Source organism: Hemitrygon akajei, chromosome 2 (assembly GCF_048418815.1).
Source record: "Hemitrygon akajei chromosome 2, sHemAka1.3, whole genome shotgun sequence".
Taxonomy (NCBI): Eukaryota; Metazoa; Chordata; class Chondrichthyes; order Myliobatiformes; family Dasyatidae; genus Hemitrygon; species Hemitrygon akajei.
Genome location: NC_133125.1, coordinates 193053723 through 193114670, shown reverse-complemented (window position 1 = coordinate 193114670; position 60948 = coordinate 193053723). Strand labels below are relative to the sequence as shown.

The 60948-nt window shown below is 46.5% G+C and overlaps 1 protein-coding gene across 1 annotated transcript; it reads left to right on the top strand.

Moving 5' to 3' along the window:
• Positions 1–256: 256 nt before the first annotated feature.
• Positions 257–43978, top strand: LOC140719549 (lysosomal thioesterase PPT2-A-like). Its single transcript, XM_073034243.1, has 8 exons — positions 257–694; positions 5110–5263; positions 13826–13921; positions 14768–14875; positions 15719–15802; positions 23648–23732; positions 24339–24393; positions 38342–43978. Exons 1-8 carry the CDS (start codon positions 557–559, stop codon positions 38483–38485), a joined length of 864 nt encoding a protein of 287 aa, XP_072890344.1. The 5' UTR covers positions 257–556; the 3' UTR covers positions 38486–43978.
• The last annotated feature ends 16970 nt before the right edge of the window (positions 43979–60948 follow it).

The following is a 60948-nucleotide window of genomic DNA, read 5'->3' as shown; positions in this document are numbered from 1 at the left end:
TCTGGGATTTCCCTACCGCATAGCCCTCTATTTTCTAAGTTCCGTGTACCTATATAAGAGTCTCTTAAAAGGCCCTATCGTATCCGTCTCTGCCACCGTCGCTGGCAGTGCATGCAAGCACTCGCCACTCTCTGCGTGAAACGTAGCGTCTGCGTTCTCGGGATGTGCTGGGAGCAGCCCGCATCTGTGGGTGTTGGACAAGACTCGACCTGAACACGACGCCGCCGTGCCCCGCTCCGCGGTCGATGACCGACCCACTCCAGCCCCGCCGGTCGGGACAGGAAGTGGTCTCAGCCGTTGGCAAGGACGCCTTTACGGTCGCGAGGGAAACCGGATGTGACATTCCTCTATCTCGTCGCTATCATCAGCTGAGCCACAGGGTAGCAAAAGCCCGGTGCGGGGAGCGGGAGCGGGAGCGGGCGCGGACGCGGATGGACGGGAGTTCGGCACCGCGGACCGTCTGAGCGGGTCGGGGCGTGTGCGATCGCCGGACAGCCAGGCGCAGCAGGCGGCCGCGGCGTTTCCAGAGGTCCGAGAACCTGGCGCAGAGGCAGGCATGTTCCCTCGGCTGCTGCTGGCGGCTTCTGTCGCCATCGCACTGCAAGTTACCCGGAGCTACAAGCCGGTGATCGTGGTGCACGGCTTGTTCGACAGCCCCGGGGACCTGCTGACGCTCCAAACTTACATCAACCGGGTAAGACTTCCTTACCTTTCCCCCCTGCCTTTCAGTTTCTAGGTGTTTGATCCCTGCCGCCGAATTGCTGGAACCGGGCGGGTTGGGCAATCGATCTCCGCTCTGAAGGCATGAAGGGAGGAGAGGTGTCGGGTTACACGGAGCAACGTACAAAATGCTAGAGGAACTCAGCTGCTCGGGGGGGGGGGGGGGGGGAATCAATGGAGGTGGGAATAAACAGGCGACGTTTCGGGCCGAGACCTTTCATCGGGTTAAACAGAATCCGATTGGGCACTTAACGTGCAAGTTTCTGCGGTCCTGTTTTGCTGGGTCAGGGTAGAGACTCTGTCGTAAGGTGGGAGGGAGAGGTCAGAGTTTTCTCTCTCCCCCCCCCTCTCTCTCCCTCTCCCCCTCTCTCTCCCTCTCCCCCTCTCTCGCCCTATCTCTTTGCGCGCCGCTTACCAGGCATCAGTCAGAGCGACCTTCACTGACTTCACCAAGTATTGCGCCAAGATGCGATGATGGACTTTTTAAAACATTACTGTTAGCAGTCTTCACAAACTGGGGGGGTGGGTAGGGACAAAATAATCAGAGATAATTTGTAATTTTACGGTGCGGGCGAGTAAATGGCTCGATCCCCGAATGAAAGCCCCTCCTCTTCCCCTGCTAATATGGGGCCCTGACTGGTCTCTGCCTCCGGGGATATAGGAGCAATATTAGTCCATTCGGCCCATCAAGCCTGATCCTGATAGATCTTCCCTGTCAACCCCGCTCTACAGCCTCCTGTGCCGCCACACCCGACCCGGACACCTGATTTCTTTCTCTCCCCCCTTCCCGCGAAGTTTGGAGCTCATGTGGCTCCTCGGCCCTGATTGTATTTGACAGTGTGATGGGGCCTCTCCCCCCCACCCCCTCCGGCCCTGTGTTAGTGACTATCACGTGCTTGAGGAGAGCAATGGACCTTGTTCAAGTGTTTTGGCCGCTCCTGTCATCACCCATCTCTTCGTGGCGACTTGTGGTCATTGCAACGGGGTGGTCAATAACGTTACCAGCAGCAATTTAACCCTTGATGTGCCCGGGACCGAGGTTGGGAAAAAAAAACTGGTAATGAGACTATAAACCACGGGAGAATAATTAGATAATTCCACCCATTTTCCCTCTCAGTCTCTTGCCTTTTCAACGTTCATAGTAAATTTATTATCGAAGTTCATATATGTCACCATATACAACACTGAGATTCATTTTCTTGCGGGCATACTCAATAAATCTATGGGATGGTAACCATAACAGAAAGCTTGGGCGCTCCCTCACATTGTACTAGTATGGACTTTGCTGTTCTGATTCTCTTCCTTCCTGTCAGCATCCTGCTTTGTGTACTTTATATTTTGTCTTGTGACTGTTGTTTATGTCGGTGAGCTATGCAGGTGAGTTTTTCTTTGTGGCAGGTGCTTACGACAGCAAACTTGACTTTGACGAAAGCTGGCAAGATTTTGAGTTCCTGCACTAGAACCATTCCCTGGGTGTGAGGTGAACGACTCCTCTGCTGTGTGCATCCCTTCAGTGGCATCTTCGCTGTAAAACCCCTCGACACCTTCTCCCAGTCGTGTGGGGCTCAGGACTGGGTGCAATGTGTTGGCTTGAGATCTCTAAAGCAGTAACGAACCACCATCACACACTGAACGGTGGAAGCACGGATTGTTGAAGAGTTTTCGTGCATCTGTAAGAAGCGAGCGCAGTGTTGTTTCGATTTCAAACACTTTTCAGTTTTGCTGTGAGTGTATCGGGCTGAAGGTTCAGGAAACCCCCTCTGACTGGCTGTGGCTGCAAAGCATCCACGAACACATATTGTCTGCTACCCGTAACTTGCTTGGGGAACTGTGGGTTGATGAAAGGTGGTAAGTTACGGCTCGTTATGCCACTGGTGTTTAGGGCAGCAATGACGGTCCTCCATCTCTCTGTCCTTGGCCACTCAGATATGGAAGGACCTCTCGTTGCTGTTTCCATAACAGTTTTGTTTGACCGGTCAGGGTTGTTAGCCCTGAGCTGAACCCCAAAACTGGAGGACCAATGGAGTGCTCTTAGTCTGGCCTCTACCCTTTGACCTGTTTGCCATGGGTGACCTTTCGAAGAGCTGAGGCATTAAGTCAGGACTCCAGCAGCATTGCTTTCTGGTCATTGAGGTATGCAAGCCTCCGAACCACAATGAGGAGGTGGTCCTCTTGGAGGATGGAGTTGACGTCACAGGTGGTAAGCAGAGCTTTTGACTCATTGGCCTCCATTAAAAAGGATACTGAGTAATGAAATTTGTTGTGTTCTGGCAGCATAACAATGAAATACATGAGAATTACAATAAGAATATACCAGGGATTCAGTTTAATTGGGGACACATCAGGATCAGGACATTTGGGCCAAATTATGCGGCTGCTCCAATGAGCTGAAGTTTTATGGAAATAAGACCATAGATACAGGGTCAGAATTAGGCCATTTGGCCCATCTAGTCTGCTGCGCCATTTGATCATGGCTTATTCATTTCCCTCTCAACCCCATTCTCCTGCCTTCTCCCCATAACCTTTCACGCAGTGACTTCTCAAGAATCTATCAACCTCCGCCTTAAATACACTCAATGACCTGGCCTCCACAGTCACCTATGCCAAAGAATTCCACAGATTCACCACCTACTGGCTAAAGATCCAAGGTGCAGTTGACTTCCTCATCTCTGTTCCCCAATTACTACCACTCCAATGGTCCAACATCTACTTCTACCTCTCTTTTACTTTTCAAATATCTGAAAAATCTTTTGGTACCCTCTTTTTATATTATTGGCTATCTTACCTTCATATTTCATCTCTTCCCTCCTTATAGCTTTTTTAATTGCCTTCTCTTGTTTTTAAAAGCTTCCCAGTCCTCTAAATTCCCACTGATTTTTGCTCTTTTGTATGCTTCCTCTTCTGTTTTTATGTTGGCTTTAACTTTTCTTGTTAGCCACGGTTGTGTCATCCTGTCTTTAGAACTCTTCTTCCTCTTGGGGATGTATATATCTTGTGCTTTTGGAATTGCTCCCAGAAACTCCAGCCATTGCTGCTTTGCCATCATCCCTGCTAGTGTTCCCTTCCAGTCAACTTTGGCCAGTTCCTCTCTCAAGCCTCGTTAATTCCTTTTACTCTACTATAATTCTGATGCATTTGACTTTAGCTTCTCCCTCTCAAATTGCAGGGTGAATTCCATCGTATGATGACCACTGTCTCCTAAGGGTTACTTTAAGCTCCCTAATCAAATCCAGTTCATTACACGACACCCAATCCAGAATAGCTGACCCTCTGGTAGACACAACCACAAGCTGCTCTAAAAGCCATCTCACAGGCATTCTACAAATTCTCTATTGTAACATTACCCTTTTGACATGCATTTTCTATCTCCTGTGATAATTTGTAGACCACATCTTGGCAGCTGTTCAGAGGCCTGCATGTAACTTTATTCCTTGGAGTGCAGGAGAATGAGGGGAGATCTGATAGAGGTTTACAGAATTATTTCAAAGGAATAATTGCCTTCCTGTATAATTTATACATTCATTGATAATAAAAGTACTTTGAAATATATACAGAATTCTGATTGGTATAGCTAGGATGAACACACACAGGCTACTGCCTCTTAGATTAGGTGAAACTAGAACTAGAGGTCATAGGTGTAAAGTGAAGGGCGAAATTTTTAATAGTGTATTGTAACTTGTACTGAAAATGTATGTAAACTTATTTTGTGCTGAATTCTGCTTTTAAGGAGTCAGTGCATTCTCTGAGTGACCCTGTGGGTACTCCAGTTTCCTCACAGGTTCCAACAATGTACGGGTCAGTAGGTGACACGGGTGTAAGTGAGCAGTGTGGGCTCAGTGTGCAAGAAGGGCCAGATACTGTGCTGTATCTCTACATTTAAAAAAAAAGTAAAATTTAAAGACACAGATGAAGGGGAAGTACTTTAATCAGAGGGTGGCTCGAGTCTGGAACAAGCTGCTAGCAGAAGTGGTTGATGTGGATTCAGTTGCAACATTTAAGAGAAGTTTGGATAGGAAGATGGATGGGTTGGGTTTGGAGGGCTATGTTGCAGGTGCAGGTAGATGTGATAGGCATAACAAATTGGCATGGATAGGATGGGCTGAAGGGCCTGTTTCTGTGCTGTAGTACCCTATGTGTCATTATAAAGATACATTAGGGAGAAGACCACTTCCTAAAGGACTACATAGGCTGAAGGGCCTGTCGTGCTGTAGTGCTCTACGACATACGTACAATATTTCTGCTGTAAAATTCTGATATTTGCAACATTTTGAAGGACTGGGACAATGGAGAGTCCACATTGATGGTCACTGCGGGAAGTTCATTGTCATTGTTTTTGTCTCCTGGGCACGTACGACTACGATGATGAACTCTGCCTCTGTCTCTCCGCAGTCACATCCTGGAACCAATGTGACTATCATTGACCTGTTTGACCGGACACAGAGCCTGAAGTCGCTGTGGAGTCAGGTGGAAGGCTTCAAACAAGCTATCTCCCCCATCATGCAAAATGCAGCCAATGGGGTACACATGATCTGTTACTCCCAAGGTAGGGTTGGACTTTAAAAATACTGTACATTCCACGGTAGCCTTAATCACTCGGTTCGCAGGACAGAACCACTGACATACTTTATGTGTTTGAAATTTATTATTCTGTTGCAGCAGTACAGTGGATTATGTTAAAAAATGTAAGTTACAAAAAAGATAAATGTACAGTGCAAAAGGTAAATTATGATGTGCTGTTCATGGATCTGAGGACAGAGAGGTGAAAAAACTTCCTGAAATGTTGAGTATGTGTCTTCAGGTTCCTGTACCTCCTCCCTGATGGTAGTAATGAGAAGGGGGCTTGTCTTGGGAGTTGGGTGTCTTTAATAGTGGACGCCAACTTCCTGAGGTTTTTGAAGCTCGTGCCCATGATGTAACGGGCTGAGTTTAAAGTCCTCTACAGCTTTGTACCAATCCTCTGCACTGGCACTTCCATACCAGATTGTGATGTGTCCAGGCAGAATGAACTCCACCGTACATCTGTAGAAATTTGCCGGACCCAATTTTCATTGTGATTATTGGATTTATTGGGTATGCCTACTAGAAAATGGATCTCAGGGTTATATATGGTGACATACTTTGATAATAAACTCACTTGGAACTTTTGAACTTTTGAGTCTTTTGTGACATATTCAAATGGAGATCAGTGGCCAGTTTCCTGGTCAGTTACATATGGAATTCACAATTTGACCGTAGATTTGTAACTTGTATCCTGTTGCTAGTCTCACCTCATTAGATTTCACGGAGAATTCATTCTAATCTAGTCAGGAACTTATCCTGGTGCAGGTTTAGTCGAGCACCTGGTGCAGACTCCCTTGTCTGTCCCCCAACCCCTTGGCTGATGGAGTGATATCAGTAATCCTTGTATGTTATTGACTGAGCTGTTTGTTTTGAGTGAAGTCGGGCCTCTGGATTATTCAATCCAACCCGCCCTGAGGCACAGTTCATTGGTGAAGTGGGGCAGTGTGGGATCAGAGGAAATCTCCTGGGCTCACTTGGACAAAGCCACTCCATGCAGAAGAGAAAGAGCATGTAACCCATGTTGCCTGTCCTTGCCCTGGAAGGTCCAATTATGTATCTAGAGATACAGCATTGGCACTTCTGGCCCAATGAGCCCACGCCACCCAATTACATCCATGTGAGCAATCAACTTTTCAGTTTAGCATGCTTCCGGTGATGCCCAGCGACCACTTGTTGGCTGCAAAAAACAAAACTAAGAAAACTATTAAATACTCTATTAACTATTAACAACACTTTATTAATAATGGCGAGGTGAATGATGGCGGAGGTGCCAGGTCGAGGCGTGCAAAGGCAGAGGCGGGCTGAAGCAGAGTGGTGGTGTTTTGGAGAGTGTGGAAAGTCCCGATATCTGATCGATTTAAGCACCGGGCAGAATCGGGAAGGTTGAGAGCGAAGAATAACATGATGTTTGGATGACTTAAGCGGCGGGCCAGACTGTAAGCGTCACGGTGTTGGGACTGGGGGCAAGGGCCGGGTATGCTTGTTCTGCTCTCAGCTCTGTGGCATTTATTCAGCTCTGAGCTGAACGGGGGCTCTGGTTGCAGTGATCCCTGGCTTCGCACCTGTGGTCTAGCTGAGTTTACTCAGCTTTGTGATGAACTAAGGCTGTTGCTTGCTCCAGCTGCAGTGACTCCTAGCTTCGTGTCTTTAGCAAAACTTCAGTTCTGAAACTTTTTGTGTACCTTTATTCTTTGCACGATTTATCTCTCTCTGTGCACTGGGTATTAGATAGTCTTTAATGGGTTTTGTTTTTGAGGTTTCTTTGTGTTGTGGCTAGCTGCAAGGAAACAGATGTCAAGGTAGTATAACGTATACATACTAAATCAAGCAGGAACTTGGAAGCATAAATTGGGAACAGATGTTCTCAGAGAAATGTATGGCACAAATGTGGCAAATGTTCAGGGGATATTTGTGTGGATTCTGCGTAGGAATGTTCCAATGAGACAGGGAAAGGATGGTAGGGTACAGCAACCATGGTGTACAAAGGCTGTTGAAAATCTAGTCAAGAAGAAAAGAAGAGCTTACAAAATGTTCAAAAAACTAGGTAATTATAGAGATCTAGAAGATTATAAGGCTAGCAGGAAGGAGCTTAAGAATGAAATCAGGAGAGCCAGAAGGGGCCATGAGAAGGCCTTGGCGAGCAGGATTAAGGAAAACACCAAGGCATTCTACAAGTATGTGAAGAGCAAGAGGATAAGACGTGAGAGAATAGGACCAATCAAGTGTGACAGTAGATGAGTGTGTATGGAACCGGAGGAAATGGCGGAGGTACTTAATGAATACTTTGCTTCAGTAGTAACTATGGAAATCTTGGCGATTTTAGGGATGACTTACAGCGGATTGAAAAGCTTGAGCATATAAACATTAAGAAAGAGGATGCGCTGGAGCTCTTGGAAAGCATCAAGTTGTATAAGTCTCTGGGGCTCCTGTGGGAGGTGAGGGAGGAGATTGCTGAGCCTCTGGCAATGATCTTTGCATCATCAATGGGGACGGGGGAGGTTCCAGAGGATTGGAGGGTTGCAGATGTTAGTCCCTTATTCAAGAAAGGGAGTAGAGATAACCCAGGAAATTATAGACCAGTGAGTCTTACTTCAGTGATTGGTATGTTGATGGAAAAGATCCTGAGAGGCAGGATTTATGGACATTTGGAGAGACATAAGATGATTAGAAATAGTCAGCATGGCTTTGTCAAAGGCAGGTCGTGCCTTATGAGCCTGATTGAACTTTTTGAGGATGTGACTAAACACATTGATGAAGGTAGTGCTGTCAATGTAGTGTATATGGATTTCAGCAAGGCATTTGATAAGGTGCCCCATACAAGCTCTATTGAAAAAGTAAGGAGGCATGGGATCCAAGGGGACCTTGCTTTGTGGATCCAGAATTGGCTTGCCCACAGAAGGGAAAGGGTGGTTGTGGATGTGGTTCATATTCTGCATGGAGGTTGGTGACCAGTCTTGTGCATCAGGGATCTGTTCTGAGACCCCTTCTCTTCATGATTTTTATAAATGACCTGGATGAGGAGTCAAGGGATGGGTTAGTAAATTTGCTGATGACACAAAGGTTGGGGGTGTTGTGGATAGAGTGAAGGGCTGTCAGAGGTTACAGTGGGACATCAATCAGATGCAAAACTGGGCTGAGAAATGGGTGGTTCATTGTGGTAGGTCAAATATGATGGCAGAATATAGTATTAATGGTAAGACTCTTGGCAGTGTGGAGGATCAGAGGGATCATGGGGTCCGAGTCCATAGGACACTCAAAGCTGCAGCACAGGTCGACGCTGTGGTTAAGAAGGCGTATGGTGCATTGGCCTTCATCAACCGTGGGACTGAGTTCATAGCGATGTAGGACCCTGGTCAGACCCCACTGTGCTCCATTCTGGTCACCTCACTACAGGAAGGATGTGGAAACCATAGAAAGGGTGCAGAGGAGATTTACAAGGATGTTGCCTGGATTGGGGAGCGTGCCTTATGAGAATAGGTTGAGTGAACTTGGCCTTTTCCCTTTGGAGACGCGGAGGCTGAGAGGTGACCTGATAGAGGTGTATAAGATGATGAGAGGCATTGATCGTGTGGATAGTCAGAGGCTTTTTCCCAGGGCTGAGATGGGTAACACAAGAGGGCACAGTTTTAAGGTGCTTGGAAGTAGGTACAGAGGAGATGTCAGGGGTAAGTTTTTTTTTTGCAGAGAGCAGTGAGTGCATAGAATGGGCTTCTGATGACGGTGATGGAGGCAGATATGATGGGTCTTTTAAGACAGTGGTCCTCAAGCATGTGTTACCGGGCCAAAAGGACACAATATGATTTGGCGATATGAAACGATATGAGTCAGCTGCACCTTACCTCATTCCCTGTCACGCCCACTGTTGAACTTGAACTCGCAAGGTAATTACGCATTCGAGGTCATTAACCTACAACGACTCGATGAGTGAAAAACAAACGAGTTTCTTTGGAAGAGGTGGTGGGGACATAAAAGGCCTAACGATGGTGATAACACAGAGACAGCTGTGGCCGAGACTGCAAAAAAAAGGGAAAGCTTCCTTCAGTAGACAATACGACGAGTCGTACATAAATTATGGCTTTAATACGACCGGTGACTTGCACGCTCCAAGCCCCCTGTGTGTGATATGTGGAGGCAAGTTGTCCAATGAGGCAAACAAACCCTCAAAACTGCTTCGGCACCTTGAGTCCAAGCACCCTGCTCTTCCCAACCGCAAATGACCCAAAACGTGCAAAGGACTGGGTCCGTGACCCATTTGTGAATGTCCCCGGTGAATCATCCATGTCAGCGCGGGAAGATCAATTCCTTGAGCTTGCAAATGACGGTGCGCTGAAAAGTATGTTTGACCTAACATCTCTGCCGGCTGAATATCCTGAGAAAGCCACGAAAACACGGAAAACGATGCTTCCATTCCCAACATCATATCTCTGCGAAGCGGGCGTTTTCTGAAACGAATGCAACGAAAACTAAATTGCGGAATAGACTGGACATAAGGAACCCCCTTCGAGTATCGCTGCCTCCCATCACCCCTCGATGGGACCGTCTTGTTGCCGGGAAATGCCCAGGGCTCCCACTGATTCAGCGATATTGGCGTGTTGCAATAATTTTATATGTTCATATGAGGAAAATATGTGCTGTGTGTTTAATATCCAAACGTTACTTAAAATGTTATGATGCTGTTGACTTATAAGTGACTTATAAATGACTTATCACTATATTCATGTGATGAAAATATGCGCTGTGTGTTTAATATTAAATTCGTTAGATAAACCCTTTTGGAAACGAAATTGAATGTATTAGCCACTCATAAGTGACTTATAGTTGACTTATCACCTATGTTCCGGTCGTGATTAACACCCCCCCTCCCCCCCCCATTGGCTGGTCCGCAAAAATATTGTCAATATTAAACCGGTCCGCAGTGCAAAAAAAGTTGGTGACCCCTGTTTTAAGAGACTGCTGGATAGGTACCTGGAGCTTAGAAAAATAGAGGGCTATGGGTAACCCTAGGTAATTTCTAAAGTTAGTACATGTTCGGCACAGCATTGTGGGCTGAAGGGCCTGTGTTGTTTTGTAGGTTTTCTATGTTTCCAAATGAACTTTGAACATCTTTGAAATGTGGGAGGAAACCAGAGCACCTGGAGGAAACCTATCTCATCACAGGTGACCATGCAAACTCCTTACAGACAGAAGCAGAACTTCAACCCGGGTCACTTGTGTAGTTATAGGTTTACGCTAACTGCTAAACCACCATGACATCATTGGACGGATTAATGTATCTGTCCTGTATTGGCCCTGTGGGGAGGCAGGGCTTTACCCATGTTCTGTCTCTGCCCTGGGAGGGTGTGATGGGACACTTTAGAGAGCTGTGGTCTTTACCGATCTGACACTGAACCAACCGGACTACCCCGGAAACAACTGCATCCTGGAGATGGATTCAAAATGTGAGGCTGATGGTTGAGGAACTCCAGACTCACCCCTGCTGTCTGCGGACCAGTCGGGCCATGCACTGCCTTTGAGTTCAGAGCGGTGCATTTAGGGAGGTATCGAGCACCTCTGGACCAGCTGAGCCTTGCAGCCCCACAGAGGGCTGAGAGATTGTCCTGCTTGCTCTGAACCTGCTTGCTCTGTAATGCGTAGCCATTTTTTGCTGTCCTTTAAGATTACACCAAAGCACCACAGAACACAGAGAATAGAAAATAGAAATCGTAGAAAATGGAAGATAAGACATAGAGCACAGAGCATGAAATGTGGAGCATAAAGTGTAAAACACTGAACATCTTTCTGCAGCTTATTTCCATCCTGTGCAGTAGCAAACCCCCCCCCCCCCCCACACACCAGACGGTTATGTAGTTAGAACGCTCCCCACGGTACATTGGTAGAAATTTGTGAGTGTCTATGGTGACATACCAAAGCTGCTCAAACTCCTAATCAATTATAGCCGCTGTCGTGCCTTTTTCTTTGTAGCTGCATCCATATGTTGGGCCCAGAATAGATCCTGACAGGTGCTGAACTTCAAACTGCTCACGCTTTCCACTTCTGAGCCCTCTGTGAGGGCCGGTGTGTCTTCCCTTGTCTTACCCTTTCTGAAGTTCGCATTCATTTCTTTAGTCTTGCTGACGTTGAGTGCAAGGTTGTTGATGAAACACCACCCCACCAGCCGGTACATCTGGCTCCCGTAGGCCCTCTGGCCACCAGCTGAAATTTCGCCAACAAATAGTTGTGTTTTTAGATTGAATTTGAACTGTGCTGAGCCACAGTCATGGGCGTAGAGAGACTAGAGCAGTGGGCTAAGCACGCACCCGTGTGGTGCGCCAGTGTCGATTATCAGTGATCTGCACAAACTGTGGTCTTTCGGTGAGAAGTTTGAGGATCCAGTGGCAGAGAAAGGTGCAGAGGCCCAGATTTTGGAGTCTTTTGATCAGAACTATAAGAATTATTGTATTAAATGCTGAGCTGTCGTCGGTAAACAGCACCCTGACATGGTTATTTGTATTGTCCAGGTGATCCAAGACTGTGTGAAGAGCTGATGCGATTGCGTCTGTTGTAGACCTATTGTGGTGACTGGCAAATTGCAGTGGGTCCAGATCCTTGCTTTGGCAGGAGTTGATTCTAGACATAACCAACCTCTCAAAGCACCTTGTCGCCGTAGGTATGAGCACGACGGTCGTTAAGACAGCTCCCCCGGTATAATTGTTGCCCTTTTGAAGCTGGTGGGAACTTCCGACCGTAGCAGTGAGAGATTGAAAATGTCTTTGAACACACACGCCAATTGGTCGACACATGTTTAGAGAACCTGAACAGGTACTTCCATCGACGCTTGTCGCCTTGTGACGGTTCACCAAAGTGAAAGACAGCTTGACATTGGCCTGCGAGAGAGAGGTCACGGGGTCACCGGATGCTGCAGCGATCCTCCTGGCTGTAGCTTTATTCTGCCTTTCAAAAGTGAGCGTAAGTGGCATTGAGGCATCACTGCCATTCATGATGTTAGGTTTCACGTGATAGGAGGTAATGACCTGTAAACCCTGCCAGAGTTGAAGTGCGTCCAATTCCACCTCTAACCTTTTTTATACTTGAGATAGCCTTCTGTAAGTCATACCTTGTCTTCTACAGTCCTGGGTCTCCAGGCTTGAAGCTCACAGATCTAGCCCTCAGTGGAGTATGAACCTCCTGGTTCATCCATGGTCTGTGATTTGGGTATGATCTTGTAGGCACACCCTCAACCGCACAAGTTTTAATGAAGTCAGTGACAGCTGTGGCGTACTCATTCAGAATCAAAGATGAATCTTTGAATACAGTCCAGTCCACCAACTCAAAGCAGTCCTGTAAGTGCTCCTCTGCCCCCCTGGTGTATACCTGCTTGGTCCTCACCACTGGTGCTGCGGCCTTCAGTCTGTGCCTACACTCAGGGGGTAGAAGTACAGACTTTCCAAAGTGTGGACTCTTGATGCTAGTGTAACAGTGGTCCAGTGTGTTGGCTCCTTTGGTTCCACAAGTGATTTGTTGGTGATAATTATTTGGAGACTTTTTCAAGCTGGCCTGGTTAAAATCCCCCCAAAATGATGGGGAAGGCGTCAGTATGTGCTGTTTCAAACCTGTGATTGTGTCATTCAGTTTGTCCAGAGCCTGAGGCGGGACGTATACCACTACCAAGATGATGGCTGAAAACTCCCGCGGCAGATAAAGTGGACGACACTTGATCACGAGGTGTTCCAGAATGTAGAACGAAGAACAGTACAGCATGGATCAGGCCAATCGGCCCACAGTGTCTGTGCTGTACATGGGATCAGGCCAATCGGCCCACAGTGTCTGTGCTGTACATGGGATCAGACCAATCGGCCCACAGTGTCTGTGCTGTACATGGGATCAGGCCAATGGGCTCACAGTGTCTGTGCTGTACATGGGATCAGGCCAATCGGCCCACAGTGTCTGTGCTGTACATGGGATCAGGCCAATCGGCCCACAGTGTCTGTGCTGTACATGGGATCAGGCCAATCGGCCCACAGTGTCTGTGCTGTACATGGGATCAGGCCAATCAGCCCACAGTGTCTGTGCTGTACATGGGATCAGGCCAATCGGCCCACAGTGTCTGTGCTGTACATGGGATCAGGCCAATCAGCCCACAGTGTCTGTGCCGTACATGGGATCAGGCCAATCGGCCCATAGTGTCTGTGCTGTACATGGGATCAGGCCAATGGGCCCACAGTGTCTGTGCTGTACATGGGATCAGGCCAATCGGCCCATAGTGTCTGTGCCGTACATGGGATCAGGCCAATCGGCCCATGGTGTCTGTGACGTACATGGGATCAGGCCAATCGGCCCACAGTGTCTGTGCCGTACATGGGATCAGGCCAATCGGCCCACAGTGTCTGTGCCGTACATGGGATCAGGCCAATCGGCCCACAGTGTCTGTGCTGTACATGGGATCAGGCCAATGGGTCCACAGTGTCTGTGCCGTACATGATGCTGAATTAAATTGCAGACAATTTGTATCCCTCCTCCTGCTTCCTGTTCCCGTGCCTCTCTCAGTGCCTCTGTTCTGTTCCTGTAGGTGGCCTGATTTGTCGGGGAATTCTCTCCACCATGCCGGACCACAATGTGCACACACTGATCGCCCTGTCAGCCCCTCTGCTCGGACAGTATGGAGGTAAGTTCTGTTCCCTTCCCCCTCAATCTCTGCGACAAGGATGGAGGGAGCTTGCCGAGGAGAACTGTGGGAAGGGAGGAAGCAACCGCAACCTCACCTGAGCAACTCTGGTGCCGCTGATAACCCTCGCCCGGCCCTCGATCACAGTCAGAAAGCCACTGGTTCAAATCCTACCCCGGAGACTTCTCCGCAACCTGGGCAGTCGTCCCCTGTCCATGTAAGGGACAGAGAGAGGGCCACCCTCTGGACTGTAAGCCTTCCGGCATGCCGTTGTATGTACCTAGGCCGCAATCAGGATGGTATGCTGCATCTGTGAGGAGGGCATTTGCTCCTTTCTGTCTCCTGTGTCAGGGGTTTCTCTTAGATGGGAAAGGTGGTCAGTCGTCAATACTGTGCCAACAGAGAGTGATTAATAACCAGGTTTAGTAATATCGCTGACGTTTGCTGTGAACTTTGTTGTTTTGCAGCAACTTTACAATGAAATCCATTAAAAAATTACTGTAAATTACAATAACATAAAAAGTAAGTTGTGCAGAAAGAGAGCAGAATAACGTGGGTTCATGGGGCATTCAGAAGTCTGATGGCAGAAGGGAGAAGGCTGTTTCTAAGCCCCTGTACCCCGGCTCTGCGAAATGGGCATGCCTTGGGTGGGCCGGATCCTTCATGATGGATGGTGCCTTCTTGAAGATACCCTCAAAGGAATGTTTCCTGCCAAGGTGGTGAACTTCACGTTGTCTTGCTGGGATGTTTGCTCACGCTTGGTGCAGCTTGAGCAGGTGTTTGGGTCTGACATGTCGATGGTCTGTGTGCAATCAAGTGATGACCGAGTTCCTCTCCCTCCGGCAGATACCGATTACCTGAAATGGTTTTTTCCAAAGTACGTGAAGAGCAACCTCTACCACTTGTGCTACACGCAGTTCGGGCAGTGTTTCTCCGTCTGTAACTACTGGAACGGTGAGGCCCGAGGCTTTCGCTCTGGCTGTGTGTGGTGTGTGTACCCTGAGCCCTGTGCTGCGCAGTTTCTGTGACTGTCACTGCATGAGAACAGAGGGCACAGAACAAGCAACGTTACAGCATAGTGCAGGCTCTTTGACCCACAAGGTTATGTCAACCCTTTTAATCTTCTCGAAGGTCAGGTATCCGTAGCCCTCCATTTTTCTATCATCCATCTACAAGTTTCTTAAATGTGCCTGGTGTATCTGCCTGTTCCACCACCCCCAGAGGAGTGCGACACACACATATCATTCTGTTTAAAGAGCTTACCCTTGGCATCACCCCATACTTCCTTCCTACCACCATAAGATAATGCCCACTGTGCTGTGTGTATAATGTCTCTATCAATGCTCTGTACACTGTTCTCACATTCTGTATACAGTGTTCACGTCAGTGGTTCACACAAACATCATGCTGTCCATACAGAGTGATTGTAGGGGTATTACATATAGTCTCTGTGTACAGTACGTTACAATCTGTCTCTGTGTTCTGTGCCCAGTGTGAGCATACATTCGCTTTTCTCTGTGAGATTTGCTTTGTTTCTGTCTACCTGTTCTCTGTGTGCACTGTGTTTCAGTATGTAATGATCTCACTGTGTCTCTGTACAGTGTGAGTCAGTGTGTAGTGATCTCACTGTGTCTGTGAGCAGTGTGCGTCAGTGTTTGCAGTCTCACTCCGTGGGTAGTGTGTGAATCTGTGTTACTGACAACCTCTTAACTGTGTGTAATATCCGAATGACTGTCCTGCCTGTGGGTGAAGTCACATTGTGATCAGTTGCCTGACGTGTCTCTCTGCCTGTTCTAGACCCTCACCATCACGACATGTACCTCAACTTCAGTAACTACCTGGCTCTCCTCAACAACGAGACAAAGAACCCCAATGCCACAGGTAACTGCAGTCTTGCGCACCCTCCTGGGACCCAGCATGGGCAGACTATACACACTGTCCAGACCGTCCTGTCACACACACACACACACACACACACACACACACACACACACACACACACACACACACACACACACACACACACACAGAGGTACACATGTGCGCGCGCACACACACACACACACACACACACACACACAGAGATACACATACGCACACACACACACACAGGTACACATGCGCACACACACACACACACACACACACACACACACAGAGGTACACATGCGCACACACACACACACACACACACAGATACACACACACACACACACACACACAGACATACACACTCACACACAGAGACATACACACTCACACATACAGACATACACACTCACACACACAGACATACACACTCACACACACACACAGACATACACACACGCACAGATACACATACACAGACAGATACACACTCACACACACACAGATACACACACACACAGACATACACACTCACACACACACAGACATACACACTCACACAGAGACATATACACACACACACAGACATACACACTTACACACACACAGAGACACACACTCACACACAGATACACACACGCAGACAGATACACACTCACACACAGACACACACACACACACAAACACATATATACACACACTCCACATAAACTCATACATACCACACTCACACACACATACACACACCTGTAGGAGCAAGCTGAAAGATCATGCAGAAGGTGTGTATGAAGTAGCAGGTGTCCTATTAAAACTGGCGCGCACCAGGAAACTAAAACTTATTGACCTGTACATGAACTTAATTCATCTTTTGAAGATTTTAGAGATTAGCGTTGTCACATTTACATCAACACTTTGATGCAGTAAATGCTTCATTTGCTTAAATGACAAGCAAAGTCTGAGGATTGTGCAGCCTGCAAGTGTCATTATACTTCTCAACACCAACATAGCATACCCACAACTTACCAACCTTACCTGTTCATCTTTGGAATGTGGGAGGAGACGGGAACCCAGAGGAAACACACACGATCACGGAGTAAAGTTGCAAACCCCTTACAGACAGCGGCAGGAATTGACACTGGTCGCCATAATGCGAATGTGCTGCATTCTCAGTTGTCAATGACTACACAGAGACAGGGAAAATAGGTTTTCAAGATTCAGGGTTGTTTAAAGTCATTTCTAGTACACACGTATAAATGAAGTAATTGTTACTCTGGATAGGATGCAGCACAAAAAAAATCAATAAGTTAAAGAGGAGATATTGGACTGCTTGAAAATGATGCTGGAGGTGGTAATGGGGAAGAAGGGAATGGCAGAAGAACTGAAGAAGTATTTTGCAGCAGTCTTTACTGTGGAAGACACTAGCAGTATGCCAGAAGTTCAAGTGTGTCAAGGGGCAGTTACTATTACAAGGGAGAAGGTGCTTGGGAATCTGAAAGGTCTGAAGGTAGGTTGAACCAGACAGTCGACACTCCAGCGTTCTGAAAGAGATAGCTGAAGAGATTATTGAGTATTAGTAATGATCTTTCAAGAATCGCTAGATTCTGGCGTGGTTCTTGAGAACTGGAAAATTGCAAATGTCATTCCACTCTTTGAGAAGGGAGGGAGGCAGAACAAAAGGCCTGACCCCCGTGGTTGGGAAGATGTCGGAATCGATTGTCAGGCGTGTGGTTTCGGTGTACTCGGAGGCACAAGATAAAATAGGCCGTAGTCAGCTTGGTTTCCTTAAGGGAAAATCAGGTGTGAGAAAAATGTTCAAATTCTTTGAGGACATATGGTTGCAAGAAAAAGTTTGTGAACCCTTTGAAATTACCTGGTTTTCTGCATTAATTATTCTTAAAATGTCATCTGATCTTCATCTAAGTCACAATAATAGACAAAGACAATGTGCCTAATCTCGTAAGACACAAACAATTGTACTTCATCTCAGCACTACTGAGCACACCATTTAAACAGAGTGATCCTCGGGGGTGATGCCTTCTACAAAAGCTATTTGGAGTCAGGTGTTCCAATCGATGAGATGAGCTTGGTCAATATGATGTTGTGGGCATCACTGATTCGTGGCTGAAAGAAGGCCATAGTTGGGAGCTTAACATCAAAGGATGTAGTTTGTATCAATAGGACAGGCAGGAAGGCACAGGTGGTGGTGTGGCTGTGCTGGTAAGAGACGGAATTACATCTTCAGAAAGACGTAACATAGGGTCAGAGAATGTCGAATCTCTATCTGGAGTTACGAAATTGCAATGGTAAAAAAAATTATGGGAATCATATGTAGTCCTCCAAATAGTAGCCAAGATTGCAAAGGGAGCTGGAAAGGGCAGGTAATAGGGTAGTGACACACTTGTAACGGGGGACTAAGATGCAAGGGGATTGGGAAGATCGGTTGATGCCAGATCACGAGAGGGAATTTGTTGAATGCCTATGGGATGGCTTTTTAGAGCAGCTTGTGCTTGAGCCTACTCAGAGAAAGGCCATCTTAAGTTGGGTGTTGTGTAATAATCCAGACCTTATTAGGGAGCTTAACGTAAAGGAACCCTTAGGAGGCAGTGATCGTAGTATGATTGAATTCATACAGCAATTTGAGAGGGGGAAGCCTAGGTCAGATGTATCAGTATCTCAATAGAACAAAGGAATTATAGAGACATGAGAGAAGAACTTGCCCAGGTGGACTGGAGGAAGATACTGGCAGGGATGACGGCAGAGCAGAGATGGCTGAAGTTTCTGGAAATAGTTCACAAAGCGCAGGATAGATCTGTCCCACATTCTGAAATGGCAGGGGTAGGCAACCATGGCTGACAAGGAAAGTTAAGGACTGCATAAATGCCAAGGAAAGGGCATATAAGGTAGTAAAAGTGAGTGAGTGGGAAGTCAGATGATTGGGAAGCTTTTAAAATCCAACAAAAAGCATAAGAAGGGAAAAGATGAAGTATGTAGGCAACCTAGCTAATAATATAAAACAGGATATCAACAGTTTTTCAGTTATATAATGAGTAAATGGGAGGTGAGAGTTGATGTTGGACCACTGGAAAATGATGCTGGAGAGGTAGCAATGGGAGACAAAGAAATGGCGGATGAACTTAATGGATACTTCACATCTGTCTTCACTGTGGCAGACACTAGCAGTGTATCAGTGGTCTGTGAGTGTCAGGGAGCAGGAGTGAGTGACATTGCTGTTACAAAGGAAAAAATGCTTGGCAAACTCAAAGGTCTTCAGTTGGACAAGTCACCTGGGCCAGATGGACGACATCCCAGAGTCCTGAGAGAGGTTGCGAAGAGATAGCAAGCAGATAATGCTGAGGCTTTGTAAGACACTAGGTTGTACCTTTGGTATTTTCTATAGTTTTGAGCCTCATATCTCAGAAAGGATGTGTAGTCATTGAAGAGAGTCCAGAGGAGGTTCACAAGGATGATTTCTGGAATAATGGTATGGACAATATGAAGAGCGTTTGGCAGCTTTGGGCCTGTACTCACTGGAATTTAGAAGAATGTGGGGGGAATCTCATTCTAACCTACCGAATGTTGAAAGGACTAGATAAGGTGGATGTGGAGAGAATGTTTCCTCTGGTGGGGGTACCCAGAACTAGAGTGAACAGCCTCAAAACTGAAGGGCAACCTTTTAGAGCAGAGGTAAGGAGGAATTTTTTTAGCCAGAGAGTAGTCCATCTGTGGAATGCTCTGCCACAGACCGTGGTTGAGGCCAAATCCGTGGGTACACTTAAGGCGGAAGTTGATAGTTTCCTGATCGGTTAGGGCATCAAAAGATATGGCAAGTATGGGGTAAGTAGGATCCGGGATCAGCAGTCTCGATGGGCTGAATGGCCTAATTCTGCTCCTATGGTCACAGTAAGAGAAATTGTCTACAAATGGAGGATGTTGTTGCTACTCTCCCTAGGAGGGGTGTCCTGGAAGAGCACAACGTGCAATGCTGAAGGAGGTGAAAAAGATTGTAAGGGTAACAGCAAAAGACCTGCAGAAATCTCTAAAACTTGCTAAAGTCTCTGCTCATGTGTCCACTATTAGGAAAATACTGAACAAGAATGGTGTTTGTGAAAGGAAGCAAGGAGGAAGCCACTGCTCTTCAAAAAAAAACATTGCTGCACGTCTCATTACAAAAGACCACCTGGATGTTCCATAATGTTTCTGGGTCAATGTTCTGTGGACAGATGAGACAAAAGCTGAACATTTTGGCAGAAATGCACATTGCTTTGTTTGGAGGAAGAAGGGTACTGCACAGCAACACCAAAACCTCATCCCAACTCTTTTGGGGCTGTTTTGCTGCCTCGGCCTGGACAGTTCACAGTCATGGGGGACAATAGATTCAAAACCGTATCAAGACACTTTACAGAAGAATGTCAGCGTAGCAGTCCATCACCTGAAGCTTAATAGAAGTTGGATGATTCCAGAAGAAAATGTTTAGAAACGCAAGAGTCAATCAACAACAGAATGGTTTAAAAAGAACAAAATTTGTGTTTTGGAATGGCCGAGTCAGAGTGCAGACCTTAAAAGATTCAGATGTTCATTTATGCAAATACAACTCTGAAATTTGTCTTCTCCAGATAGACACGAAACAAAGAAAGAACATAAAGTCATTCAAAGAGAAACATCAAACCCGGTGCATCGCTCCCCCCACCCCGTATCCCGTTCATTAACCCCCACCTCCCCTCACACAAAATGGAGCAGGAACACTGACCCCCAAAAAATAACCCCACTCCCACACAAAAAAAACCGAAAGAACACAACACAAACATGCTCGCCTCGCACAACTAAACAAAAAAGAATGGGTGATTTTTTTAAAAAAACACAGAACATAAAAACCATAAATTTAAAAATGTCCACAGTCCGATTCAGTAATGCAGAACCAGGATACCATCGTACAATATCAGCAACGTCCGTCGAAAGAGAGGGACACCACGCTAGGCAGAAAGGCCTACCCGCCTGCCACAGCGAGCCACACTGCGATGGGCTGCTCACAGATTGCTTCTCCGTCAGCAAACTAAAGTTAAGTAGTCGGTGCTGAACTCTCACCTCTCGTCAGCATTTGCCTCGATGTGGCAATCTTCGTCGCTGCTTTACCCAGTGAAATAGGATTCGAACATCAGCTCGTGCTCCGCCTTGACGTTTCTTTGCATCAGGGCCATCCGAGTATGCGCTTGTTCCCTGGAAGCTTTTCAGAGACGGCAAACTGTTGGGGATCGTTCGAGTGATCCAAACTGTAAATTGCAGGTTCAGTCAGTCCCAGAAATACAATAGAGGTGAAAAACGGACGTTAAAAAGAAGACATTTTTGTGAACTATCTGGAAGACGGTGACTGAGAGAGCATTGTACACTGGCACCATCACTGCTATCTTCAAAGGTTCACAGACTTTTTCCAGCCTGGACTGTGAATGAGTAAACAATGTTCAACAAAGACGTGAAAAGTACAATTGTTTGTGTGTTACCAGATTAGGCAGATTGTGTTTGTCTATTATTGTGTCTTAGATGAAGACCAGATTACATTTTATAAGAGTTAATGCAGAAAACTAGTTAACTGCAGATTTCACAAACTTTTTCTTCCAAGCAGGATTGACGAAGGGGAATTGGTGGACGTACTTAGATTTACAGAGGACAAGGGGCTCCATGTGAAGCTACTTAGCGAGATAAGACCCCATGGTATTACTGGAAAGACGCTAGCATGGATGGGCCATTGGCTGATGGGCAGGAGGCAAAGAGTGGGAATAATGGGAGCCTTTCCTGGTTGGCTGCCAGTGACTAGTGGTGTTCCACCGGGGTCGTTGTTGGGACCGATTCTTTTATGATATATGTCAGCGACTTGGACGACGGAATTGATGACTTCGGCAAAGTTTGCAGACAATACGAAGACTGGTGGCGGAGCAGTGTATTTTGAGGAACTGGAGAGGCTGCAAAAGGACATAGACAGATTAGGATAATGGGCAAAGCAGTGACAGATGGAATATCGTGTCAGGTCATCACTTTGGTAGAAGGAATAGAGGTGTAGTCTATTTTCTAAATGGAGAAAAGTCAGTAAATCTGAGTGCAAGGGGACTTGGGAGTCCTGGTGCAGGATTCCGCGAAGGTTAATTTGAGTCGGTGGTGTGGAAGGTAAGTGCGATGTTAGCGTTAATTCCGGGAGGACAAGAAGCAAAAGCAAGGGTGTAATGTTCAGACTTTATGAAGCACTGCTGAGTATTGTGGGCAGTTTTGGACCCTTTTTCTTAGAAAATAAATTCTGAAACTGGAGGGAGTTGAAAGGAAGTTTACAAAATTGATTCCGGGATTGAACAGCTTGTCATATGCAGAGCGTTTGATGACTGTGGGCCTGTATTCACTGGAATTCAGAAGACTGAGGGGTGACCTCATTGAGACCTATCAAATGGTGAAAGGCCTCAATAAAATGGACGTGGAGAAGATGCTTCCTTTGGTGGGAGAGTCTAAGACCAGATGACACAACCTCAGAATAGAGGGGCGTCCTGTTAGAACAAAATGCGGAGGAATTTCTTCAGCCAGAGGGTGATGAATTTCTGGAACCCTGTGGAGGCCAAGTCTTTATGTAAATTCAAGGCAGAGGTTGATAGATTCTTGATTGTTCCGGACACAAAGGGATACAGGGAGAAGGCAGCAGATTCGAGCTGAGGGGAAAATTGGGTCAGCCATGATGAAATGGCGGAGCAGACTCGATGGGTCAGACGGCCTAATTCTGCTCGTATGTTTTATGGACTGCCTGCATGTAGCAAGAATGTAACGCTGAGGCTTTGTAAGGCACTGGTGAGGTGTCACTTGGTGAACTGAGAGCAGTTTTGGGCAAAACAACGTGCTGACATTGGAGGGGTTTCAGAGGAGGCTCACAGGAATGAAGGTCTCAGTGTACGAGGAGCGATCGGTGGCACTGGGCCTTTCTCACTGGGATTTAGAAGAATGTGGGGATCTTTCTGAAACCTATCGAATGTTCGAAGAGTGGATGTGGACAGGATGTTTCCGAGGCAGGGGAGTCTAAGGCCGGACGGCGGAGCCTCAGAATCGAGGGATGTCCATCTAGAATGGAGGTGAGGAGGAAGTTCTTCAGGTGAGAGGGTGGTGAATCTGTGGATCAATCTTGCCAAAGGTTGATGTGGAGGCCGGGTCACTGGCTGTATTAAAGCTGAGGATGAAAGATTCTTGATTAGTCAGAGCATGAAAGAAGGTCGGCAAGTGGGCTGAGAGGGAAAGTGCATCAGCCATGATGAAATGGAGGAGCAGATGCAATGGGCCGAATGGCCTAATTCTGGTTCTGTGTCTTATGGACTTGCGGACTAAATTGATTATTGACACATCTAAATGGGTTAATGGTAAATCCAGTTTTCTATTCCAACAGTGAGTGCACACTGTGACACAGTTAGTGAAACTTGGCTGTCGTCACTGCTGTACCTCTGGGTTCTGTTTGAAGTTCCCGGTTACCAGCTGCACGCAATCCACAACCTGTTCATTAGTTATTGCCCATCGCTATTCTTTCCCCTCCAACGCGCACCCCACCCCACCCAGCACTGTTAGAGCCTGGGCCAGGGACGCCACCCCTTGAGGGGAAAGGCGGTGCCTACACACTGAACAGCAAGATCCCACTGATTAATGTGCACCATAACCCCACGCTCCACGTGGTCCCAGACGGGGAGTGGTGTCACATGACCCTAGTGAACAGCAAGATCCCAGTACACCATTAGCTCACTATCACGCGGGCCTGGAGGGGAGCAGGCGACTGCTGTGGGCAGTGACAGACCCAGACCTCACTCCGCCACCCCGGTTGACACTGTTTTGTCCTTTCTCTGCCAGCGTGGAAGAAGAATTTCCTGAGGTTGAAGCAACTTGTTCTGATTGGTGGGCCGGACGATGGTGTCATCACCCCCTGGCAGTCCAGGTACAGCTGTGTGTGGGGGGGGGGGGGAGTCTAGTCACTGTGGGGCCACACCTGGGGGAAGATGGCATACACCTCACCCCTCTGACCCTCAACCTTGAGTCCCTTATCCCGCATTACATCTCCGCCACGTCTCCCCACCCCATCTGTTTTGCTGCCACGTTCTTCCCCCGTCTCTCAGCCACGTCTCCCCCCCACTGTCTCTCAGCCATGTTTCCCCACGTCTCCCCCAACCCCCATCCCTGCCCCACCCCCATCACTCTGCCCTGACTCCCGTCATCCGCCACATCTCCCGTCTGTCGGCCACGTCTCCCACCATCTCTCAGCTGTCCAACCCCCATCTCTCCGCCACGTCTACCACCTCCATCTCTCCACCGTGATCCCCATCACTCTGCCACATCCCCCCACTCTCGCTCGGCCACGTCTCCCCGCCGTCTCTCCGCCACATCTCCCCACCGTCTATCGGCCATGTCTCTCCAATTTACTCAACCCTTTCTCTCACCCATTCCCCTCTCTCCTCCACCCCTCTCCCTGGTCTCATCTCCACCCTGGTGCTGTTGCCGGCCAATCACTCTCTCTGACCCCACCCTTCCCACTTTCCTTTTCCAGTCACTTTGGATTTTATAACGAGAACGAGACGGTGGTGGAGATGAAGAATCAGTTGGTGAGTTTGTGGGTCACCGTGGTGGGAGGGCTGGTGAGGTTAATCCTGGGGATCTGCTCCTGGAAAATGTCAGGAGGTTATCTGGATCCCACTCAGAGTCGATGCCCACTTCCTTCGTAACACAGGGGATTGTTTACTTACCCCACCGCACCCCATTATTTATCATCGTTGTTTTCCTCACTCTAATTTTTTTTTTGTAATTTATTTTTTATTGAAGTTCATCATCAAACAAACATTTCCATAAGATGTATTTCAGACATTGTACCTATATATCATATAATCATATATATCACAAATTTCCACAAAGTATTTATCTGAGGTATACACTTATAGAAAAGAGCGGAAAGAAAAAACAAGCAAAAGGAAAGAACTATGTACAAGTAGGGAGTGATTTTTAAAAAAAAAAAATATTAATTGATTTGTGAAAATGAAATCAGGCCTATGAGAAATTATGTAGTTAAACCATTTTTCCCCAGTATGAATCAAATTGTTCCAGCTTATGATTAACAGATGCTGTTATCTTCTCCATTTTGTAAATGTCCATTGTAATTTCCATCCATGCATTTAAAGTTGGGCTCTCCTGTGATAACCATTTCCTAGTAAGAGTCTTTTTACCAGCCACCAACAGTATATTCATTAAATATTTATCTCTTTTCAACCATTCTTGAGGTATATATCCAAAATATATGGTCTTACTCTCTAAGGGTATTTCACATTTAAAGATGTCTTGTAGGGCATTGTGTATCCCCCCCAATAGTTTTTGATAACAGGGCAGTCCCAAAAAATATGATAATGTGCATTTTGATTTCCACAATTTCTCCAGCAAACAGGGAGGTTACTATCATAATGGGATTTCTGAGAGGGTGTAATAAAATATCTTATCAAGTTTTTCCATCCAAATTCCCTCCATTTCTGTGAACTGGTACACTTCCATTGATACCTCCATATTGTTGTCCATTCGTCCTCAGATATTATTATCCCTCCTTCCCTCTCTCATTTTGTTTTAATGTATGAAGTCGAATGTGTTATAAGATTTGACAACCCCTTATACATGCTTGAAATGATTCTACTACCATTATCTGAATTATATGCTTTTCTAAAGAGCTTTTTTACTTGCCTTGGTTACATTTTTAAGTGTCTTATTAACATATTGTCGCATCTGTAAATACCGATTAAAAATCTTGTTTTTCTAATAAGTGTTGCTCTTTAAGCATTTCAAAATTGAACAGTGTTCCTTCTTTCATTATGTTTGCAAAGAACTGTTATTCCTTTAGCTGTCCTGTCCTTAAATCTAGCATCCAATTTATTTGGTGTAAAATCCGAGTCATATGCACACCATTTAAGAATTGCAATATCTCCCTCTAGATTATATTCTTTTATAGTAGTTCTCCATATTTTAAGAGTCAATTTCACTCATGGGTTATCAATAGTGTTTATGTACCTTTGCAGGTTGTTATCAGCCAAAATTGCTTGTATGGGAATGGGAAGTACCCACTCCTCAATGTTTTTCCATTGAGCGTCATATGATGGGTTGCACCAACATATCACAGCTCTCAACTGTGCTGCAAAATAATAATCTCTAAGAGAAGGTAGGCCCCATCCCCCCTTTTCCTTTGCTAATTGCAAAGTTTTGAGACGAACTCTAGGCCTTTTACCCTCCCAAATATACCTTGATAACATCTTGTTCCATTCATTGAATTGATTTTGATTAATCTCTATTGGTAGGGTCTGAAAGAGATATAACAGTCTGGGCAGTATATTCATTTTAATAGACTCAATCCTTGAACTGAGACTGAAAAAAGGAATCAGGTTCCATCTTGCCATATCTTCCTTAATTTTTTTATATAAAGGCTGATAATTACATTCTGATAACTTTGCCAAATCTTTTGGCATAATGATGCCCAAATATTTGAAAGACTCTGTGTGCCATGCCCAGGGATATCTACTTTCAATTTCTCTTGGTGAGCTATAGTAATATGAAAGTAATTGGGTTTTATCTATGTTGACCTTGTATCCTGATAATTTACCATATTGTTCAAAGGATTGCATCAATTTAGGTAAAGAGTATGTTGGTTGCACTAGATAGATCAAAATGTCATCTGCGTAACAAGCCAATTTATGCTCTGTCCCTTTAATAGTAATTCCCCTGATATCTTCATTTTGTCTGATGTATTGAGCTAATGGTTCCAGATATAACGCGAAGAGTAGCGGTGACCATGCACAACCCTGTCTCGTGCCCCTTTCTAGGGTAAGACTATTTGATAAATATCCATTGACTTTAATCCTAGCAGTAGGATTGTCATATAGTGTCTGTATAGTTTTAATAATTGTGTCTTGGAAACCAAATCTATGTAAAACTCTGTAAAGAAAATTCCAAATAACCCGATCAAATGCCTTTTCAGCGACCACGCTTATCACTATTGCTTCGATTTTAGTTTTTTGTATATGATCCATAATGTGAAGAGTCCTTCATATATTGTCTTGTGTTTGGCGTTGTCGTATAAAACCTGTCTGATCGTTACATATCAGTATATTGGTCTAAATGACCCACATTCCATTTTATCCTTGCCTTCTTTCGGTATAGCTGAGATTATCGCTGCCTTCCAACTGGGTGGCATTTGTGCCTTTTTTAGAGCCCAGTTCAGTGTGGGGAGTAAAACAGGAATTAACTCATTTTTAAATTCTTTGTACCACTCTGCCATATACCCATCTGATCCTGGTGACTTGCTCAATTTAAGCCTACTAATTGCAGCTTTTAATTCAACTTCAGTTATGTCAGCAGTCATCGTTCTATTTTGTTCTTCGCTTAAAGTGGGTAACTCTAGAAAATTCAGGAAGGTGGCAATTTGGGTTATGCTTCCCCCTGGAACTTTGGAATATAGAGTTTGGTAAAACACTTCAAAAGCTTCTTGAATTTCACTTAGCTTATTTTTTATCATTTTTGTTCTTGGGTCCCTAATTCTATGAATTGTATTTTCTGCTATCTTGTTTTTCAGTTTCCACACCAGTATTTTCATAGATTTCGATCCACTCTCATAATGTCTCTGTTTCAGAAACATTAAATTTTTCCTGATTTCTTGCGTAGCCAAACAATTAATTTCATTCCTAATTCTTTTAATTTCCCCTAATGTATCCTGTGCCAAATTCAATTTGTGTTTAACCCTTTAATTTTCATTTCTGCTGCTCCTCCCTCCCCTCCTCTCCTGGACTTGGATCCAAGTCTCTACTCCGTGCAGCACCACAAGGCCAGGAGAACCACACTGGGGAGGAGGTATTGAAGCCATCTCCTGCCTCCGCTCAGGGGTACGGGGTGACAGGAACTCCCATGGCAGATGGCAGTGTAGTGACGTTTGGGTCAATAACTGCCCCTTGATCCAGTTATCTTTCCACTGCCCAATTTCTGCCCAGTTTCCACCGCATGACCACAGTCCAAAATCAGGTTATTCCCCTCCACCGTCCCCCATGGTTCATTCACTCCATCGTCCCCCACAGGCCATTCCCCTCCATCGTCCCCCACAGTCCATTCACTCCATTGTCCCCCACGGTTCATTCATTCCATTGTCCCCCACAGGCCATTCCCCTCCATCGTCCCCCACGGTCCATTCCCCTCTATCATCCCCCACGGTTCATTCATTCCATCGTCCCCCACAGTCCATTCACTCCATTGTCCCCCACAGTTCATTCACTCCATCGTCCCCCACAGTCCATTCCCCCCATCGTCCCCCACAAGCCATTCCCCTCCATCGTCCCCCACAGTCCATTCCCCCCCATTGTCCCCCACGGTTCATTCCCCTCCGTAGTGAACTACTGATTTCCTTTGTCAAGCACATTCGGTCTGTCTGCCACAAAAGGTGGGATTTCCTGGTGGCCATCCATTTCAATCTGACATGTCTGTCCATGGCCTCCTCTACTGCCACAAAGAGGCCACACTCCGCCGGGGTATTCCAACTGGGCAGCCTCCACCTGATGTCATCAACATCAATTTCACAAACTTCCAGTAACTTCTCGTCGTTTGCTCTTTCCCCATTTTAACTCACTGCTTCTTCTCACTTCTCCATGAGCTCTCCCTGGCGTCCCTCCCTCCCTTTCGCTCATGGTCCACTCTTCTCTCTGTCAGATTCCTTCCTCTACAGCCCTTTGCATTTTCTGCGCCCACCCTCACTCTCATTCTGGTTTCTGTCCCCTGCCTCTCCAGCCCTGTTGGAGGGTCTCGCGCTGAAACGTCGACTCTTTATTCCTCTCCATTGATGCTGCTTGCCCTGCTGAGTTCTTCCAGCATTTTGTGTGTGTGTGCTGGTCTGGATCTCCAGCGTTTTGTGTGTGTAATGGTCTGGATCTCCAGCGTTTTGTGTGTGTGCTGGTCTGGATCTCCAGCGTTTTGTGTGTGTGCTGGTCTGGATCTCCAGCGTTTTGTGTGTGTGCTGGTCTGGATTCACAGCGTTTTGTGTGTGTGTGCTGGTCTGGATCTCCAGCGTTTTGTGTGTGTAATGGTCTGGATCTCCAGCGTTTTGTGTGTGTAATGGTCTGGATCTCCAGCGTTTTGTGTGTGTGCTGGTCTGGATCTCCAGCGTTTTGTGTGTGTGCTGGTCTGGATCTCCAGCGTTTTGTGTGTGTGCTGGTCTGGATTCACAGCGTTTTGTGTGTGTGCTGGTCTGGATCTCCAGCGTTTTGTGTGTGTAATGGTCTGGATCTCCAGCGTTTTGTGTGTGTAATGGTCTGGATCTCCAGCGTTTTGTGTGTGTAATGGTCTGGATCTCCAGCGTTTTGTGTGTGTGCTGGTCTGGATCTCCAGCGTTTTGTGTGTGTGCTGGTCTGGATCTCCAGCGTTCTGTGTGTGTGCTGGTCTGGATCTCCAGCGTTTTGTGTGTGTGCTGGTCTGGATCTTCAGCGTTTTGTGTGTGTGCTGGTCTGGATCTCCAGCGTTTTGTGTGTGTGCTGGTCTGGATCTCCAGCGTTTTGTGTGTGTGCTGGTCTGGATCTCCAGCGTTCTGTGTGTGTGCTGGTCTGGATCTCCAGCATTTTGTGTGTGTGCTGGTCTGGATCTCCAGCGTTTTGTGTGTGTGCTGGTCTGGATCTCCAGCGTTTTGTGTGTGTGCTGGTCTGGATCTCCAGCGTTTTGTGTGTGTCCTGGTCTGGATCTCCAGCGTTTTGTGTGTGTGCTGGTCTGGATCTCCAGCGTTTTGTGTGTGTCCTGGTCTGGATCTCCAGCGTTTTGTGTGTGTGCTGGTCTGGATTTCCAGCGTTTTGTGTGTGTGTGCTGGTCTGGATCTCCAGCGTTTTGTGTGTGTGCTGGTCTGGATCTCCAGCGTTTTGTGTGTGTGCTGGTCTGGATCTCCAGCGTTTTGTGTGTGTGCTGGTCTGGATCTCCAGCGTTTTGTGTGTGTGCTGGTCTGGATCTCCAGCGTTTTGTGTGTGTGTGCTGGTCTGGATCTCCAGCGTTCTGTGTGTGTGCTGGTCTGGATCTCCAGCGTTCTGTGTGTGTGCTGGTCTGGATCTCCAGCGTTTTGTGTGTGTGCTGGTCTGGATCTCCAGCGTTTTGTGTGTGTGCTGGTCTGGATCTCCAGCGTTTTGTGTGTGTGCTGGTCTGGATCTCCAGCGTTTTGTGTGTGTGTGCTGGTCTGGATCTCCAGCGTTCTGTGTGTGTGCTGGTCTGGATCTCCAGCGTTCTGTGTGTGTGCTGGTCTGGATCTCCAGCGTTTTGTGTGTGTCCTGGTCTGGATCTCCAGCGTTTTGTGTGTGTGCTGGTCTGGATCTCCAGCGTTTTGTGTGTGTCCTGGTCTGGATCTCCAGCGTTTTGTGTGTGTGCTGGTCTGGATTTCCAGCGTTTTGTGTGTGTGTGCTGGTCTGGATCTCCAGCGTTTTGTGTGTGTGCTGGTCTGGATCTCCAGCGTTTTGTGTGTGTGCTGGTCTGGATCTCCAGCGTTTTGTGTGTGTGCTGGTCTGGATCTCCAGCGTTTTGTGTGTGTGCTGGTCTGGATCTCCAGCGTTTTGTGTGTGTGTGCTGGTCTGGATCTCCAGCGTTCTGTGTGTGTGCTGGTCTGGATCTCCAGCGTTCTGTGTGTGTGCTGGTCTGGATCTCCAGCGTTTTGTGTGTGTGCTGGTCTGGATCTCCAGCGTTCTGTGTGTGTGTGCTGGTCTGGATCTCCAGCGTTTTGTGTGTGTGCTGGTCTGGATCTCCAGCGTTTTGTGTGTGTGCTGGTCTGGATTTCCAGCGTTCTGTGTGTGTGCTGGTCTGGATCTCCAGCGTTTTGTGTGTGTGTGCTGGTCTGGATCTCCAGCGTTTTGTGTGTGTGTGCTGGTCTGGATCTCCAGCGTTTTGTGTGTGTCCTGGTCTGGATCTCCAGCGTTTTGTGTGTGTGCTGGTCTGGATCTCCAGCGTTTTGTGTGTGTGCTGGTCTGGATCTCCAGCGTTTTGTGTGTGTCCTGGTCTGGATCTCCAGCGTTTTGTGTGTGTGCTGGTCTGGATTTCCAACGTTTTGTGTGTGTGCTGGTCTGGATCTCCAGCGTTTTGTGTGTGTGCTGGTCTGGATCTCCAGCGTTTTGTGTGTGTGCTGGTCTGGATCTCCAGCGTTTTGTGTGTGTGTGCTGGTCTGGATCTCCAGCGTTCTGTGTGTGTGCTGGTCTGGATTTCCAACGTTCTGTGTGTGTGCTGGTCTGGATTTCCAACGTTTTGTGTGTGTGCTGGTCTGGATTTCCAACGTTTTGTGTGTGTGCTGGTCTGGATCTCCAGCGTTCTGTGTGTGTGTTGGTCTGGATTTCCAGCGTTCTGTGTGTGTGCTGGTCTGGATCTCCAGCGTTCTGTGTGTGTGCTGGTCTGGATCTCCAGCGTTTTGTGTGTGTGCTGGTCTGGATCTCCAGCGTTTTGTGTGTGTGCTGGTCTGGATCTCCAGCGTTTTGTGTGTGTGCTGGTCTGGATCTCCAGCGTTTTGTGTGTGTGCTGGTCTGGATCTCCAGCGTTCTGTGTGTGTGTGCTGGTCTGGATCTCCAGCGTTTTGTGTGTGTGTGCTGGTCTGGATTTCCAGCGTTCTGTGTGTGTGTGCTGGTCTGGATCTCCAGCGTTCTGTGTGTGTGTGCTGGTCTGGATTTCCAGCGTTCTGTGTGTGTGTGCTGGTCTGGATTTCCAGCGTTTTGTGTGTGTGCTGGTCTGGATCTCCAGCGTTCTGTGTGTGTGCTGGTCTGGATCTCCAGCGTTTTGTGTGTGTGTGCTGGTCTGGATCTCCAGCGTTTTGTGTGTGTGCTGGTCTGGATCTCCAGCGTTTTGTGTGTGTGTGCTGGTCTGGATCTCCAGCGTTCTGTGTGTGTGCTGGTCTGGATCTCCAGCGTTCTGTGTGTGTGCTGGTCTGGATCTCCAGCGTTCTGTGTGTGTGCTGGTCTGGATCTCCAGCGTTCTGTGTGTGTGCTGGTCTGGATCTCCAGCGTTTTGTGTGTGTGCTGGTCTGGATCTCCAGCGTTTTGTGTGTGTGCTGGTCTGGATCTCCAGCGTTTTGTGTGTGTGCTGGTCTGGATCTCCAGCGTTTTGTGTGTGTGCTGGTCTGGATCTCCAGCGTTTTGTGTGTGTGCTGGTCTGGATCTCCAGCGTTCTGTGTGTGTGCTGGTCTGGATTTCCAACGTTTTGTGTGTGTGCTGGTCTGGATTTCCAACGTTTTGTGTGTGTGCTGGTCTGGATCTCCAGCGTTCTGTGTGTGTGTTGGTCTGGATTTCCAGCATTCTGTGTGTGTGCTGGTCTGGATCTCCAGCGTTCTGTGTGTGTGCTGGTCTGGATCTCCAGCGTTTTGTGTGTGTGCTGGTCTGGATCTCCAGCGTTTTGTGTGTGTGCTGGTCTGGATCTCCAGCGTTTTGTGTGTGTGCTGGTCTGGATTTCCAGCGTTCTGTGTGTGTGCTGGTCTGGATCTCCAGCGTTTTGTGTGTGTGCTGGTCTGGATCTCCAGCGTCTGCAGAATTGCTCATGTATGTGAATGCGCTGCACATCGCAGCTTCTCGTGCGAGTGGAAAGCATTTGCGAAATGGCCAAGTTTCCCTTTGTCAGGGCCTGTTCCACACTGTATTGCTAAGTAAAAATAAAACTGTAATCATTTTCACTTCCCAAGGTTCTGAAACAGCCTAAAACACAAACCCTGTGAGTCAGTGGCAGTAACTTAAATGCACGGGGAGGGGAGGGGTGCGTGTTTTGGGAGCTCCTGCCATTGCTGCTGTGGAGATTATCTCTAGTATTGGCAATGTTCTGATGAAAAGGAGAGTTAGGTTCGAAAAACTGAAGAAAATTTGTGCCGGATTTTACAGGACTAGGGTTTTCAAAACATGATATAACATCTGTACCTGTGGCGGACATTTCATACTGATGCACAGTACCGGGGTACGCAAAGGCACATGCGGTGGACGGCGTCATTTTTAACCTTGCTGTTAGGTTCGAACTGGTTCGGCCTCAGGTCTGTTCAAATCATTTCAATGACTGCTTCAGAGAGAAAGCCAAGAGCTCAAACACAACATTACTAACGGATATTGAAGAACCACCCATGCATTTAGTGTAAATCACCGCGAGTGAACGACGATGCTTCCGTGGAGCGACATCGCCACCTACAGGCGTTGGTTGGAATTTGACGCCGTGCCATTTTAAAGTCGTTCTTTTAAACTTTCTCTTGTAATTAGCCGCTGATTCGAGGGTTTCGTTTTATTCGTTACCTAATATTTTGTAGCAGCAAAAAAAGTCATTAGATTATCTATAAACTGGCTTTCACAGTGTTATGGAAACACTTGCTGATGCCGATGAATTGAGCTGGGAACGCGCGACATCTGTTGGATACAGTCGACTCACCGGAATATCGACCGCGGAATAGTACAGGCACTTCGGCACACGGTGTTGTGCCGACCATTTAACGTACTCTAAGATCGGTCTAACCTTTCCCTCCTACATAGTCCTCCATCTTTTCTATCATCCATCTAGGAGTTTCATTAATGCCCCTAATATCAGGGGCATATCTACAGAAAACAGCGCCTCTGGCAAGCACTGAAATTGCACCCCTGTCCAAACATCTGACACCCATCTTTCGATAACTTTACCATAATATCAACTCAAATGTACAAGTCAAGCTAGTTAATCTTTTAATTAACAAATTATGGCACTACATGAAAATTATAACTGGACCTTCCTTGCTTTCACTGATGCAAATTGGTCTATGATGTGATCAGTCAGATTTTTCAGTTTCTTCAGTTTCTACACTCAGCAGAGTAAGATCACAGAGTCTGCCTTGACCCATGGAGGCTCTCAAAAAGGAAAGTATTAGTTTTAACTTGCTGAATGATCTTTCACAGCTGGCGATGGTTAGCATGATCTGAATTGCAATGCCAAGAGCGTCTTCATACTGAACAGTAAATTCAAGAAGCTCTTCAGGTCTCGATACTTTCATGTCGACCGGCCTTGATAGCAACATTCTGCAATCCAAAATTTCTTCATATAGCTGCTGTCCATCAACATCAGAGCTGTACAATTCGCCCACGTTTTCGCACTTCTTCTTTAGGTCATTACTGTCAGCGCTGTAACACAGTCCCTCCACATCGAGAAGGAACCCAAACTTGGCGTCAGTGTCATGCAAACAAGCGAACCTTCTGTCCATTTCTCTGTGAAGACAGTCAAGTGTTCCCTTCATGACTCTTTCCATTTCCTCCCTAGCTGTTAACCCAGCGTCCCTCGAGTTCGCATCAGCCATTCGTTTCTTTCGTCTCTGACGTTTTTCAACTTCAATATTCCATTCTTGACAGAGACCGACTCCTTCTTTGAGTGACTCACTGACCAACACTTCTCTTTCATCATAAAAATGATCTCGAAGGGCTTTCAAATCCAGGGCAGCATCGTGGAAGTTCATGCTAGGATCCTGCAGCCTCTTTTGAATACGGTCAATGTGAATGAGTACTTTGTTCCAAAATCCTAGCAAAATCAGAAAATCGTAACTCAACATGCGGTTGTACAGCTGCCTTGCGTCACTTCTGGTTTCACTGGTCTCGTTTTCATTGTCTATCATGTCCTGGAGAACGAAGTATCTCCTCAAGGTACTTTTTGACAGGCTTCACTGCTTCTGTCCTTGCATTCCACCTGATTAACAGCCGACTTAACAACCACAGGCATGGCATTTTTGAGTTTTTCCCAGCGCTGTGTTGAACGAGAGAAAAACATGTAGAGAGCTTCGATGGTTCCGAAAAACGTGACAACATTGTATCCTGCTTGGCTGCATGTACACCCACCAAGTTGTGTGAGAGATTGTCGCAATTCACAAACACTGCCAGGTTGTTTCTCTCACTTATTCTTTAATGAACACCACTTCTGTGTCCAGCGTTGTCATAGCTCTGTGACTGACCATCTTGTAGCTCCATTTCATCCTTCTCTAACTGTTTCAAGAAGTCTTCAACCATGTTCTCAGCATCCTTCTGGTTTATCTGGTTAAAACCAAGGAAAGACTCTCTAACGGGGACTGTTTTCCTCTCAAAATCAACTTCCACATACCTCACTACTTCTGACATCTGCTCACGGTGTGAGTGATCAGGAGTCAAGTCGAACATGAGACCATAGTACTTGGCTTTACGAATGCTTCTCAGTAAACTCTGGCGAACAGTGGATGCCATTGTGGATGAATTCGTTCTGGACACCTGGTGAAAGATAAGACGTGGATCCAGGAGGACTTTCCAAATGAGTGAGGTGTTCTTTTATGACAGGGTCAAAGATGGCCAGTAGTTTCAGTAATCCAAGGAAATTTCCCACATTGGAGTCATCGTCTAGCTGAAGTGACTCCCTGCGTCCTCGCAAAGCCAGGTTCTAAGTCGCAAGGAATTTTATGCAGTGAAGGATTCTCGTCAAGATATCACTCCACTTCTGCTTCTCCTTCTCAATCTGTGACAGAAATACTGCGTCAATAACTCCTCTGTTTCCAGGTAATTTCTTTCCACTGGTTGAATCCACTTTCCTGCTCCAATGAGGATTGATGGTCTGACTGGGAATAGAGAAGACAACAGATACAAAGTGCAAACTTTTTAGAAGGGGAATAGACCAGCCATGAGTGAGTCACTTCCTCACCACGACCATTTGCCAATTTCCTCTTGAACCAAGTTTTGTTCATTGAGTGGTTATTTGTTAGTAGGAAAGTCCCTCACTGTTCTGGAAATACTTTATTTATGTTCTCAACACATCAGGCAGAATTGCTTTTCCAGTATCCTTGTTGAACTTCAGAAGTCCAATATCATGCTGTTCAATAACTTCTGGTGTGACAGTTTGAGGCTCTTTGACACCATCCAGTTCACTGGGTTCAGTGTGGTCAGGTTCAATCTCGTCAGGTAAAATCTTGTCAATAAACTCAACATTACCACCACCACCATCGCCTTTCCCTCCTGTGATGTCCACATCCTCAGTGGCAGCCTCACTCTTAATCTCGTCTTACTCAGATTTATCTGACTTCTTCCTCCTCGGCTTGTGACGCTTTTGTACTTGATCCACCTTCGGATTCTAACAAACTTGTAGCAGGTGCAGGTGACTCCATGGAACGTGTCGAACTACTTGTTCCGGGCTTTTCAGAGAAGGGCATGAAGAACATACTCGACTTCTTGACTTCCTCCACCTCCAACTTTAGTCTCTTCCGTCCTTCAGCTCCATTTTCCTTCTTCTTCGTGAAGAAATGATTCGTGGTCTTCTTACACAATGCTCTGAAATAAGGCCATCCTAGTGCTTCTCACCCATGATAATCAAAGACAGATCATACATCGGAAGAAAATTCTTTTTTCACTATCCGAGGATGGCTTGTCTGACTTTAATAGAAACTGCTCAGTGTGCCCCCCTTCAAGTGACCTGGGGCACGTGCCATACCTGCGTTCCTGAGATACACCGCTGCCTAATATATCTGCCTCTACCACCACCTTTAGCAGCACGTTCCACGCACTTTACCTCCGACATCCACGCTGTACTTTCCATTAATCTCCTTAAAATTATTCCCCTTGGTATTAGCTATTTCCTCCCCGGGAAAAAAAAGTCTGGCTATCTACTCAGTCTACGCCTCTGATCATCTTGAACAACTCTATTAAGTCACCTCTCATCCTCCTTTGCTCCAAAAAGCAAAGTCCTGGCTTGCACTACCTATCCTCATAAGACATGTTCTCTAATCCAGGTAAATACTTTCTTCTCTCTGAAGTTTCCAAGTTCTTCTAGAACTGAATGTAAAAATATATTTCCTAAAGTACCAGTGCCCACCACCGGGGGGCAGCAGTTTAGCCCAGACCAGTGAAACAAGACTGTCTTACAACTGATGCTCACAATTACTTGACTATACTCCTTCCCACCCTGTCACTTGTAAAAATGTTATTTCCTTTTCTCAGTTCCTCCAACTCCATGGCATCTGTTTTCAGGATGAGTCTTAACGTTCGAAAATAAAATCAGAAATTGCTCAGCAGGTCAGTCAGCATCTGTGGAGAGAGAAACCCAATTAACATTTCAGTTCAAAGACCCTTTCTCAGAACTCGTGTACACAATGGGCACTATGGTAGTGTAGTGGTTAGCGTGGAGTTCAGATTTGAATTCCTCTGAAAGGAGTTTGCACGGTACGTGTGGGGTTTTCCCATGTACGTGTGAGGTTCCTCCGGGTGCTCTGCTTTCCAAAGATGTACCAGTTAGTAGGTTAATTGGCCAACGTAAATTGTCCTGTGACTAGACTAGTGTTAGATAGTTGGTTTGCTGTGCAGTTCATCTCTCCCTCTGTCTCTCTCACACACATACACTCTCTCTCCTTCTCATTCTCCCTCCCGCTCTGTAACATTGTCTGCATGGCAACATACAATTCTGGCCCAAAAAACCCATTCCACCCAGTTCCACCCAATGTTAACCTTTTCACAAGTGCGTCTTTGGGGGAAAGCAGATCTCCTGGACAAAACCCACGCAGTCACAGGGGAAATATACAACTCCCCACGGGCAGCAGCGGGAATTGAACCCGGATTGCTGGCGTTATAATATCTTTATGCTAAGACTCCCCTACTGTGCAGTCCCAGTTTTCACTGAATGAACTGATGTGATGAAATGATCTGTGGGGCTGACTTACAAAACAAGATTTTTCACTGAACCTCGATGCGTGTAACAATAAGAAACCAGTATCCTGGGAATCATCACTGACAACTGTTGGTGTAAGTGGTGAAAGACGATGGGCGCAGACTCAGTGGGTCATTTGTTTGACTGGAGAAGCCATATAAAGACTGGCAGGTCCTGGGGGTCAAAGTTCAACACTCAAGGCCCAGAGGCCAGGCCCGTGATGAGCAGGCCCTGGGGTCAAGGCCCGAAGGTGAAATCCATGATTGCCGAGTCCTTAGCTCAAAGTCCAGAGATTGAGACATGAAGGTGTCTACCCTTAGATCGGCTTGTCTGGAGGTTAGAGTCCTGATGTCTGTGATTCTGAGAGTCCCGGGCCTGGAAGTGGCTGTCCTGTGGTTGGAGGCCTGCCTGCGTGTGTGAGTGGGTTGTTGGGTGGGAGGGAGGAAATGGGCTCCTTTGCTTGTTGTTGCTTGTACCGGGGTGCCACGGTAACGTAGCAGTTAGCACAGCAGCCCTGCTCAGGGCATCGGAGTTCGATTCAAACGCCATCTGTCAGGAGCCTGTACATTCTCCCCGTGATTGCAAGCGTTCTCCCTGGGTGCTCCAGTTTCCTCCCACATTCCAAAGTCTTACCGGTCAGTAGGCTATTTGGTGATGATGCTAGTATTAAATAGGTAGGTTGCTGGGCAGAACAGAGATTTGTGTCAGAGGGGCCTGTCTCGAGCTTTGTGGACTTGCTGTGTTGGCATCAGAACGTGTAGAGACACTTGCCAGCTGTGTTAGGTTGGTTAGGTTGTGTTGGTTGTTAACACAAATGGCACATTTCACCTGATGGTTCAATGTACGTGTGATAAAGAAGTTGGAATCTGAACACTGCTTTCTCTTCCCTTCCAGGTTTATCTGAGAGACACGTTTGGGCTAAAGACGCTGGACATGAGAGGTGCCATCGCTACATTTAAGGTCCACAACGTGCACCACACAGACTGGCACTCTAACAGGACTGTGTTCGACCAGTGCATCGCCAAATGGCTCACGTAAATGCCTCCCGTGATGCAGGGGGAGGTGAGGGTTTGGGAGCCGCGCTCCCAGAGCATCTTGCAGACCAAACCCAACTGCGACACCGCACCCACTCCCACCTCCCCCAACCCCCAACGCAGGAGGACGGTTAGAGGAGGGAGGGGAACGAGACCAGGAGGACGGAGCCATTGTCAAGAAGACTGTTTAATTAAGACTGGCTTAATTATAGAGACAGTGGACCCTGGAGGTTGACCTCTGTGAAAGAGGAGGATGGCTCCTGGATTCGTGATGGGGGCAGGGGAGGGAAGGTGTGGGGAAGAGTGAGGTGGTGAGTAGAGGGGCACTGGTGGTCCGAGCACAAAGGTCCCACTCCAGAGGATAAATTGACAGCATCACCAGTAGCATTATAAATTTATTTATTTCATTAATCTCAAACAATTTTAATCTCATTTGTAAATTCTCCAGTTCCCTCCTCTCCTCTGGGTGCGCACACGGGAGATTCTTGTCTCCCTGCTGCAAGGAGGGCGCAGGGACCCTGCTCCAATGTCGGGAAGATCTCGCACTCCAACATCTAACAGTATTTGGTCTCCTCCGATCGATGTTGGAGTCACCCTCTGATCACCAGAGTTTCTCCGACGTTCTCATCAGCGGCTCATTGCAAACGCACCTCCATTGCCTCACGGATGGTTAGCTTCCCTCAGAGAGCTATGGCCTCTGTGGGCCGCATTGGCTGACTGCCTCCTTCCCCCTCAGCTTCTCCCCCCATCGCTCCCGTGTCGCACCAGCTGGGTTTGGGCTGCTCTTGCTCTGGGCTTGCCTCCCATTTTGTAATACAGTGTTCCATAACTTTGGTGGGAAGTTTGTCCTTTTGAAGGGAAGGAAAAGATTTTCTATATCGGAAGCTTTTAAAATCATATCCAGAATAATAATTTTGAAGGAATGGATGTTTGTAAGGATTAAATATTTGAGATTTTTTGCCTTTTATATATAAATAAAAATAGTATTAACGCAGGGACAATTTTAGGCAGTAAATGTTGTTAGATACCTCAGGAATACAAAGCACCAGGTATTGGAGGAGGGAGGGTCATCTCTGTTGAGAAAGGAATAGGATTAGGGAAACTTCCTCCTGTGTTTCTGCTTCCTTCCAATGGGGCAAACTTGTGGCTTTTACAGTCCAGAGACTTCATTTGATGGGCTGAATGGCCTCATTCTGCTCCTATATCTTATGGCCTATTTCTAATCCAAGCCATTATTTTTGAGTCCTGAAAAATCACATCTATTTTTAGAAGGAAAAAGTATTGTTTGAGTCTACCAAGAAAGTTTGTCCCATGTTTGTTCAGAGCAGGTGTTTGCTACCTGAGGTCCATGGGCCCTTCGGTTAATAGCTGGGGTCCATGGCATCGAAAAGGTTGGGAATCCCTGGTTTAGAGGGAGTACCACTGAAAATAGTATGTGTTGTTCAGCCTTTTCCTTTCTTGACTGTATTTCACCTTTTGGGTTCCACCAGATGGAGTTCTTTTGATGGTTATCTTTCACCGTTGAGATTGTACTGCTGAGGCAGTAAACTGTACTGTTAAATATTTCATAGGGTCTTCATCTTCATCCTGGGCCAGGTTGTGGTGTGGCACCAAGTTAAGATGACAGCAGCTGGTCAGACAAGGGCCTGGAGGTTAACTGTGTCAAGACTGAAGTGGGGTGTGTTCCAGGAAGAATTAGCCACTCGGTGTTTGTCAGGGTCTGTAATGGCAGCCGCTGGAATGAGAAATGAACGAGGCAGTCGTGGGCAGAGGCTACTGGAAGTTGGAGAGATCGATGTTCGTGCCATTAGGTGGGACAGATGGAATGTGAGGTGTTCCACCTTCTGACTTACTACTGTTACGCCACTGGTGATTAGGGCAGCAATGATGGTCCACCATCTCTGTCCTTGGCCTCTTGGTCTTGGCAGCGTTCAGGGCTTCTTTCATCGTGCCAGTAGCTTGCCCTACTATCAGTCATGCAAGTGCCCGGTGGAGACTCAGGAATACTGTCACACTCGGATGTAAAGGGAATCCTCGCTGCTCTTTCATTAACACATTTGTCATACCAGTCAGAGTTGTTGGCCCTGAGCTGAACCCCCAGACTTGGAGGACCAGTGGACCACTCTTAGTCTGGCCACTAGCCTTCGACCTGTTTGGCACAGGTGACCCTTCCAAGAGCCAAAACATAAAGCCCGGGCTCCAGCCAACATAGTTCCCTGGATCATTGAGACAGGAAAGCCTCCAAAAGTCATTTTGGTGGTCCCGGCTTCCAGCTCTAGGAATTCCAGCCGATTACGAACAGCATCCCCACGTGAAAAAGAATTCTGTTTTCATTGCAAAATGTTTCCACAGCTTAGCTTTTACATCAAAACATTGGGAGAATGGCTGACTGTCCAATCCCAAGGAGTCTGTCCATTATTCAGTCAGAATATTACCTCATCTGTAGCAAATTCAGTAACCTGCTGAGATCTTAGCAAACGTTAAGTCGTGATTTGCCTTTGCGACATTAGATTTGATGAAGTCACTTCACTGCCAGCTCAACTAGTTGCGACGGAGAACCCAGAATTTACACTGGATTTTAATTACCATGACAGTCCAGTATCCTGACAACTTCCCATTCCCCATTCGAACTGCTCCGTTAACCTGGTGAGTTTAAACTGATTGTCCTCCCACTTTCCAAGTGTTTATCCAGAGATAATGTCTTACTGGAGTCCTTATTAGTTTATGCTGTTGGGGTGTAAGTAAGTGAATAGTAGAAGATTATTCTAAGGGGCAAAGGGGTAGTTTTAACTCTTGTACCAGATGGCAAAGGAATAGTTTTAATTCTTGCCCCAGTTGATGCCGGGTTAGAGGGTTGGTGTGGTGTCAGCAATGGACGATGCGAGCAGGGCAGGGACGACATTGTGACTTCAGTGTTCTGCATTTTATCAAGAATTTCATCACGTTAACACACGAGCTTGTTGTTTCTAGTTCGTCACACACAGTGTAGTGATTTGAAAACTACGTTTTGTTATCTAGTAGTTTCTGGTAACCGCAGAGAGGAGAAGCTCACCTTGTGCGTTGTTGCTGCCTTGGGATTTCAGATTCACCTCTTGCCAGGTTAATCCTGCTGTATCCCTTTACTCCATGAGTTCAGAGTGTTTCCCTCGCACTTCAGAACAGAGGGATAAATAAAACACATAAAACAGTCAGGAATTAATTCATAAAGTCATAGAACACTACAGCACAAAACCAGGCCCTTCAGCCCATCTAATCCATGCTATTGACCTGCACCTGGACCATAGCCCACCATTCCCCCTCCCATCCATGTACCTATCCAAACTTTTCTTAAGTGTAGCAATCAGCCCCACTTTCACTGGCAGCTCGTTCCACACTTGCACGACCCTCTGAGTGAAGAAGTTCCACCTCAGGTTCCCCTTAAATAGAATATTTTATCTTTCACCCTTAACCCAGGATGTCTGTTTGTAGTTAGACTCAACCTCCGAGGGGAAAACCTGTATGCGTTTACCCTCCTCTATCAAATCTGCCCTCATTCCCCTACACTCCGGGGAATAAAGTCATAATCTATTCTACCTTTACCTGTAACTCAGGTCCTCAAGTCCCAGTAACATCCTTGTAAATTTCCTCCGCATTCTTCAATCTCATTGACATCTTTCCTGTCGACAACATTCCACTTAGATTCGTAGTACAGAAACAGGCCCTTCGGCCCAACTCATCCATACTGACCATGCTACTCAGCGAGATGGTCCCACCTGCCTGTGTTTGGCCTCACGAAACCTCTCCTGTTCACTTGTTTATGTGAATGCTTTTAATTGCTGCTAAAAAGAGGGAAGACTCTCTCTTCTTTCAGAGGATGTCTGATTGACTGTTGTGGGAACAAGGCTCTGAATTTGCTGACAGTTTTCATTTGGACTTTTTCTCTTGGTTGTGGACAGATTAGAGTCCATTCTCACCCACACACTCAACATTTATTCATTTCCGGCAAGGGGTTTGCAATTGACAATGAACAGATAAGATCAGAAGACCTAGGAGCAGAATGAGGTCATTCGGCTCTAGTCTGCTCCATCGTAACTGGTTTATTTTCCCTCTCAACCCCTTCTCCTGCCTTCTCTCCGTAACTTTGACATCCTGACTGATCAGGAACTTATTAACCTTCATTTTAAGTATATTGAAATTCTTGGCCTCCAGAACCACCTGTGACAATGAATTCCACAAATTCACGACCCTCTGGCGAAAGAAATTCCTCCTCATCCCTGTTCTAAATAGACATCCTTCTATTCTGAGGCTGTGCTTTCTGGTCCGAGACTCTCCCACTACAGGAAACATAGACCCCACAGCCACTCTATCTAGGCCTTTCAGTATTTGATAGGTTCCTATGAGAAACCCCACTCATTTTTCTGATCTCCGGTGACTATCAAATGCTTCTCATACATTAGCCCATTCATTCACAGAATCATTCTTGTGAATCTCCTCCAGACCCTTTCAAGTGCCGGTCCATCTTGTGTTAGATAAGTCACCCGGATCTGGCAATATTGTTTACTGCTGGACAATGCGGCCTATAAGAAAGTTGAAGGAGTGTCTGGTACCGGCTACCAGGCTGGCCCCTTGTTTCAGTGATCAGTTTCAGGAAAAGAGCACAACTTCATTTAAACTGACTCCTGGATGCTCACCTCTGGTCTCTGGGGGAAAGAGCTGCAGCCCCTGGAGCACTAGCCAGAAGACAAGCTTAGCTTTCAAACCTGGCACCTCAGAACGCCAGCGACTATGTGCAATCTGCCATGCTGAACTGCCCCCGACTACCTCCCAGCACCAGGGAATTCTCAGCCATTTTCCTCATCTCCCCGCCGGAGCTAAAGGCAAGAGGAATACCTCTATTCAGGATATGGTAAAATGTTTTCAGCTAACAAAACTGTAAGGGACAGGAAATAATCCTTGGTTATATACTGTATTGAGTTTGAGTGCTGCTTAAGTCAATACCAATGCAATATGAGTGTGCGGAGCTCTCAGTACCCATGACAACAGAACCTTTGATGTTAAAGGGTCAACATGTTTCCCAGGTAGAGAGTGATTTCACCCCGTCCATGTTCAAGTTTATTGTCATACAACCAAATGAAACAATGTTCCTCCAGACCGCACAGCACGTAAAACAAAGTATTGCCATTAGTCCATAAAATATGATTGAAAATGAATGTGGCGCGCAGTGCAGGGAAACGGTGAAGAGTACAGAGCCGGCGGTCTGCTGATAGCTACATCGGTTGCTTAGAAGGGTGGCCTGCGGGCGAGTGAGTGAAGCTCACCATCAGGTCCAATGGATAGTGGTCCGATAAGATATTCTGCACAAACAGGTATTGAACAACTTCCACCATACATGACGATTACCTATGAAGCCATTTCCCTCAACTTGTTACCTTTTATTTTTTAACTTTTTTTGGGGACTGTTGGTACATTATTTCTGCATTGCCTTGTTGTTGCCCAATAAAATTGTTTTGAAATACTAGAGCGTGACTGGTGCCAATGAAAATTGCTTGACCGTGTATCTCACTGGGTCTCGGCCCGAAACACCAACTGGTTATTCCCTCCACAGATGCTGCCTGACTTGCTGAGTTCCTTCCTCTGGGATTTCGTGTGTTGCTCTGGATTTCCCACATTTATATATTTAGGGCTGAAGTGAGGACCAGGTCCTTCCGGCCCAATGAGCCACACTGCCCAGCAACCCCAAACTAATCACAGGACCATTTACAATGACCAATTAACCTATTAACTGCCACGCCTTTGCACTTGGGTTCTTTTCTCTGGAGCGGCAGAGGCTGAAGGGAGAAACATAGAAAAACTTAGAATACCTACAGCATAATACAGGCCCTTCGGCCCACAAATTCTCTTAAAAGACCCTATCGTATCCACCTCCACCCCTGTCGATGGCAGCCCATTCCACGCACTTACCACTGTCTTACCCCTGACAGCTCCTCTGTACTTCCTCCCAAGTATCATAAAACTGCGCCCTCTCGTGCTAGCCACTTCAGCCCTGGGGAAAAAAGCCTCTGACTATCCACACAATCAATGCCTCTCATAATTTTATTCACCTCTATCAGGTCATCCCTCATCGTCTGTCGCTCCAAGGAGAAAAGGCCGAGTTCACTCAACCTTTACTCATAAGGCATTCTCCCCAATCCAGGCAACATCAGTGTAAATCTCCTCTGCACCCTTTCTATGGTTTCCACATCCTTCCTGTAGTGAGGTGACCAGAACTGAGCACAGTACTCCAAGTGGGGTCTGACCAGGGTCCTATATAGCTGCAGCATTACCTCTCGGCTCCTAAACTCAATTCCACAATTGACGAAGGCCAATACACCGTATGCCTTCTTAACCGCAGAGTCAACCTGTGCAGCTGTTTTGAATGTCCTATGGATTCGGACCCCAAGATCCCTCTGATCCTCCACGCTGCCAAGAGTCTTACCATTAATACTATATTCTGCCATCATATTTGACCTACCAAAATGAACCACTTCACATTTATCTGGGTTGAACTCCATCTGCCACTTCTCAGCCCAGTTTTGCATCCTATCAATGTCCCGCTGTAATCTCTGACAGCCCTCCACACTATCCACAACATCCCCAACCTTTGTGTCATCAGCAAATTTACTAACACATCCCTCCACTTCCTCATCCAGGTCATTTATAAAAATCACAAAGAGTAAGGGTCCCAGAACAGATCCCTGAGGCACACCACTGGTCACCGACCTCCATGCAGAATGTGACCCGTCTACAACCACTCTTTGCCTTATTGGGCAAGCCAGTTCTGGATCCACAAATCAATGTCCCCTTGGATCCCATGCCTCCTTACTTTCTCAATAAGCCTTGCATGGGGTACCTCATCAAATGCCTTGCTGAAATCCATATACACTGCATCTATTGCTCTTCCTTCATCAATGTGTTTAGTCACATCCTCAAAGAATTCAGTCAGGCTTGTAAGGCACGGCCTGCCTTTGACAAAACCGTGCTGACTATTCCTAATCATACCTCTTTAAATGTTCATAAATCCTGCCTCTCAGGATCTTCTCCATCAACTTACCAACCACTTAAGTAAGACTCACTGGTCTATAATTTCCTGGGCTATCTTTACTCCCTTTCTTGAATAATGGAACAACATCCGCAACCCTCCAATCCTCCGGAACCTCTCCGGTCCCCATTGATCATCACCAGAGACTCAGCAATCTCTTCCCTGGCCTCCCAAAGTACCCTGGGGTACATCTCGTACAGTCCCGGTGACTTATCCAACTTGATGCTTTCCAAAAGCTCCAGCACATCCTCTTTCTTAATATCTACATGCTCCAGTCTTTCAGTCTGCTGTAAGTCATCCCTACAATCGCCAAGATCCTTTTCCGCAGTAAATTCTGAAGCAAAGTACGGTACTCATTAAGTACCTCCGGGCAACGTTTCATGTCTCTGTGCTCATTGGTTGGGAGGGCTTTATCCGTCGTGTATTGGGCCGAATGCACTAGCTTTTACAGGATTTTCTGTTCAAAGGCATTGGTTTACCTTTACCAGGCTGTATTGCAGCCAGTCAGCACACTTTCCACAACTCACCTATTGAAGCTTCCCAAAGTTTCTGATGAATCTCTACAGACTCCTGGGGTACGTAAAGGCGCAGTTGCGCTTTCTTAGAAATTATATTGATATGATGGGTCCAGGACAGGTCCTCCGAGATAGTGACACCCAGGTATTCAAAGTTACTGACCCTCTGATTTCACACTCCTACAATCAGTTCCTTGGTCTTATTGACAGTGTGTGAGAGGTTTTTGTTACCACACCACTCAGCCAAACTTTCACAGTGGTATGCCAGCCAACTTGTATATGGTGTTGGAACGGTACTTAGCCACATAATCATTGGTGTAATGCGAGCAGAGCAGGGGGCTAAAGCACACTTCCCCGTGGTGCTCCTGTGCCGATGGAGATTGTGGAGGAGACGTTTTCATTTTGCCAATCCGAATTGACAGGAGTCTGCAAATGTGGAAATCCAGATTCCAACTGCACAGTGTAAAGTTACATAAAGTATCATTACCACAAACAAGTTAACAAAAAAAACAGGTGTATTTACGACCCGTGTTTAAAAAATGGACTCAGCACTCTGTGTAACCGAATCAATCACAGGGAAATTATATTCTCCCACTCTGACACTTTACATCGTGGGCGTGGAGGGCTTGTTCCTGTTCTGTTCCATATCGAGTTGATTCATCGCCATCCCCCTGCGGCCTACCCGCTTCACTGCAGGTCGCCACTCGTCTTTCCACTTACTATGTTGTTTTTGAAAAGTTTGCAATCTTCCTTCCGCACTTTACAAACTATCCCTCGAGGAGCGGAGCCCGAGTGCGGGCAGGGGAGTTCAGCTCGGAGGAGGCTCCCGGGATTGATAGGGTGAGTGAGTGAGTGAGGAACGTTTCACCGCGGGGCAGCCGCAAGGACAAAGCGGGGCCAGTTTCTTATTTCCCAGCGGGGGTCCGTGAAGGGGAGACCCGCTGCCTCGGACCCCGAAGGTGGCTCCGGTAGAGACTTGCCTATTTCCCGGAGCCGGAACGGCGAGTCTCTCCGCTCGGGAGAATGGGATGGGAGAGGAGAGGGGAAAGGGGGAGAGGAGGGGAGAGGGGAAAGGGGGAGAGGAGGGGAGAGGGGAAAGGGGGAGGGGAGGGGAGAAGGGGAAGTAGGGAGCGGGCTGATACAGGTCAGGGAGGCGGCAATCGAAAAGGCCATGGAAGAAAGAAAAAGCGGCGAGGAGCATGAAATTTGTTGCACCGTGCAATATATAAAAATATAAATTACAATAGGAAAAATAAATTAAAATTAAATAAGTAGTGCAAAAGAGAGCAAAAATAGTGCATGGGTTCGTGGACTTTTCAGAAATCTGATGGCGGGCGTAAAGAATCTGTTCCTAAAACATTTGAGTGTGTGTTTTCAGGCTCCCTGATGTTTGTGGTGAGAGGGGAGCGTGTCCTGGGTGATGGGCGCCACCTGTCGAAGATATCTTTGGTGCTGCGGAAGGCGAATGCCCATGCGGGAACTGGCTGAGTTTGCCCGCTGCAGCCTTTTCCAATCCCGGGCCGTGGTCCCTCCGGACCAGACACTGATGTAACCAGCTCCGCACCGTACTGTACACCTTAGAAACTGGATGGCGTCTTTGGTGATGTGGTGAACTACATATACCTGTCTGGACACGCCCACCCCCCCCTGCTGACTGCTTCTGTGGCTCCCCCCACTGACCGGGGCTCCTCCCACCGACCCCGGTATAAAGGCGATTGGGGACTCCGCCCCGGCCTCAGTCTCCAGGATGCAGTGTGGTGGTTAATTGCTGCTTGTTCTTTCTTCCAGCCAATAGAAGCCGCTATCTCGCCTTAGGTCTCAGAGAGTTATTGATGGTGCATCAGGTGACATAGCAAAACTCCTCAATCCCACCAGTACCAGTGACAGTCTCATAAACTTGCTCTTACCACTTTCCAGATTAATTACATCTTTCCAAAACTGAACACGCTATTCCAAATGTACCGGCTCTTTGTACAACTGCAACAGAAACTGACACTTTGAGTTTTATTTAGTTCTCAATTATATTTTACCAACTCCTTTCTGGTAGGATTTTGTTCATGTGTTGTGTTTGATGTATATTTTGCAGGTGCACCGTGGTCCAGAGGAACATCGTTTTGTTTCGTTGTAAAAAATATTCAGTCAGGTGACTATAAACTTGAACTAGTTCGCCGATGTCACTGCCTTGGCCTTACTTCTAGGAATTCTTTAACAATGCTCTTTTGAACAAAATGATTCCTTTGCTGGGTAAATGCTGGCAATCTGTGCTTCTCTGTATCTAACCCTTTTACCACATTGGCCAGAATGAAACTGCTCGGATTTCCTTTTTGTGAAAATTCCTGGTGTCCAGAATTATTTGTAGTTGCCTGCTATTTTTGAACAGCAACAACTTCCTCCTCTTCAGCTGTGAGCCAAATGTTATTATTTCCTTTTCCACTGAAAAGTGCCCTGTACCTCACCAGCTTACTATTTTTTTATTTCTAGTTTTGCACTGTTTAATAATTCACAGTTTTTCTCCAGTATTATGTATAGCGTTGTACTGCTGCCATAAAGACAGCAAATTTCACGGCATATGCCAATGATTCTGTATTCTGAATGCAGCTCAGATGACAATTTTACAGCTTTGTCTGCTTATGTTTAAGACCATAAGATATAGGAGCAGAAGTAGGCCATTCAGCCCATCAAATGGCTTTTTTTTTCTCTGCCCTGTTCTTTGCAGTGACTGTGAAAGTAAATACAGACGGACATACTTCATTGATCCGGAGGGAAATTGGGTTTCGTTACAGTTGTTCCAACCAAGAATAGAGTAGAAATATAGCAAAATAAAACCAGAAATAATTAAATAATATTAAGTAAATTATGCCAAGTGGAAATAAAGTTCTGATTTTTCTGAAACTCATAGAAAGTTTGTAAACTGAATTTGGTTTAAGTCAGAATATATTGGGAACAAACAGTTTAATAAAGACAAATTAAACAGATGATGCATGTGACAATTGAGCCGATCTTTAACAGAGTCATTGCGTACCACAGCACAGAGTCAGACCCTTTTCCCTTTCAATCATTTGGATGACGGAATTGCTGGCTTTGTGGCCGCGTTTGTAGATGATACGAAGGTAGGTGGAGGGGCAGGTAATATTGAGGAAGCAGGAAGACTGCAGAAGTACTTGGATAGAATAGGAGAATGGGCTAGGAGGTGGCAGATGGAATACAGTGTTGGGAAGTGTATGGTCATGCACTTTGGTCAAAGGAATGAAAGCATAGACTGTTTTCTAAATGGGGAGAAAATCCAAAAAATGCAAGATGCAAAGAGTCTTGGAAGTCATCTTGCAGGATTCCCTGAAGGTTCATTTGCAGGTTGAGTCAATGGTGAAGAAAGCAAATTCAATGTTAGCATTTATTTAAAGAGGACTGGGATATATAAGCAAGGATGTAATTTTGAGGCTTTATAAGGCACTGGTGGGTCTCACTTGGCGTATTATGAGCAGTTTTGGGCCCCTTCTCTTAGAAAGGATGTAGTAGCATTGGAGAGGGTTCAGAGGAAGTTCACAAGAATAATTTCAGGAATGAAGGGCTTATCGTATGAGGGGTGATTGATGGAACTGGGCCTATATTTGCTAGAATTTAGAGAATTGGGGGGAGATAGAAATCTCAAATGATGAAAGGCTTGTGGTGGGGGAGTCTAGGTCCAATGGGCACAGCCCCAGAATAGAGGGATGTCCATTTAGAATGGAGACGAGGAGAAATTCCTTTAGCCAGAGGTTGGTGCATCTGTCTAATTCATTGCCACAGGCAGCTGTAGAGGCCAAGTCATTGGTGTTTAACACAAGAGGTTGATAGGTTCTTGATTATTCAGGGCATGAAGGGACACGGGAAGGCAGGAGAATGGGGTTGAGAGGGAAATGGATCTGCCATAATGGAATGGTGGAGTAGACTCGATTGGCCAAATGGCCTAATTATGCACTTTTGTCTTGTAGTCTTACACCCCAAATGTTCTGCACTGAAATTTTGCTGGTATTAGTCTGAAGTTCTGGATTCAGATTCAGGTTGGTCTATTGATGTGTACACCTGGGCAAAGTGAAATTTCTTTTACAGGTGAAGCTCGCAGATCAAACAGTATATATGGTGTTGTGTTTTGTTAGCTATTTGCAAGAAAAAGTCGGAGCTGGGAATGCGGGTCTAACTTTCGTTGTTAGTTTAAGCGAGGTGTGCATGTATGATGTGCCAGCGATGTGATGTATCTATTATCCTATTGATGGATATAACCCATAATGAATTATTGAAATTAACAAGAATGCCTAATTAAACAATATATTTACAATATTGATGAGGATGGCTGGTTCTTTGCTTGCGAAAATCAGGAGGGAACCATCACTCTAGAACGTTTTTTCCTGCCGGCTCATGGTGAAGATCGATGCATGGGGACCGATTCCACTCTCTAGAACAGGGGATATTCTATAATGGCACAGTGAACTATGGCAACCACAAGGCTGTAGGTTGAGTATCAGAGTTTCATTTGTCCTCGACAGACTGCCCAGCAAGGTTAACGAATCCCATCTAGCCGGGTTTGGAATCGGAATTGTCCTTCTCCTAAGGCTGGCTGCGGAGCAAAGCTGATGAGTTACACCACCCGTGCCATGACAGAACAGGGATGCCACGTGAAGATGGGCAGGAGAGGCCATACTGTGGTCCAGCAGCAATCAATACATCTGAAAAGGAGAGGCCATGAGAGACATGTCACCTTCCTTAAGTGAGCAGGACGTCCAGCCCAGGACTCATTTACAATATTACTCAAGTATTAAATACATAGCACACTGTAATGATAAATACAAGGCCACGGAATGGTACAAAGTGCAGTCATTGCAAACTGAGGAACCACAAAAAGAAATGCTGAATGGACCATAACGGAAGAACTAAAATTAATGTGTCAAGATTGAGGCAGCAGCAGCAGCAGGAAACGGATGTGAAAGAAGTGATTGGTTCAGGACACAGACTCTCGAACATTATAGCTGAGTAGAGTCCCTGCAGCCAACACTTTAACCTTCTAACCCTTCCCTCCCACAAAACCCTCTATTTCTCTATCAACTGTGCTCCTATCTAAGAGTCTCATGTACGTCTCTAATGTATCTGCCTCTACCACCACCCCTGGCAGGGTATTCCATGCATTCACTGCCCTCTGTGTAAAATAAAAACTTAACTCTGACATCCACCCCCCTCCCCCCATACTTTTCTCCAGTCACCGGCTCTTGGAGGTGCCCCGCCCTAATAACCCTCGACAAACCCAATTTAACCCTAATCTAATCACAGGACAATTTACAGTGACCAGTTAACCTACTAACCAGGACGTCTTTGGACTGCGGGAGGAAACCTGAGCATCCAGAGGAAACCCGTGTGATCATGGCGGAGGATGTACAGACTCCCTACAGATGGCGCCGGAATTAAACTCCAAACTCCGACACCCCAATTTACCGTCATGCTAACCATCACACAACCGTGGCGCCCTATCATGTTGTCATTTCCAAGATCGTAATGATCTTGTAGATCTCTATCAAGTCACCCCTCTCCCTATCTCGTTCAACCTTACCTCCTTACCTCGCTCTCTAGTCCAGGCAGCATCATGGTAAAACTCCTCTGCACCCCCTCTAGAGCTTCAACTTCATCCCTACGATGAGCCGATCAGAACCGAGCACAAGTGGTCTGACTTACAGCGGCTACATTTTGGATGTGGTCTGTCTGGCAGTGGCGGGGATCAAACTGCTCTTGGAGTACAGTCTTTTGGCTGATGTTGGTTGATGTGTTCAAAGTGGTTACCCGGATCTAAATTGCATGGGTTTAGTATGCATTAATAAACAATTACAGAAGCAAAGATGGGCGGTGTGGCAGCGTAGCAGTTAGCGCGATGCTATTACAGCCCAGGGCGTTTCAGAGTTCGGTTCTGTAAGGACCGTCTGTAAGAGTTTCTATGTCCTTTCCATGTGTGCGTGGATCTCCTCTGGGAGCTATGGTTTCCTCCCACAGCCCAAAGACAACCAGTTAGTGTGTTACTTGGTTATTGTAAATTGCCCTGTGATTAGGCTGGTGTTAAATAGGTGGGTATATATTAAATTTTGTGTTTAGTTCTGTGCTCCTTATTCTAGATTGGATATACTGACATTGGAGGGGGTTCAGAAAAGATTCACGAGAACGATTCCAGAGATGAGAGGGTTACTGTATGAGGAATGTCTGGCAGCTCTTGGGCTGTATTCCCTGGAGTTCAGGAGAATGAGGGGATCTCATAGAAACATTCCAAGTGTTAAAAGGCCTGAACAGATTAGATATGGCAAAGTTATTTCCCATCTAGGACAAGAGGACACAATTTCAGAACTGAGAACTTTTAGAACTGAGATGCAGAGAAATTACTTAAGTCAGTGGGTGGTAAACCTGTGGAATTTGTTGCTATGAGTGGCTGTGGAGGCCAAGTCATTGGGTGTATTTAAGGAAGAGATAGATAGGTTCTTGATTAGCCAGGGCATTTAAGGATATGGGGTGAAGGCAGGGGAATGGGGATGACTGGAAGAATTGAATCAGCCCATGATTGAATGGTGGAGCAGACTTGATGGGCTGAATGGCCTACTGCGGCTCCTAATGGTCTTATGGGTTGCTGGGTGGTGTGGCTTGTGGGGCTGGAAGGGCCTGTTCTGTGCTGTATCTTCAAATAGAATAAAATAAGTACAAAGCTCTGGGAACTCTCACCAGTTCAGGCAACTTGATTTTGGTTCTGCAGTTACGCTTCCATGAAAGATTTAACTACGTATTCTCTTTCCAGGTGAAGCATACCACTCCAGAGATGCCGGGAAGATGCTACAGCCTTGTGCTCCTGCTGCTTCACGCTGTGATGACGGGTAAGCAATGGAATCATCAGTAAAGGTATCAATCACACCTTGTACTGAAATTTGAGCTACTCCGCCCAATCTACGGGATGAGTTTGTATGGACAGGGAAAGGCAAGGTCCGTGATTATGTGGGTCACTGATGCACTGATATTAAGGGCTGAGGGAGTGACATCTTTCACAGTTGTATAGCATGGAATCAGGTCACGCTGCTCAATTGGGCTATGCTGACGGTACTTCAGTCTAAGCCAGTCTTAGTGGCCAGTGTTTTGCCCATATCCCTCACAACCTTCGCTATCCACGTACCTGTCCAAGTATCTAATAAATACTGTTAAAGCCACTTCCTCTGGCAGCCCATTCCATATATTGACCACTCGGTTCACAATTCAAAGTAAATTTATCACCAAAGTATGTATAAGTCACCATATACTGCTCTGAGATCCCTTTTCTGCAGGCCCTCACAGTAGAACAAAGACATACAATAAAGTCATTGAAAAACTACAAAGACTGGCAAACAACCAATATGCGAGATGGCAAGCTGTGCAAATAATGTTCTTTTAAAGAGAAAGAATTAACTAACTTATACTGAGAACTTGAGTTGTCCTTGAAAGTGAATCTTTAGGTTGTGGAATCAGTTCAGAGTTGACGTGAGTGAAGTTAGAATAGAATAAAACTTTATTGTAATTGCTCGAGACAACGAGATTACTGGTTTAGTTTAAAAAATCCCATATTTACATACAGCGTTGATAATCCAGGAAGTCAAGGGCCATTGGCAAACCAGAGTGTAAAATGGAAGAAGCTCTTTCTCCAGTCCTGCTGTCTTGGCTAAAGTGTTTCTGTATCTCCGACCAGATGGCTGGAGGTTGAACAGACATGTCCAGGACGGGGTGGGTTTTTAATGATGACGAGCATGCCGTGGGCATCAAGAGTTGTAGATTGCCTCCAGGTCAGGTAGATGAATCCCAATGAGGTGCTGAGACATCCTGATTACCCGCTAGAGTGCTTTGTGATCTGTCTTGCTGCAGCTAGAGTCCAACACTGTCATTCCACATGTCAGTATGCTCTCCATCACTCATCAATAAAAGTAGGCCAGCAATGTTGGGGGCAGATTAGCTCTCCTTAACCAGCTCGGGTAGTACAGTTACTGTGGTGCCTTCCCAACATCGAGGTTGTGTTGACAGACTGAGAGCTCCTTGGCAATGTTCATCCCCAAAAACCTGTAACTGGAGACGCTTTCCACTACCTCACCGTTTACGAATAATGTTCAAGGCCTCGATCCATCTTGTGTCTGATCTGATTCAGAAGCGGGCCCTCCGCTGGTCAGAGCTGACCAAGGATATTGCGTCCTGGGTTTCTCCGTGATACGCAAATGAGCACACAAGCCAGGGCAGTACAGTGTGGAGAGCAAGCTGCTGCCCATGCAGCAGACTCCCCCTCTCCATGGAGCTGATGAATCCAGAAGAAGAGCAGAAACAGATCAAGTTCGGCACCAGCAGCATTGCAGGAGTTGCCAGCCAGCATTGAGCTTAACACAGGACATCAGGGGTTTCATCTCTTGATTTTAACTCTGGATTACTTCCAAAGCCTTCCCCACGAGTGGGTGTAGCTGCAAGGCAGCAGAGGATTGCAATTAGTTTTTCTTCTCCTAGATGTCATCAAATCTCTACTCAATCTTCTATGATCTAGGGAATCTAGTCCTAACCTATTTAATCTTTCCCTCTAACATCTTTGTAAATTTCCTCAGTAGTCTTTCAATTTTATTTACATCTTTCCTGTGGGTAGCTGTCTAAAACTGCACACTATACTCCAGATGTGGCCTCACTAACATCTTACACAATTTCAACATCCCAACTCCTGTTTCTCCTAGATTCACATATAGCCCTTTTATCATTGATACCCCTCGTGCTCTGTTTGAAATGTCCCTTGACACTACAACATTGTTTGTGTCCTTTCACTGTACAGTTCCATGTGCTCATAGAGTCATAGAACTGCAGAGGACAGAAACAGGCTATTAGGCCCATCTAGTCTGTGCCAAAACATTAATCTGCATAGTCCCATCGACGCAGCCAGACTATAGGCCTCCACAACCCTCCCATCCATGTACCTATCTAAATATTTCTTAAAGGTTGAAATTGAATCTGCGACCCTCTGGCAGTTCAATCCACACTCACACCACCCTGTGAGTGAAGGTGTTTTCCCCCTCAGGTTCCCCTTAAGCATTTCAACTTCCAATTTTAACTCTTTATCTCTAGTTGTAATCTCACTCAAACTCTGTGGAGAAAGCCTTCTTGCATTTACCCTGTCGCTAACCCTCATAATTTTGTATACCTCATCAAATCTCTACTCAATCTTCTATGATCTAGGGAATCTAGTCCTAACCTATTTAATCTTTCCCTCTAACATCTTTGTAAATTTCCTCAGTAGTCTTTCAATTTTATTTACATCTTTCCTGTAGGTAGCTGACTAAAACTGCACACAATACTCCAGGTGTGGCCTCACCAACATCTTACACAATTTCAACATCCCAACTCCTGTACCTAGTACATTGAAAAATAATGGGCAATGTGCCAAAAGCTTTCTTTATGACCCTGTCTACAAAACTGTGATGTACCTTTCAAGAAATTATGGACCTGTATTCCCAGATCCCTTTGTTCTACTGCACTCCTACTGCTGTACTGTCGTGGGCAAAGTACTGGAGAGTATAACATCGGTAGCTGAGCGAAGGGCACTGAGTAGGCTACGGTCAATTATGGATAACTCTGAACATCCTCTACATAGCACCATCCAGAGACAGAGAAGCAGTTTCAGTGACAGGTTGCTATCGATGCAATGCTCCTCAGACAGGATGAAGAGGTCAATACTCCCCAATGCCATTAGGCTTTACAATTCAACCGCCAGGAGTAAGATATGTTAAAGTGCCGGGGTTGATTGTATTTAATGTATTTAAGTAAACTACTTAAGAACTTTTTAAAAGCTATTATTAATGCTTTTTGAGAGAGTGATTTAGATGCATATCATATTTTTACTGAGTTAAGTATTGTATGTAATTAGTTTTGCTACAACAAGTGTATGGGACATTGGAAAAAAATGTTGAATTTCCCCATGGGGATGAATAAAGTATCTATCTTTCTATCTATCTATCTATCTATCTACCATGTAAGACCTGCCCTGTCTGGTCCTCCCAACATGCAACACCACACACAAGTCTGCATTAAATTCCATCTGCCATTTTTTCCAGTTGGTCCAGATCCTCCTGCAAGCTTTAATTGCCTTCCTTGCTGACCCTATTTGCAAATTTGCTGATCCATTTAACCACATTATTGTCCAGATTGTTGATACAGAAGACAAACAACGATGGACCCAGCACCAACCCTTGCGGCACTCCATAGTCACGGGCCTTGAGTAAGAGAGGCAACCATCTACTACCACCCTCTGGCTTTTCCGACATAACCAACGTCTAAACCAATTCACCACCTCGTCTTGAGTGCAATGAACCAGAGGGGATTAGGAGGCTTAAGGTAAAAGAACCCTCAGAGCCAGTGATCACAGTATGATTGTGTTCAACTTGGAATTTGAGAGGGAGAAAGTAAAGTCTGATGTAGCAGTATTTCAGTGGAGAAAGGGAAATTACAGTGGTGTGAGAGAGGAGTTGGCCAACGTAGATTGGAAAGAGCTGCTGGCAGGGATGTCAGCAGAGCAGCAATGGTGTGTGTTTCTGGGGAAATGAGGAAGGTGCAGGACATGAGGATTTCCAAAAATGAAGAAATATTCAAACAATAGAATAGTACAACCATGGCTGACAAGGGAAGTCAAGGCTAATGTAAAAACAAAAGAGAGGGCATACAACAAAGCAAAAATTAATGGGAAGATAGAAGATTGGGAAGTTTTTAAAAAACCTACAGAGAGCAGCTAAAAAAATCATTAGAAAGGAAAAGATGAAGTTGTCATGGTCCCTTCTGGCAATCCCCCACCTGGCTATTTACCTCAGGAATTGGGCCTCAATCCCCTCGTTTAGTTTCCAATCATTCCCAGATTCCACTAACTACACACGCCTGCTTTCCATCAGAAAATGCAGGATAAAGACCCTGTGATCACAACAAGGAGCTGCCAGATCGTAGGTCGGCTCCGGTGTGAGTAACCTTGTTTGATGATTCTTAGGACGGTCAGTTCTAAGTCTAGCATTGCTCCTGGATTCTCTCCTGGATACCGATTCCACACTCACTACATCAATAACGCCTCCCGACTCTGCCTCCGCGCCCGTGTTCTGCACGTGGGTTCGTCCACCGCCACGCTCGTGTGACAGACCGAACTGGCCATGATGAACCCAGCAGACACAGATCCTGTACAACAGGCGCTCACCTGTCAGGGCTACCTACTGGGTGCCCACGACCAACTGCTTAGGGAGATCACGGAAAACCTTCGGACGCTGTCCGCGAATGTATGGAAGGTCAGTGAGCAGGTGGACCGAGTTTCCACTTCCCTTTCTCTGTCCCCTCCAAGAATCCCGACTACCCGAACCACACCGCTCGGGATGGCGGCACCCCGGGATCAGCAACACAGTCCCCTCGAGAGTCATACATACCCGAGACCAAACCCTACGCTGGGGATCTAGGGAGGTACCGGGCCTTCCTGTTACAATGCTCTCTGGTCTTTGAGCTACAGCCACGTACCTACACTTCAGATAAATCCAAGACTGTGTATATCATGGGGCTGTTACGAGGGGATGCCTTGGCTTGGGCAACCGCGATATGGGATAACAGAGCAGAGGTTTGTTCCTCCTTCACCTCCTTTGTTGCTGAAATGAGGAAGGTCTTTAAACAACCCATTTGTGGTAAGGATGCCGCGAAACGCTTGCTGACTCTTTGTCAGAATTCGCGAAGCGTAGCAAGGTATTCCATTGAGTTCCGAACCTTAGCCGCAGACTCAGAGTGGAATGACGAGGCCCTACGGGAGGTGTTTTGACAGGGCCTCTTGGACTAAATAAAGGATGAACTGGCAGCGAGGGATGACACGGACTGTCTGGACTCTCTGATCTCGCTAGCCACTAGATTAGATGGTGCCTTTAACACCATCCAGCCCAAGATCTTAAAGCACAAACTAACGGAGATGGGAGTAGACTCTCACATGGTGGATTGGATAGTGGACTACTTGACAGATAGACCTCAGTATGTGCGGTTGGGAGACTGTAGGTCTGACACGGTGGTCAGCAGCACAGGAGCGCCACAGGGAACCGTACTCTCTCCGGTCCTGTTCACCCTGTACACATCAGACTTCCAATATAACTCGGAGTCCTGCCATGTGCAGAAGTTCGCTGATGACACGGCCATAGTGGGGTGTGTCAGGAATGGACAGGAGGAGGAGTATAGGAAACTGATACAGGACTTTGTGATATGGTGCAACTCAAACTACCTGCGTCTCAATATCACCAAGACCAAGGAGATGGTGGTGGACTTTAGGAGATCTAGGCCTCATATGGAGCCAGTGATCATTAATGGAGAATGTGTGGAGCAGGTTAAGACATACAAGTATCTGGGAGTACAGTTAGACGAGAAGCTAGACTGGACTGCCAACACAGATGCATTGTGCAGGAAGGCACAGAGTCGACTGTACTTCCTTAGAAGGTTGGCGTCATTCAATGTCTGCAGTGAGATGCTGAAGATGTTCTATAGGTCAGTTGTTGAGAGCGCCCTCTTCTTTGTGGTGGCGTGTTGGGGAGGAAGCATTAAGAAGAAGGACGCCTCACGTCTTAATAAGCTGGTAAGGAAGGCGGGCTCTGTCGTGGGCAAAGTACTGGAGAGTTTAACATCGGTAGCTGAGCGAAGGGCGCTGAGTAGGCTACGGTCAATTATGGAAAACCCTGAACATCCTCTACATAGCACCATCCAGAGACAGAGAAGCAGTTTCAGCGACAGGTTATTATCGATGCAATGCTCCTCAGACAGGATGAAGAGGTCAATACTCCCCAATGCCATTAGGCTTTACAATTCAACTGCCAGGACTTAAGAACTTTTTTTTAAAGCTATTATTAATGCTTTTTGAGTTAGTGATTTAGATGCATATCATATTATTACTGAGTTAAGTATGTATGTAATTAGTTTTTGCTACAACAAGTGTATGGGACATTGGAAAAAATGTTGAATTTCCCCATGGGGATGAATAAAGTATCTATCTATCTAGATAATCGGCTTCAAGAGCGGCTGAAAGAACCAGTCGCCCCGTTTATTGGGGAAGCCCACGGTCCACCTTATCAGTCCCCGCCAGCCTCCCTTCCACCCATGATGCCTCCAGTCTGTCCTGTCTGAGAATTGCCGTGACAACTTCGCTGACTAGCAATGCCGTCCCTCCTACACTGACATCTGAAACAACTGAACCCCAGAGCGCTGGGTTGCCAGTCCTGACCACTGTGACTTTCCTCTGCCAGGTCATTCCTCCCAGCAGTCTAACTGGTGCTGAGGGGTACTTTCCCCCTCCTGACACCCATTTTCCTGGCTCCTGCACTTTGGGTGTAACTACCCCCCTACAAGTCCTGTCGATCAACCCCCCCCCCCCCCCCCCCCCCCCAGCCTCCCTAATGATCCAGATCCAGCTCCAGCTTCTCAGCACGGTCTGTTATGAGGTTTAGTTGGATACACTTCTTGCAGGTCTAGTTGTCAGAGACCCTGCCTTCCCACATCACGCAAGAGGAGTATTCCACTAGCCTGCCTGCTCTAAAGGTGCAATACGAAAAGAAAATCTACCCACGGCCTGTCTCCCTCGTCACCGAAGCCTTGATGAGCCAAAGGTTCAAGTCCCCACTCTAACATTGGCCCGCTCACACAATAGCCACTCCGCTTAAACCTAAATTCTTATTGGACTTACCATGTGCTAATTACGTGTGATAAGCTGGCTGCCCCGCTCACTTCTTTTAAACTCCATCTCCCTCTACACAATCCAGTGTCTCCTCAGCAACTGTGGTGTGTAGAATGCACTGACTGCCTCTGCTCACCGCTTTTAAACTCTCTCTTCCTCTACGGAATCCAGCGTCTCCTTCGGAGATGGTGTATAAGTGCATAGGGTAGACAGACACTATCTCCCTGTAACCGCGCGTGGGCTCCCTTCCACGTTTCGAATATGTGCAGGTTAGTGATAGTAGGGTGTGTGATAAACCTGATTCTGATGTGAGGACTGAGAGTGGGAGCAGTTTGGTGAATCATGGCTGGGAAAGGGGAAGGGCGAGGGGAGGAAGCAGGAACCACCAGAGACATTTTATAATGATCAATAAACCAATTGTTTGGATTCAAATTACCTTCACTGGCGTCTCAGGGCTGGGTGTGTCGGCACCTGAACCATGCCCACTGCCCTGGCACTTCTCTGGCACCTGTCCCATACCCCCCCAGGGCACTGCCCCTCACCATTCTCATCATCATTCGTTATGCCAGATTTACAAACTCGCTCTTTGCTCCATGTTGACAAGTACAGACGGGACTGTGCAGAAGTCATAGGCACCCTAGCTGTATACTTGGCCTAAGGCATTTGCACGGTACTGTAGTTATGATGTTCTGTCGAAGGACTTCTCTTGGTCCAAAGCTATCCAACAAGTGATCGTCTCAATGTAGAGTCATGATATTCAAGAACAGTGCAGAATACAAGATTCAAGATGTCAAAAGATAAAGATCGCAATGATAATTTTAAAAACGCCATAGATATAAATAATAAAGTCATGGTGGACAGTGGGTGGAAGTGTTGATCATTTTTAGTGATTGGGGAAAGTAACTGTTTTTAAGTCTGGTGGTCCTGCTGTGGATGCTACATAGCCTCCTCCCTGATGGGAGTGGGGCAAACAGTCCATGATCCTTCATGATGTAACTGCCCTTTTTCCAGCACCTTTCTCGATATACATCCTTGACGGTGGGTAGGCTCGTGCCAGTGATGAGTTGGACAGTTTTGACCACCCGTTGAAGAGCCTTCTTATGCCCTGCAGAACAGTTTCCATACCGTGCAGTAATGCAATTTGTCAGGATGCTCTCTACTGCACATCGGTAGACTGACATAAG

Bases quoted from the DNA above. Each gene is read 5' to 3' on its own strand.
- LOC140719549 (XM_073034243.1), top strand. From the start codon at position 557: ATGTTCCCTCGGCTGCTGCTGGCGGCTTCTGTCGCCATCGCACTGCAA. The intron at 5,264-13,825 runs GTAGGGTTGGAC...CTGTTCCTGTAG, and splicing joins CATGATCTGTTACTCCCAAG to GTGGCCTGATTTGTCGGGGA. The intron at 15,803-23,647 runs GTAACTGCAGTC...TTTCTCTGCCAG, and splicing joins AAAGAACCCCAATGCCACAG to CGTGGAAGAAGAATTTCCTG.